The sequence below is a fragment of the Polyodon spathula genome, chromosome 21 (genome assembly GCF_017654505.1).
Source record: "Polyodon spathula isolate WHYD16114869_AA chromosome 21, ASM1765450v1, whole genome shotgun sequence".
NCBI lineage: Eukaryota > Metazoa > Chordata > Actinopteri > Acipenseriformes > Polyodontidae > Polyodon > Polyodon spathula.
Genome location: NC_054554.1, coordinates 12,393,963 through 12,453,054, shown reverse-complemented (window position 1 = coordinate 12,453,054; position 59,092 = coordinate 12,393,963). Strand labels below are relative to the sequence as shown.

The 59,092-nt window shown below is 38.2% G+C and overlaps 1 protein-coding gene across 2 annotated transcripts; it reads right to left on the bottom strand.

The window, feature by feature from the left end:
• Positions 1-20,739: 20,739 nt before the first annotated feature.
• On the bottom strand, positions 20,740-47,932 carry LOC121296276 (glucose-6-phosphate isomerase-like). 2 transcript variants are annotated; one of them, XM_041221621.1, is made up of 18 exons: positions 47,746-47,932; positions 46,397-46,487; positions 41,249-41,317; positions 33,734-33,853; positions 33,308-33,391; positions 32,294-32,440; positions 31,234-31,305; positions 30,896-30,940; positions 28,258-28,311; positions 26,521-26,581; positions 26,396-26,439; positions 24,778-24,930; positions 24,109-24,238; positions 22,481-22,557; positions 22,095-22,223; positions 21,873-21,948; positions 21,510-21,576; positions 20,740-21,161 (listed from the first exon to the last, which is right to left on the bottom strand). In XM_041221621.1, exons 1-18 carry the CDS (start codon positions 47,868-47,870, stop codon positions 21,038-21,040), a joined length of 1,668 nt encoding a protein of 555 aa, XP_041077555.1. In that variant the 5' UTR covers positions 47,871-47,932; the 3' UTR covers positions 20,740-21,037. The 2 variants fall into 2 exon arrangements, with proteins under 2 accessions (XP_041077555.1, XP_041077556.1); XM_041221622.1 differs by lacking the exon at positions 47,746-47,932 and adding an exon at positions 46,876-46,946.
• Between the last annotated feature and the right edge of the window lie 11,160 nt (positions 47,933-59,092).

Below are 59,092 nucleotides of genomic sequence, written 5' to 3'. Positions count from 1 at the left end.
TGGAGAGGCGTACTCTCTCATCCGGAAAGCCTGATCAAGCCTTTAAACTGACAAGACCGAAGCGTCATCTGAGTTCCATGGAAAAAACTGGACTTGTGCAATTCTGGCTTTCACTTGAGAGCAGTACCCACAAATCCTAAAGTAATTTAGCAAAACAGAAAATCCTGCTGCATCTTTTTAACATGTTTAATAGTCTTAACATAACTGCAGTATACGCAAGAAAGTCTTTTTACACTGAGGTGGACCCATCTTAGAAAGAATTGGGAAACACTAAGCATAATCCATTAAAAATGGACACACACCTAGGGAACATTTGTCATGATAATTTAGCAAATGTTGTAGATTTCCCATGGTTAAACCACGCATGATGATTTTCTATATCCTGTTACATTCCTTACCATACCACTATAGGCTTTACAATGCTTATCTGTGCTTTACTATGTTTTAGTACACTATGGTAAGCTTCCCTAAGGGACCAGTCACAGTCTACCCTCACAGTGGGGTTTGATTTTCAGGACTCAGGACGGTGTTCTGGGTCTCTGACGGCTGTTGACAAGAACAATGGATTCCATTGAGAAGACACCTGTGACAGCCCCACCCCCACCACCACCTGGGGCCGGGAAAAGGGAACTGTCTCAACCGCCTCGGAATACCTGGCAAAGCTCATCCGGGAAGCAGAACACATGAAAAATCCATTGAAAAGAATGATTACCAAGTCTTTAAAATACATTCTCTTATTACTTGGTCCCATAATACAGTATTTGCTTCTTACTTTAGTTTTTACATTAATTTATGATATAACAACGTAATCCTTTGGACCAAAACATTTTGGTGCGTACAAAAGGATATGAAGACAAGTCATTCGAGCTCAAGGGGACAGTTTCTGAGGAGGTAGGTCCTTCTTTTGTGAGCGACACTTCAGTACACAAACTGCATGTGATTGAGAAAGTGGTGCCAGGGAATGTATTGTGTGCTTGCAGAGGATAAGCTGAGTAAATCATGCAGCCCCACATGCTGAGAATGTGTTTGAAGGAGGTCAAATGCCCATTTTGATGACTTTTTAACTCATTGTAGAAAACATGAAGCAAGTACAAGAAAATGTGTGAACCATATAACAACTACAGATTTTAAATTACTAAACAATATTCATTTGAATTCTTGCTGATCAGTCAGGATAATTAAACTGGCATTCCAGTTACCTTCCTATTCTAGAAGAGCGTAATATGTATACTGATGAAGGCATTAAACGGATACACTGGCCTGCTAGACTCGTTTCCTTTGAGTGTTTTTTCAATTATTGATGATGTTCCTATCCTTCCCTGTATTCGTGAAGTGCAGGATATCGTCACACACACACACAAACACACACAGATATGCAGCATGCCCGCATGCAGACTCATGCCTCCATGCGCATTACTCAGGTCAAGACAGAAATCCTGTTCATCCTCAAACCACAAACAGTCTAAAACTGGTCTCTTTTTGGACAGATTCATTTGTCACTAGCAGAAAAAAGAAACAAGGACCAGGGGTCACAAATGGAGTTTAGAAAAAGGGGCATTCAGAACAGAAAATAGGAGACACTTTTTTACACAGAGAATTGTGAGGGTCTGGAATCAACTCCCCAGTAATGTTGTTGAAGCTGACACCCTGGGATCCTTCAAGAAGCTGCTTGATGAGATTTTGGGATCAATAAGCTACTAACAACCAAACGAGCAAGATGGGCCGAATGGCCTCCTCTCGTTTGTAAACTTTCTTATGTTCTAAACTTTCTTATGTTCTTGAACGATGTCAAGCTGCAGACCAAAAATGGAGAAAAAAAAATCAAGTTATTCCAGCTAAGCACTCAAAGTCAGCCAGCCACACATTTTATATATATATATATATATATATATATATATATACACACACACACACACACACACACACACACATATATATATATATATATATATATATATATATATATATATATATATATATATATAAAAGGAAGAAAAAAGTATTTGATAAACTGATAACTCACTAGTTTTATAATTAACACTAACGTTTTGGTTTCTGCCTTCTTCAGGTAAATGTTATTGATACCATGCGATCCGAGGAAGGCGGAAGCCAAAATGTTAATTAGTAAAATAGTGAACGACCAGCTTATCAATTAGATCTCTCTTTATTAAGTATTTCTAGTGATTGATCAGTATCCTGTTGGATCCTGATTCTCCTTGAATACTGAGCTGTCTGCTGTTTTTTAACCCTCTCTATTATATATATATACACACACACACACACACACACACAGAGTGATTTGCAGAAGTATTCACCCCCCTGCAAAGTTTTTACATTTTGTTGGCACCTGAGCGTACTCCATTAGGTGCAAATGATTTGTTTGAAATATCACAAAATTAGTGAAATGGTTTCAACCTTTGTGTACTCAAAGTGGTTTAACTTCTAGATAATTTCTCTCAGGTATATAAAAACTGCAACTCAAGTGATGATCCAACAAAGCAACCAAGGAGCTTTCGAAACAAGTCAGGAATAAAACAATAGAGAGGCACAGAGCGGAGAAAGGTACAAGAAAATTTCAAAGGCGCTGATTATTCCTCTCAGCACAGTGAATTCCATCTTTAAGAAGTGGAAAATGCATCTTAACACCCAGACACAACCCAGATCAGGCCGTCCTCCCAAACTGAGAACCCAGGCAAGCAGGAAACTGTTTCAGGATTTCACTCTGACCTTGAGAGATCTGCAAAGTTCTGTGTCTGAGATGGGAGTCAGTGTTTTCTATCAACAATAAGCTGGCCCCTACCAAAGCTGGTCTGTATGGACGGGTTGCAAGAAAGAAGCCATTACTCAAAAAGCCTCATCTTAAAACACATATGTAGTTTGCGAAAAAGCATGTAGATACTGCAGACGTGGAAAAAGGTTCTGTGGTCAGACGAGACAAAATTGAACTTTTCGTTCTAAATTAGTTACATCTGACGCAAGCCCAACACTGCACATCACCCAGTCAAAACCATCCCAACTGTCAAGCATGGTGGGGGATGCTTCTCTTCAGCAGGGACTGGGAAGCTTGTCAGGATAGAGGGGAGAAGTACAAGCCTATCTTTGAGGAAAACCTGTTTGAGTCAGCCAAGACTGACACTGGGGAGGAAATTCACATTTCAGAAGGACCCAAAACACAAAGCCAAAGCCACACCGGAGTGGTTGAACAAGAAGAGAATTGATGTTTTTGAGTGGCCCAGTCAAAGTCCTGACTTGAATCCAATCGAAAATGTATGATGAGACTTGAAGATTGCAGTACATCGACGATCTTCAATAAACTCATCAGAACTGGAACAATTTTCTTGTGAAGAATGGGCAAAAATTTCACCATCCTAATGTGCAAAGCTAGTAGAGACCTATCCAAAAAGACTCATAGCAGTAATTGCTGTAAAAGAATACGAAGTATTCTACGAAGTATTGACTTAAGGGGCTGAATACTTATGCAACCAGTAAATCTCATTTTGTACATTTTCTTTGCAAGTTTTGCTGACATTTAAAATCCTCCTCATATAACAGTGTTCAGTTTAACCACTACAGCTTTGAATAAAAAGGAAAAAGTTTGTTTGAAAAACTGTGCATACATTATTTGTAATTCAACAAAATGTGATATTATTGGTAGGATGAATACTTCTGCAAACCACTGCATATATAAAGCCTATTTATGATTGGTAGAATTATGAAATGGTGCAATATCATTTATGTACATTTTAAATTCGTAAATATATACCCTGTATGCATGAATACATATGCAACATTACAGTATATATTTAAATTCATATATGATCATTATTGTATATGAAAATAATATATATGTTCACACATATACATTCTCTCACTACAATATGATTTCCTATTACAATTACGATTCCTATGGGATTAATAGTTATACTACACAGTGTCCTATATACAACATGGGATGATCCTAAAGAGGTCATTGAGCCACATTTGAGTTGAGTTGCCCATGGCTACTAAAGTTGTAAAAGGGGTAGTTTAAGTGTAATGACAGTCATGTAACAGTTCCTGCCAGGGCAATAATTCTGGGTGGTCCTGCTCCCTCTGGCTCCTGCTGCCCTCCTGCTGCAGAGGACCATGCCCTTCTCAGGGGTGTCTGTTCTCAGCAGTCCGGGCCCTCCTGACCTCCCAGATAAACTGGTTTTGTTGTAATAGGGTTTGATTTTCTTTTCTTTCTTCCAGCCAGTCAGACAGCTGTGGTTGTCTTGTGGTAGTTACATAATATTTATTCAGCTGTACTCCTCTCCTTCTCCCTCTTTGTCAAAAGGCATCATCATCACTGCTGGTCTAGTGGCACCACAGTCATTTTGTGGAGTTTGTGATTTCCCTGTTCTTTGCTTTGCCTTGAACAATGGTATACTGCAGTACACAGCTTTATTTTTACATGAGGATACCTAGTTTATTAACTGTTCAATTACAAGCTTACATACTGACATGTTAACAAGTGTGTTTCATTATTTGTTCATGGTTGTTGAAGCTCTACCTCTCCTAATGACTTTCAACAGAAATCTAACTACATCTCACTAGGTAGGCAGTATTCAAGAAAACAGTGGTTTTTAATAGGTTATCATATATTATACAAGCATTCAACATAAATGAACAACTTATTTCTAAGTATTTTTGTTAAACCATTTTAATATCAAAGGGACAAAGCAAAAATAGGGACAGCAGGCAGAATTTACCAATAACCTGGCAAAATAACCATTATAACAGAGAACAAAGTGTTGAAGAGCGCTGGATCCCCCAACATAACTGCAGCCATTTATACAGCAGGGCAATAAAAACAAAACATTTCAATATACCTTATAACAGGTTAAATTGTGTAAGTATATATATATATATATATAGTTTTAAATGGTAAGTTAAATGCAGCACCTAACATTAACTCTTCTAATGTATAACAGGCCGGAACAAGCTACTCCACACACCGCAAGTGAGCGTCTTAACCACTATGAAAAAGAACCAGGCTCCTCTGCATTTGCCGTTATAGAGCTTTTAACCTTAGCTCATCTGTAACGTATGACAACACTGTCCATTACAAATGCAAATATTGAAATCACTAAATAAAATGTATTATTAATTAAACTTGATACCGAACTCTATTAGAAACAAATATGATATATATATATATATATATATATATATATATATATATATATATATATATGTGTGTGTGTATATATATATATATATGTGTGTGTGTATATATATATATATATATATATATATATATATATATATATATATATATATATACACAACAAACACACACACACACACACACACATATATATATATATATATATATATATATATATATATATATATATTCTGAGCATTTTGATGGCATATCGAAACTGATGTTAATAGACCTATTGATTAAGCAAGTTTCATGCCTGTACTGTACTAGTCAATAAAAAACAAAACACAAAGGCGTCCAGGTCCAGAATTCCAGGTCAAGTTACCTGACAGGGTTGCACAACCTCTTACATCAATGTCTTGCAGTCATTATTTATTTCTTCTTAGAAATAAATCTTTTTGAACGATACAGCCAGGTCAGCTGCTACATGGAGAAAAAAATGAATGATTGATGTTAATCATTGACTTATCCAAAGTAGGATTTTCATGGCCTACTACATGCAATGTTTTGGCTAGATAAGATTTAGAATGATGTTAAAACTAATGTTGGCAACAAATACCAGTATGAAAGATGGTACCAGCGGGCACGGTATCTGTTTACATCACTGTACAGTTTGCAGTTATTTGCTATTGCTACCTATTAAAGGGTAAGTAGCAGTGTTCCGAAAAATCTAGTTTTACTCATTTTTATTGTTGGTAAAACAATAAGACAGCAATTTAGGAACAAATGGTGTGTCCAAAACAAGAATGCCTATGTTATGTTTAACAAGTTCTTATCAGAAATTCCCTTGTGTATAAAGAGATTTATATATGAAATGTGACATGAATAAGAAGATCTCTAGCTCTGCGGGGTAAATTTTTTTTATTTTTTTATTTTTACAATCAATCTTACCCAATCTTCTGGGAAAAGGAAAGAGTACATCAAGCTATAAAAACGTATTGATTGCTTGTCTTCATTAGGCCGAAAATCAATTTCCCCAACACAAAATCAAATCTGTATTCCATCATTTAAAAAAACAAAACAAAACAAAACACAGCCATTATTTGCTTTGCAGAATTACAACCCAAGCTCAACACACACATAGTGGTAGGTTTTAAGACACCATACCACACAGTGTCAACCCAATATCAAAAACACTCTCAGTATAAGTTAAAAAAAGTGAACAAACTTACCTATTTAGAACTATTAAGATCAACGAAAGTGTCAACCAGTCAGTGGGGATGAAGCATTGCCCAGACAAGCAGTGTCTGTACAGAGATACTGTATATAGTGCGTCTCTCTGGACAACACATCCTGGCTGCCTTGTTGTACCAGAAACACTCAAGAGCCCCATGGCCTGTTCTTTATTCCCCTCAGCTGTCCCTAATCAAGTTCAAGCAGTCCTTTCTTAAAAGGGCAATTAAAAGAGCAACTGTCACAAGCATTAAAATGAATAGACCATATCATTCCCAGCAATGGCAACGCAGTGGATTGGGAATTCAGTTATGCACATGGTTCCTGATAAGGTAGCACACTGTCTGGTGCTGTACTGTCGTCACGATACAGTCATATCATTTGGATACCAATGCCACATAACTACTTCCATTTTGATGTTGTTTGTAATCATTCTGAGTGATTCTAATTGCAATTAAATACTGTGTTTTTATGATACTGTTTGTATGGGTGTATTTAGATGTTTGACTGAATCTAGTTGTCTGCCATAGACATGCAATGTAGACTAGATCAGTCAACGTGCCTTTATATTAATTAGTGCCAGCACCATCTAGTGAACACTAGTTTACTGCCACAAAAACAAAAGGAAACTTGATCCAAAGTGGGAGATCAGATATGGTGAGATGGCACTGGCTCTTCCTTCTACAGTATAAAGACCATTTGGCTGATCTAGCTTATGTTACACATATCCATGACTGGCAACTTGAAAAGCAACTCTTGAACACAGACATAAAAGAAAAAAAAAAAAAACATAGAATTTGTGTAATTGCAATACAAAAATAATAGGAACATTTGAAGCTACCTACTCATTAACATTGCAGACTCTGTGTCAGATCTTCCACAGGTCTGTCTCCTCGGACTCTCCCTGTCTCTGGGATGTGTTTGTTTGCACAACCCTCCTGACCTGCATGGCTCTTGTGCTTCCACAAACTAAGGTAATGACATCATTCTTCGGATTGTTCAGATACCTGAGTTACAATCAGTCTTTGCACAGAGACACTGACTGAGATTGATGTCATTCCAGTGCTACAGTTTAGCAAGGGCTGGGACAGCAGGGAAGCTAGGAGATGGATTGTTGCAGCTCTGTGAATGACCTGCAGACAGGTGGATGTCAGGAAAGATGACAAATGTCTAAATAAAGAGAAATTTCAGGGTTTAAAAACCCTGTTGGTGGTAGGCACAAGTAAGTTACTAGGTTAAGGTTCACTGAATGTTTGAAATACTGCACTGGAATGGACTGTATTCACTTAAACTCCAGCAGCAGTCAGTTTTGTTTTACATTCCCCTTCTGTTTTATGGTGTTTTATGTTCTCAGATCTGTTGCTGTAATATTATTATACTTTTTATCTCTAAATCTGCCTTTACCTGAAGCTGTTTTGTGTTTGTCTAGAGAATCCTAACTTCTAGGACTGAATAGCCTTCTGTGTTCTGTCACACATGGTTCTGGCACATCTCTTTTGTGCTGTAAGTCATTAGATCCTTTTGCATGGAAGGCCTTGGTTGCAAGGGGGTGTGGTTCTTTGATGGACCCAGATTCAGTTAAAATGTGTTTGCCTACTGACGATGGGAATGAGAATGTAGAGATGGGAGCCCAGCTAACAAGATTTAATTTTTTGCAGGTATCAGGTTTTTAAGGACTGTCGCCCACACCTGTGAGCAGAAACTGACTCACTGAGAGCAGAAACTGACCCAAGACTGTCACAACTACTGGAAGCAGGCTGATCTTTGTTTGAGATACAAATTGAATATTTGTGAAACTGCAGCAAATATTGTAATGACCGTAATGTGTTTTAGAAAATGTTTTTAGCAGATCTGCACAGGCCTGTCATGGTGTTCGCAGAACCAGCCCGAGCTGAGCCTGGCGCAGAGTTCGAATCCTGCTGGGAACGTGCTGAGTTATTAGACATGAATTGGATGATTTAAACTAGCCTGTAATGATTGAAATAATCTGATATACTCTCTGTCAATAATCATAATAATACTGTATATACTCCTTTCAAATAGATCAGTAAAACCAGTAGAAAATATTATTAGCAGTCTATGAAAGCACCTGCTGAAAGGAGTCAGACTTGGCAGGCTCTTATCATAAGGCCTTGTTAGCATATTCCAGTCTTATGAGAAAAAGTGGCCAGTTTCTTTTGTTGCTCTACTTTCATTACTTTTGGGTAACAGAAGGTGGGAGTATTAGAAAATGCTTACTGTCAGGTCTCATACTAATCAACACCAAAGAAATTGGCAAAAGGCTAGGATGTCTTAAAACCTGCTTCAACTGGATTCTGTATGAACAGAGAAAGGGGTCAGACTTAATTCAGTAAATAATATTAGCATTTCTAGGAGCAACTGTTATACTGAAGTAACTGAATTAGAAATACATGTTATAAAATAATTTAAAGTTAAACTGTTATACAAACAACAGTATATTTGTTGAAAGAACATATTACAGTTAAAAATGAGAGAAGTTCAGTACTAACTGTGTCAGAATATTGTAATAATTGTACTGTGTTTTAAAGAATATAAAACCAGCATAAATAATATTGCAGCAAATTATGAACAGGTTACAATGATTTGAACTAAGAAAACTGAACAAATCTTAATGTTAGAATAAAAGCTTGTCTATGTGCCTTTGTTATTCGTGCACATACACCTTTGGAGGCCAGCCAGACTATTACTCGTGGAAGCCAATAACCTTGAAAGAAGCAGGCCACCTGGGGGAACTAAACATAGAGGCTAGGTGTTGCAAATTAGCAAAAACAAAAGGGTAATCCTTTTTAGACAGAACGATATTTGAAACTAAAAAGACCTATTTGATTTTATTTGATTGTGTTGCAACTAAGCATAGAGGTTTCAAATAAGAAAAAGTATTTTGATCTAATAATAGAGTGACAAAACTCTCTGAAGAGAAATAATATGTCTAAAGTATTTTGGTCTAATAAGAAACATAATATTTAAACTGACAAGTGTTTTTTTGCTTGTTTAAGGCTCTACTGTAATACAAGTAGACTTATAGCAGGAGCGAGCATTTAACTTAATCAATTTAAGAATTTGTTTAGTTTCTTTCTCCAACTAAACAAAAAATCTTTTAGACATTATAATATCCATTAAATTATAAAGGTTTTACTGCAATAAAAAACAGGAACTGTTAGGTTGGAATATTAGACAAATAAAGTGTATATTCTATTCAATCATTTTGTATACAATAAATCTACAGAAAAATAGCCTTGCCCTTATCTGCTTGCAAGCAAAGCGGTGCTAGATATGGAAGGTGCTTTAAGAAAGACAGGAGTATGTATCTGTGGCAGAGCAAAGCCCTGCCCTTTTTAAATTGGCAGGGATGGGGTTTTGATATCGGAGCCCCCAAGCCTTCTTTGGTTGAGGGGACCCCGGATCTACAAGGTAGTACGGCGACGGTGGCCCGGCTCCCTCTGGTGGCGGAGGCGGCGATGGCAGCCTGGCTCCCTCTGGTGGCGGAGGCGACAGCGGACCCTCGGCAACCCTAGAAAACAAAAAGGAGACACCAGCAGTCCCAGGCGATGCAGAGCAGCAGGCAACCCCAGGCGATGTGGAGCAACTAATCAACCCCAGCCACCTGACCATAATAAACCCAGGCAGGTAGGGGAAATTAACCCCATCCCTGCCAATTTAAAAAGGGCAGAGCTTTGCTCTGCCACAGTATCTTATTATATTATAAGAAAATAATGATAGTTGAGTTATAAAAATTAGGATGTAAGCATTTGCTGAAAAGATACTGGTCCAGGTTTCTCTTGAATAGGCCAAAAAAAGACATAATGTGGTGAATTTGGAGAAGTGCTTACAATGGTGTTTCATATTAATCAAAACAATAATCTTGACAAGAAAACAAGGTGTCTGAATCCTGCTTGAGCAGCAGCTTTTAGAAACAAAGAGACATCAGGCATCGTCCATGCATGGTACAAGCTAATATAAGGCTATTATATTTAACATGTTTTATTATAGCCTGAATTTAAATGAAAATAACTGAACTGACCACTGTATGTTTATTCAAAGGCAGTCTTTGTCTCATACTTTGTTAACACACATTTGTATATGAAGTTAAACTGGCCCATTGACAACATGCTGAAAAGGTAACATACTATGTGGCCAAGAGGGACATATATTTTTGACCCAGCTTAATATAATGAAATACAGTTGACCAGATCCTTCTAGAATGTATAAGAAACGTCAAGGCTGAGTGATGATTACATTTACTTAGCCCATTCAATATCACGCGACTTGCTAACTACAAGTTTTGTGATCCATGCTCTGAGGATCTCTAAAGAACTGATTGCTGTTTGGTTGAAGTCAAGCCTCTGCCTTTTGAAGACAGTTCTTATTTTTTAATATATCCTACACTACACTTCCATATACTGGAAGGTAAGCATATATTTGAATTGAATATCTCTTTTATATTGATGCATTGCTATAAGGTGTAGAGATTATGTATGTATTTTATTGTGTTACAACATGGAATCAAAATGGATTTAATTAGGAGTTTTTGCCACTGATCAACACAAAAAAGTCCATAATGTCAAAGTGCTGTCAAAGGATCCCTGCTAATAGGCAGCCTGGGTGTTTCCAGTGTCTTGTCTATAAAATGCAAAAAGCTAATAATGCCCACCGCTAAATTCTAGAATGTTATATATATATATACAATGGCTCTCAATAGTATTCACCCCCTTGGACTTTTCCACATTTTATTGTGTTACAACATGCAATCAAAATGGATTTAATTAGGAGTTTTTGCCACTGATCAACACAAAAAAGTCCATAATTTCAAAGTGAAAAATAAAATCTACAAATTGTTCTAAATTAATTACAAATATAAAACAGAAAATAATTGATTGCATAAGTATTCACCCCCTTGAGTCAATATTTTGGAGAGGCACCTTTGGCAGCAATTACAGTCATGAGTCTATTTGGATAAGGCTTTGCACATCTGGACACTGCAATTTTCGTCCATTCTTCTTTGCAAAATTGCTCAAGCTCTGTCAAGTTGGATGAGGATCTTTGGTGAACAGCAAGTTTCAACTCTTTCCACATATTCTCAATTGGATTGAGGTCCGGGCTTTGACTGGGCCACTCCAGGACATTGACCTTTTTGTTTTTAAGCCACTCCAGTGTAGCTTTGGCTGTATGTTTGGGGTCATTGTCCTGCTGGAAGATAAATCTTCTCCCAAGTCCCAGGTCTCTTGTAGACTTCAGCAGGTTTTCCTCCAGGATTTTTCTGTTCTTTGCTGCATCCATTTTGCCCTCTATCTTCATGAGCTTTCCAGGCCCTGACACAAAGAAGCATCCCCATAGCATGATGCTGCCACCACCATGCTTCATGGTAGGGATGGTGTTATCAAGATGATATGCGGTGTTAGGCTTGCGCCAAACATCTGATCTCATTAGTCCATAGAATCTTCTTCCACTTGGTCTCAGAGTCTCCCACATGACTTCTGGCAAACTCTAGCCAAGATTTGATGCAAGTTTTTTATAACAATGGCTTTCTTTTTGCCACTCACCCATAAAGGCCAGTCTTGTGAAGCACCCGGGCTATTGTTGTTGTATGCACAGTGTCTCTCAGCTCAGCCGTGGAAGACTGTAACTCCTTTAGAGTTGCCATAGGCCTCTTGGTGGCCTCCCTGACTAGTGCCCTTCTCAAAGGATACTCCCTTTTTGAGGACGGCCTGTTCTGGACAAGTTGAAGTTGTGCCATATTCTCTCCATTTCTTAATAATGGACTTTACTGTGCTCCAGGGGATATTCAATGCCTTGGAAATGTTCTTATATCTTACCCCTCATTCGTCTTCATGATGTAGTTTTTGTTTGGAAAAGTACTAACCAACTGTGGGACCTCCCAGAGACAGGTGTATTTAACCTGAAATCATGTGAAACACCTTAATTGCACACAGGTGGACTCCATCCAGAGCTTATTTAGGTGTGTCATAGCAAAAGGGGTGAATACTTATGCAATCAATTATTTTCTGTTTTATATTTGTAATTAATTTAAAACAATTTGTAGATTTCATTTTTCACTTTGAAATTATGGACTTTTTTGTGTTGATCAGTGGCAAAAACCCCCAATTTAAATCCATTTTGATTGCATGTTGTAACACAATAAAATGTGGAAAAGTCCAAGGGGGTGAATACTATTGAGAGCCATTGTATATATATATATAACATTCTAGAATTTAGCGGTGGGCATTATTAGCTTTTTGCATTTTATAGACAAGACACTGGAAACACCCAGGCTGCCTATTAGCAGGGATCCAAAGTAGCTTGTAATTCCACGATCCATTTAAAGCACTAAATAAACCAAAAAGAGCACTTGTACTGCTCTGATTGGTTAAAACTTCAAATTAAATGAGTCTGTGTGATTTTCTTGATTGTTTAAAAGCCATCTGGATATGTTGCAAGCCCAGTGCATGAACAGTCCACTTACAGGAGTCCAAAATATCTTCTGTCCTCCTGAACGTCTCCCCTGAGTTTAAGAGTGTGCTCAGATATATATATATACATATATATATATATATATATATATATATATATATATATATATATATATATTTATATATATATAATATCCCTGCGATATATTGTGACAGTTCTATTCAAATCATGTGACAATGTGACCTTTCAACTCTCCCAGCTAAGCCTGCTCTCTTCTTTATATGTGAACATATATACCACGTGCAATTTTGAAAGAAGCACATGTTATCGCAAGCATGTTATTTAATTTTATCTGGTCTCACACTATGTCAAAGAAAGTGCTCAGTTTAGTTTATCTTCCTGCAGTAGTTCACCTGGAGAATGAAATTATCTCCACCCCTTCAATGCCTTATTTCCTGTCAATAACCAACCAACTGCTTCACCTAATGACTGACATTCTTAGCAGCCAGTGACATGCTTAGAGACACTGCTGAGACATTAACAATTATATATATATATATATATATATATATATATATATATATATATATATATATATATATATATATATATATATACACACACAGCTCTGGAAAAAATTAAAAGACCACTGCAAAATTATCAGTTTCTCTGGTTTTACTATTTATAGGTATGTGTTTGGGTAAAATTAACATTTTTGTTTTATTCTACAAACTACTGACAACATTTCTCCCAAATTCCAAATAAAAATATTGTCATTTAGAGCATTTATTTGCAGAAAATGACAACTGGTCAAAATAACAAAAAAGATGCAGTGTTGTAAAATAAGAAAATAAGTTCTGATTCATTTTTATACAACACAATACTAATGTTTTAACTTAGGAAGAGTTCAGAAATCAATATTTGGTGGAATAACCCTGATTTTCAAGCACAGCTTTCATGCATCTTGGCATGCTCTCCACCAGTCTTTCATATTGATGTTGGGTGACTTTATGCAACTCCTGGAGCAAAAATTCAAGCAGCTCAGCTTTGTTTGATGGCTTGTGACCATCCATCTTCTTCTTGATCACATTCCAGAGGTTTTCAATGGGGTTCAGGTCTGGAGATTGGGCTGGCCATAGCAGGGTCTTGATCTGGTGGTCCTCTATCCACACTTTGATTGACCTGGCTGTGTGGCATGGAGCATTGTCCTGCTGGAAAAACCAATCCTCAGAGTTGGGGAACATTGTCAGAGCAGAAGGAAGCAAGTTTTCTTCCAGGACAACCTTGTACTTGGTTTGATTCATGCCAAAGCTGCCAGATTCCAGCCTTGCTGAAGCACCCCCAGATCATCACCGATCCTCCACCACATTTCACAATGGGTGCAAGACACTGTGGCTTGTAGGCCTCTCCAGGTCTCCGTCTAACCATTAGACGACCAGGTGTTGGGCAAAGCTGAAAATTGGATTCATCTGGGGGTGCTTCAGCAAGGCTGGAATCGGGCAGATTTGTCTTTGTTAAGGGTGCATGAATCAAGCCAAGTACAAGGTTGTCCTGGAAGAAAACTTGCTTCCTTCTGCTCTGACAATGTTCCCCAACTATGAGGATTGGTTTTTCCAGCAGGACAATGCTCCATGCCACACAGCCAGGTCAATCAAGGTGTGGATGGAGGACCAGCAGATCAAGACCCTGTCATGGCCAGCCCAATCTCCAGACCTGAACCCCACTGAAAACCTCTGGAATGTGATCAAGAAGAAGATGGATGGTCACAAGCCATCAAACAAAGCTGAGCTGCTTGAATTTTTGCTCCAGGAGTGGCATAAAGTCACCCAACATCAATGTGAAAGACTGGTGGAGAGCATGCCAAGACACATGAAAGCTGTGCTTGAAAATCAAGGTTATTCCACCAAATATTGAGTTATGAACTCTTCCTAAGTTAAAACATTAGTATTGTGTTGTTTAAAAATGAATCTGAACTTATTTTCTTTGCATTATTCGAGGTCTGACAACACTGTATCTTTTTTGTTATTTTGACCAGTTGTCATTTTCTGCAAACAAATGCTCTAAATGACAATATTTTTATTTGGAATTTGGGAGAAATGTTGTCAGTAGTTTGTAGAATAAAACAAAAATGTTAATTTTACCCAAACACATACCCATAAATAGTAAAACCAGAGAAACTGATAATTTTGCAGTGGTCTCTTAATTTTTTCCAGAGCTGTATATGTATATATATATATATATATATATATATATATATATATATATATATATATATATATATATATATATACTGTGTAATTTTTAATTAAAAAGTACTGTAGATACTTTTAAGAACAAGTTTCATATGCAAAACCTCATTGCAAAAGACTAGATACACTACAGGAACTCCACCAGCAGCAACTCAAAAGCTATTTGCTCAGAAACATAAATTGCCTTGTCACGGCAGGTACCCTGCATTGTTCTACAGTGACACTGTACTTTGTTTAACTCAGTGTGAGGTAGATAAACAAAGAGATTGGAGAAAATATGTTTTTGCTCTCATGACAACTGCAACTGCAGCCCAATGTAAGTTATTTTCTTCCCTGAAATATTGAACTGCAACTTCAATCGTCTTTTTATTGTCTCGTTTTTCTCCAGGAGACATTTTTTTAATGCTTTGGTCTGTAGGAGTCGGTCAGTAATAATTAAGCCACATCTATGGTGCATAATAGCATTTTCTAATAGGCCATGAATTTCAAGCGTGGAGGCTTCTTTTGTGATTGCACATTCCTCTTCGCTATAGCCAACCCCCTCCACACGCACACACTCACACAAAACTCTTAACTACACAGGCCAAACCAAATACAGTTATACCCAACATTATTCACTTAACTTCAGTTTCAATATCAGCAGTTGGGTGACACATTATTTTGAGTGGCAAGAATAAAAATGTAATTAATATGCAATTAACCATTTTCTGAAGTTTAGTTACATGTTAATAAACAGTCAATAGACATATGTGTATCTATCATTAGACTTCCATTTGAGCTCATATTTCATATTTATGTTGAATATGTTTTTCTGCTCCAAAAAGCATTCAACATACATGTGAAATATGAGCTCAGAATAAAGTGTTACCAATAGTTGTATTATTGATAGTGGACTAACAAGGAACTACATCAACATGATTGTCAACATAAGGAAAATGTAGCTCTATAATGTAGCACATCCATTGGTTTTTCAAAGTGAAGAAAATATTCAACAATATCTGGCAATGTCTGACTAATGCAAAGTTCAATTGCTCAGTGATTACAGGGGCAGGGAAAAGGGTTCCAGAGCTAACAAAGGGTATAGTAAATTCATTTTTAAAAACGAGTCACACGAATCTGTGGTTAATAATGTATTATGTTATTAGAATTTAAAGTTACCCAGCATGCATTAACAGACACTATTTTCATTCATCAGTGTACAATGAAGCAGAGAACATTTGTCTTCCAGTTGCAGAAATTCCTTATTGCTTATTCCTTGAAGTTTCATTCAGAATATTTAAAATTATGTGAATAATTAAGAGGCTGTGGAAGGTAATGTAATCTGAGACAGATTAGAGCTGTTTAGTTTCTAATTCTTCTTGTTCAAATTTTCCAGTAAAACTGAATCCACTGATTGATTTTGTTTATATATATATATATATATATATATATATATATATATATATATATATAGATATATATATAATTAGTAAAATCTTTGCTATGATTTAGGTGCAGTAAGGGTTAAACCCTGATAACCAGAGGCAGGATGTAATAGCCCTACACTCAAGGAAAAGGTGCCTGGCTTTGTGTTGGCTTGAAGAATCTAAATTTCAAAATGTAGAAACTTTATTGTATGATTTCCCCAGAATGGTCCAACAAAGAGGTTTTATGAATTGGTCTCCCTTGTATTCTGCTGCATACTGAACTCAAATAAAAGTTCTTACAAAAAGCAACAACTTTTCAGCTATAGCGTTGCATCTGAAATATCTGTTTAGAAAGTAAAAAAGAAAGAGTAAAAGCTAACAGCCAGCTCCAGTTCTCTGAAAGATTGAACATTCAGCAGCTCTTTCAATTCCCCCTGCTCCTCAGTTACTAAATCACTATCCATCTTTCTTCCTAGCCAAAAATGGCAAAGGAGAAGTTATGTTTTTATTAATGTGCCGTTACCAGGCAACAAAATTGCTTAGTCCGTCATCAGTCTCAAAATGCCCTGGCTTTGCTATGATTTCAGATGCAGATAATTCAGGAATTTGTTACAGCTTTCTCAGTCACACTGTTGCTTCTTCCTTGTCTGGTGAAAACTTAGTCTTTGTAACTTCACAGTAATTGTGCAGGTATTTTTCACATGATTATTTTATGTTATTTTTGTTATTTAATGGCATTTAATGGCGTTCTGAAACTTAAAGGAATAGTGTACACCTCAATCATCTATTTTCTTACTTTAGATTAGCACACTGTCTTCCCTTTTGTTTTGTTAAAGATCTTTTGGTTCTTTGATATGTCAAAGACTTACAAAGTTGCTGCTAGTTCCTGGTACAACATCACTTCCTGTGTTGTTGCTCGGTTTCCCTTCAATGGTCCAGCTGCAGTGAAGCGATGTGACCTACTGCACAGGAAGACTGATACCAGGAAAAAAACAGCTTCATTTTGTATCTACAGGTACAGCAACAATCTTTATATCCTGCATAAAAGTCTAAAAAAAACAAGAAAAGAACCAAAAGATCTTCAACACAAGAGGGATCAGTGATAATGCTACCGGTGCTAATAAGAAGAAAGAAATGGATTTAAAAAAATTGGATATCACCCCTAGATAGTGCTTGTTCATGAGAAGAATACTAATAAATAAACAGGACTGCCCTATTGTGTCATAACAAACAAAGAGTCATTAAAGGCCATTTCAAATATCATGCTGAGAAACTTTAAAAAGAATAGAACTGTGCATTGTTCTGTGAATAGTTAATGCCTCCTAGTGGTTAAATGAGAGAACTACATACACCCAAAGTTTCTTCAATAGTTTGAGAGATCATTACTCAGTGTGATACTATACCCGTATATCTGATGGATAGACTGGGGGGCTTCAAGAGCATCAAATGTAAATAGATATCAAAGCCTTTATATATATATATATATATATATATATATATATATATATATATAATATATATATATATATATAAATATATAGCACACACACACACAACACGAATTAGCATAAGTAAAACTATGAATATTAAAACTTAAACAGAAAATACCATGACAACTAAATCACCATGAGCTGAATCCACTATAGGCTCATGTAAAAACGTATGTGTAACATACAGACAAACAGATGCCTTCATATACCAACACTCTCAATAACTCGTGCTAAAGATAGTCCTTTCCAAGCTTTATCACAATTGGCAAAGCAGATTACTAGATATTGCATTTGTAAAAATAGACTCTCGACTTGACCAGATGCAATAAGGATCCCGTTAAAGTTTGATCACAATTGAATAAGTAGTTCTCTAGAGACATTGAACTATGTATGCACGGGTACCCTCACTCTATCTCACCCAGCAGCTTGTTAATGCCGAGGTGGCTTTTTTCCCCCAAAAAACTTTGGTGGTCCTTCTCTCCGAATGCTGCATAGTTCCCTGGCTGCTGCAAAATCAAACAGAGGCCTTTGTTGCTGCCGAGCACCACATAATCCTTTCATCGGACTGACACTGTGAAAGAGAGGCATGCACATAGGTTCACACTGAGCCTCCTTGTAACTTTCAAAATGAACCGCCAGCACACAATAAAAAGGGACAGGGTCTGCTCCCCTGCCCAGTATCCCTACGAGAGTATGAGCTACCTACATCGCAAAGAAGCACAAAGCAGAAAAGACAATGAAAGTGCTGTGGGGACAAGCAGAAAGGCGCTCCCCTCCCCCCAAAGTCAAACAACCGTCTTACGGATTTCTGTAAACTTTGTATTATTTCTCAGACTAAATCCATGCCTGCTGGTTTGTTTGGTTTTGTACTAATTTGCGGTTCTTTGAGGGGGCAAACAGAGATGAAAGCAAAAAGATTAGGGAGTTTTAATAACGTGGCGACGGAGGAGTCAGGGATCAAAGGGGCTCAGCCGACAGGATGTGACTGGGTGCCTCAGCTCTGCGAGTGTTATGTGCTGTGGAGTGATTGTGTGCATCATTCCGGGGTCGTGGGGTTAGGTGGAGGGGATGTTATGTGTCATTGTTCTCATAGTTTACCTTCACTCCTGGGCGTCTGTCTTTGTTTGCAACTCAAATCAAAGGAAAAGAAGAAAAAAAAAAGCAGGCACAGATGTTAAAGAAAGTCTTAATATAAAAATACAGATAAAACACAGATTATTTACAATAGAAAAATGGAATGTGGTTCCTCAAAATGTTTAGGTGCTTTAGTTCAGATTTATTATGGTCCTATATATTATCTACAATGTATCCCCTTATCTAGTTTCTTACATAGTCTATGACATGTATCAAAAATATAAAACAAGTACCAGACCAATCTTTTTTTTTTTTTTTTTTTAGTATAGTACAGATTCCAATCAATACTTAATCATCTGAACAGGGTCTAGTCCCAGCTGGTTGGGATAAGTCTATGTTACTAAAAATAACCACATTTCTTTTAACTGATGAAAATAATTAAGACTCTTATTTAGGACTGAATGCTTCCTTTATTCATAAGCAATGAATATGGGTGTGGATGACATTTTCACACGGAGTCAATCTTTAAAAGCTTGTGATTTCTTTGGATCAGGTTTTGCTCTTTTGTGTCTGTGAGTTTCCCCATCCAGGCTTTCATCATCAGTGTAAAAGGTGTCCCCCCCCAGAGGGCACTGCCATTCAACACAGAGGGCTGTCCACACATCACCACGGCTCAACACTAACAAAACAGACTAAAACTGCACACATCTGGAGATTGGTTTATCCATTTGTGGACATTTACTTGTTAAATCAGCAAGGTTTTCAAAAACCATCCCCTACCCATTAAAAGGGTAACAAACTGTCACCTATTTACTGAACTTTATGTTGACAATCATTCTAAATGGTAATGTTGCTTCAGTATTAATCACATTTCTCTGCATCAGAATCCACCTATGCTTGGAGAATCCTAGTTGCCAGCTCCTTTTGAATTGTGACCTTTCAACTCTGTTGGCACTTAAATTGAAGAAAGCCTTGAAAAGGTCTCTGAACTGTGAGACAGGCAAATGAGTATAGGTTAAGGGGGCTCCCATGTGCCTCTTCCACTGATAAAGTGGCACCTGTTAGGGAGGCTGACTGCCATATTGCCAAAGCTGTGTATCAGCCAAACAGCTCCTCCCTGTGGGTTCAATTGGAACTGCAATTTTAGTAAAACTAGTTTATCTGGCACACATTTTGTTGGCTAGTTTCAATTTTGTAAAAACAATTTTAAGGCAGAAACTACCCTGCCTTGGTTTCCCCACCCATATAGCTCATTCACTGATTTAGTCATCTTATTTTCTATATAAACTGAAGCATTAGTCAACACAGACTTCTTAAACTGACACTTCACGTAACAGCGATCACCGATTATCCATTTGGGAGTCACGACTTCTACAACTTTGCAAGCCCTATTGTGTTGAAATTATTATATACACTAAAACAGTAAACAAGTAAAAAGGCAGACTTTTTACAAGAAGCAAACTGACTTCACTGAAACGTCAATAGAAACACAGATGAAGGCATCAGCCAAACATTTCTCTACTTGACATCATTTTACAGCATATGAGAATGTGCTTCAAGTTATGAAGGTCAAACCCCCCCCCCCCACCACCACCCTCATCCTTTAACACACGACTGAGGTCAAAATGCAACCCATAGTCTATTTCATGAAGAGATAGTGAGTTTGGAATTAAAAGGACAAACACACCCCTTTAATGCATTCACACACAAAAGGCCCCCACAAATCAGTGTAAAGTGTTCAGTGAATAAAGATTTATTTTGGCAACACAACTAGGTGAAGTGAGGATGGGTATCTGTCGGTTACATTTTCATATGCCACAATATCTTGAAAGCATTTCCCTTGTGGAGACAGACTTGCTAATACAATAGTAGTATAGGTTCACAATTCAGAGACAGTCGGAACACAAACAGATGACTACAGACAAAGCGTTTCAGCTCTTGTTACTGGCTAACATGAGGTCACTACAACATTGACTTGTAAGTTCTGAAGTCTGCTCCGAGTGTGCGTCTGTGGGTGGGGCCTGCCCTTCAGGCCCAGTTCTTCTTGATGAAGTTGATCAGCCCATTGGTCGAACAGTCGTGCGATGTCACCTCGTTGTCGTCTTGCAGTTCTGGTTCAATTTGCTTCGCCAGTTGTTTTCCAAGTTCAACACTGCAAATTAAGAGAAATAATGGTTATTGAACATAAGACAACTTGGTTATTCCACAACTGTATCAATATTTATATGGGCCTCAATGTAGTTAAGTATTAGGTCAATTTATATTGACTATTGTCATTGTGTATTATGCCTCACTTAAAGCTATATTACATTCAACAGACTGAGAATCAAATGATAGAGGCAGTATTCACTGAAGACTGTTCACATACTGCATACCAATTTAACAACCTTGTAGACGCGTCACGTTGAGTCACTGCTGTCCTGGTTGAAATGGGTGGTTTATTTTACATTTTTCCTTCTGAACTCAACCCCTCCAGCTGAAGTCATCACAAAGTACTCACCCCCACTGGTCATAGCTGTTGATGTCCCAAATGACTCCCTGTACGAAGATCTTGTGCTCATACATGGCTGCAAGAAAAGAACAGTATCAGAAAAAAAGTTCATTGTATATTTAGACAGAGATGCATTTCCTTATTTCAGCAGATTCTGATAACACAAGAATGTGTGCCAAAGAATGTCCTTATCATAATAAAGTATATGCTATACAGGTGCTGTGCAGTCAGCTTCCAGGTGTAAATGTATTTCCTACAATTTGTCTGCACTGCCACCTACACAGCTTCTATTACAGATTTGCTATTTATTTATTTATTTATTTTTTTTAAATGAAGGGCTGCTGTCAAAACTCATTTGGGAAGGGTACTTACCAATCAAAGCTCCTAGAATGAAGGGAGTCAGCTTCTTAAACACAATGGAGTTGGTGGGTCTGTTTCCTTCAAAGACCTTAAAATGAATACATCAGATTAACAAAACACACAGCAAGAACACCCAATACAACCACAAGGCAGCCTGGCAGCACAGGGGCCTGGTGGCTAGGTCAGGAGTTCCAGGATCAGTCACGCTGGCCCGTGTAGAAAGCAGGCGCTCACCTTGTGAGGAAGCAGATTTTCCAAGGCCTCTCCATCAAGGCCAGCTCCCTCCAGTTCCTTGCGGGCCTCCTCTGTAGTTTTCCCCTTCATCAGAGCCTCTGTCTGGGCCAGGAAGTTAGCGATCAAGATCTGAAACAAGCAGCAAAAGTAACTTGGCGTTTTATGGGTTTAGAAACAAATGATACCAAACTACTGAATCATGGACTTGAGGAATTGCTTGGCTAGTCTTTGTCTGCTCTTGTTGGGAGTCTAAACCAGATGAGAACTATTGTTTTCGGCCAATTTTCCATCTAACTCCAAAGCACAAAATCCAATGCAGTGCCCCAGCCAAGATGGCACCTTGTAGCGAACACAAATTGAACCATAATCGCATGAATCAGTAGTACCTTGTGGTGTAGGTTGTTCCTGATGGGGTTCTGGGTCTCCACTGGGATATGGAAGTCAGCAGGGACCATGCGTGTTCCTGGCAAAAGAAAGAAAAGTTACCAAAAAGGAAAAGACCCCCCCCCCCCCCCCCTACTACTACTACTACTGTGAAAAAGTAGGTCAGCATTACCTTGCATTTCATCGGTGTGATAAATTTGACGTCAATATCTGAAGGAGATCCAAGTCACATAACATGGCAGCAATATTAGGTTAAGTAGGGCTGATCGATTAACAGATTTTAAAAAATCGGACCAATTATCAACCAATGGGTTGAACGCATATATATATATTTTTTTTATTAAAATCAACCAACAGAAGATCTGTATTTTCTCTACAGCAGTCCGATCATGAGCGAGTGGTGGTGGGACACACACCATTGAAGATAGTCTCCGTTTCAGTCGAATGTCGTGTTTGTTTAACCAATTTAGAAAGTCAAAGATTTGCCTTGCTTTTTCAGGTGTCCAATCATCACTGAGCAGTGGCCGGACAAACATGCTAGGGTGTGCGGAGTAAGAACAGCTGAATTTCGAGCGAGAATTATATTGAGCACTTCAAAGTAATATTTAGAATTTTTTTTTTTTGTAAAAAAGGTCGGAGAGACATTGTAGTTGATTTGGTTACAAATAAATTCACAAAATTGTTTAAAAAAAAAAAAAAAAAAAGGTATACACCACAAATACCCGAACTGACGCAGGAAGGGATATACAGACACAAAAATAAACAATACTGCTGGAACCATCTTTTGTTCGGTACAAAAAGGGGATATGGCAGCACTGGTACAGCAATCTAGGATGTCTATCAAAGTCACCACAAGCGTTCCCTAAGTCACTTGCGAACCACCAACACAAAACTTTTGGACAAACCCAGATTGATGTTCAGCTGAATGAGCATAAACGTAGGGATACAAATACAATAAAATACAAGCAAGCAAGATGTGGCAGTCAGATGGCACGATGAAGGCAGCAGTTCCTCAAATAGAGGTAATTATGTGGAATTACTTTCTCCGAGTTCTGACTTGACAGCATGTTAAGCAATCGCTTGTTAATAGCCACAGTATTCTCAGGTACTTAAGATTCAGAACGAATAGAAGCAGTAGTACAAGTAGCCAAGTACGTAGCTGTAATTGATTATAGATGGAAGTACAGCTCAGCTGTCTTGTGTTTACAGGTATGGGACCAACAGTGGGCTGAAATGTGTTACAATTACTAAAATAAGTGTTTTTAAAAAAAGACCAAGTTCCCATTGGGAGTTTAAAAAAATTCTTTAAGATTGATTTATTTTATATTACTATGCAGGACCACCACTATAACATTGTTACCTTTTAAATATGTACAGATTAAATCTACTGACTAATCAACTAATGCCCATAAATTAAGTGATCAATTTAAGTCATTGGTATATCTTAAGGTTGATTCTTGGCTTCTAAAAATCATGGATATTTGAAGTCTGTATTTCAAATGGTTTCTGAAAAATATTTTGTAACAGTTATATATATTTTGGGGGCTGGGACTGTTTTGAAACCAGTTCAAACAGATAGCATTTATAAAATAATCAATTAACACATGGGACTTTCCATAAGTTAGTCTACCTTGGTGTATAAGCTGATAGAAAGCATGCTGTCCATTGGTTCCAGGCTCTCCCCACACAATAGGTCCAGTGCTGTAGTCCACACGGGTTCCCTTGCTGGTAATGTACTTCCCATTAGATTCCATATCCCCCTGAAAAGGAGACACAGGTTAATACAGAAGAGCTAATGAAAGTACAGGGGCTGTACTTTCAAACAGGATCCTAGATGTATATTCCGCAATATAAATAAGTTGCATTGCCCTGTTGCAAGTCAGCGTCAGTCACGATAAGCTGGGACAGCAGAACCGACAGATTTAACATTTACATACCAACAGGTTTTAACCAATAACCTTGCTACGACAAGTCTTGTTTTTTTAGTGCCTTGGCCACATTTCATCACTCTGCCAAACAGTTCAAGATTTAGCTGGATCATGAGAACTGCTCATTTAAATGGGATTCACCATCAGGAACCTCAAAAGAACAGCAACATTTAGACTGAAGTACTGTTAAAAGGACTGAAAACACTTTCTGGACAAAATCTAGAAGAGACTAGCTAGGACAGGACATTGCTGTTTCGCAGCAACTTAGTTTTTTGAAAGTTTCTTCATTTTTTTGTAGAAGTGTAGTCTATTAGTAGCATTATATAATTCTTTTATTCAATTATTACAGAAATATGGTGGCGGAGACTTGCCTGCTGGAAGTAAGCTGCAAAGCGGTGCATGTACTGGTCATAGGGCAGCAGGGCATGAGTCTCAGCTCCGAACATGTTGCCATACCAGACCCCCAGCAGGGCCAACAGAACAGGGACGTTCTTTTCCAAGGGGGTGTTGCGGAAGTGATTGTCCTAGAATAAAAACAGAGAAACGTACAGGCATTTTGTGCTTGCAATAGGAGTTTACAGGTTTTTGGTGCGTAACAAATATGCTTCACTGTGGGGTTTAATATATCTGAAACATTAACTTCCATACAATGCCTATATATACACAAATATATATTTCTGCAATACAGGATGAAGCAGAAGTTAAACAATTCTTGTAAAAACTGTTCTGTAATCCTTGAAGGATAAATTTAGAAACAGGTTGCCTATGTATATACTACCGGATTCTGACACTCAACATGCGTTGAAATGTCCTTAAAACATTACAATTACACAAGCTGTTCTCTCACTTTATTATATACAAGATCGGTACGGGTACCTGAAAACCTGGGTTTTAAATTACCCGAAGCTACCCGGATCTCTACTACCTGGGTTTCTATTTGAGAATCTAAAAGAAATTTAGAAAATGACGATACAGTTGTAAGCGTGGGTCTCTGGTCAGAGAGATAAATACAACGTTAAAACAAGCTTTGCATTAAGCCTTTTCTTAACCGAAGGGAAGTTTTACATAAAACACAGCGAGTGGCAAGTACCCCTCAACAACAACTACGGCAACTATTCTTCTCAGGAACTATTCTCGGAAACAAATCAAAAACAGGGCTCTGAAGTGCGACTAAAAAATATATGCAGCGTAAATATTAATTTAGGTGCATGTGTGCCACTAGAAATTCCTAAACGTTTAATAAATGTGCTTTTCTTTTTTTTAGCCCATATATACATACACATGTGTGATAGATAGATCGATCTATCTATCACACATACACACTATATAACAATTTAAAAAACCACACACCACCCCAACTCCAATCTAAACTCACAGCTCAATCATAATGTACCCTGGGAATGTAGTTTATTGATGTCCACTGCCCATGGTTCATCACACATTAAACTACAAATCCCATACCCTGCCAATTTCACAGATTTCAGTGCGAAGGCTACTCGTTTCCAGACAGTTTTTACACACAGAATATTTTATATATAAAGTAAGGGCAGATATGCAAAAAGGCAGATGAATGAATCCTGTTTTAAATATTATACATATCTGTACCAATTACTATATTCACACAATTATTGTTTTGAGATTCAGCTTTTATTAGGGAGCTCTCTTAAATCCCTTGTTTAGAAATATACAGGGTATTAATGCTTGCGACAGGGTAACTGTCTGCCGTGTGCATTCGCTGCTGAGTGACACCAGGCAGAAGAGAGAGGTTGAAGTTGATATACCCCACAGGTGAACAGGATTTATTTACATAGACACACTACCGGTGTCAGCGAACAGATCACATACAACAGGGTATGTGAATTTGGAAGGATCTACAATATGTGAACTAATCTTCTTGGTTCAGTAATTTTCAAAAACAGGCAAAATCACCAGTAGATATCCATATGCCACTAGCCTTCTATACACATCTCTGTATAGGGTTGTACTCACCATCCAGTGAGCTCCACTCAGAAGATGCTCAAAGTTCTCAAATCCTAAAATGAAAAAGCACATTGGAATGGTCTTTCAAAAGTTTTAGAGATGTAATTTTACTTGTGACCTCAGTAAATACAAACCTATATGCAGGGCAATGGAGAGACCAATAGCTGACCAAAGGGAGTAACGGCCACCAACCCACTAGAAAAAAAAATAGAAACAATTAAATCAATTCAAATTTTAAGGTATATATTTCCTTCATTAAAAAGGCTTTTAAAACCAGCCATGCCTCACAGAAGCAGAACATCGGTCAGCCAAACTTAATGTTGTGGGAGGATAAATGTCGGCTTATGAGGGGCAAGGAAATTAAAGCCTTGTCGAACATACCTTTAAAATTTAAAGGGCTCTAAATAAGTGTGTATTTAACAGGATTACATTACTGTGTCTGCCTAACCATATCCCAACACAATTTAGGTGAGGTTTTATTATTATATAATAAAGTAGGTTTGCTCCTTCAACGTCATTTTTCAAAGGCTCACAAAATCAAATCACTCACATTTTACAGAATGTATTTGACTAGTGCTCTTCATTTGAACACCATGAAACCTTAGTTTTGACAGGATCCATCACTCAGTTTAAGAGTTGTTTCTGACCAGCTGACCACATGCTGCGACACCGGGGCATCGATATTAGTATCAAAAGTCAAATGGAAAGAGTCTGATTATGGAAAGGTATGATTGACACCTACTGTGTTTACTGCTATTCTCTATCCAAGCAGTATTGTGTCAGCTGCTGGTCAGAAGCAAAGAATACACTTCAAAATGATCAGATTAAGTAGAAAGCCCCTGCAATCTGTTGCACAGGTAACAGGTTTCATTATATTTCAATAAAGAACTCAAGTCTCAAAAATACATTTATTGCAGTTTTTTGAGCCCCTGAAAAATAAACAAGCCCAATAAGTCCCAGTTTACCAGTAGAAAAATGATAAAAAATAGATGCTATTCTTTTATAAATAGATACAGAAAGACAGGTGTAAAGACAAACAGCCTCCATATACCCCAAGATTATGATACATTATAGAACTTGTGCCAACGATCTCAAGTACTGTAGTTAGTGGAAAACAATACCCAAAGAGTCAGCAGTGGACACAGTTATATTATATACTTCAATGTAAAGCGAAGACTCAGCTGCAGTAGAACCTTAATGCTACAGTTCTGGAATCTGACTGCAGTCGACAGCAACATGTACTCTCAACCAGAAATCCTATTAAAAGAAACCTTGAGCAAGATGCAAAAGTTCACACCATGCACTACTCTTACTGGACAAAAAAAAACATTAAATTAAATGCTGTGACAAGTGGGCACTGAAGAGTACTGAAGCACCTCCCGTTTTGCTTCTGAGGTAAAAGCCGACATGGCACTCGTAACCCACTGCTGTGGCAGGAAGGCAGAAGGGTAGCCGTTTAGTTCAGAGAGCAGAATTCTTCAAGGAGGTAGAAACCTGTGCAGCTGAAACTACCCTGGGTTATATAAAACCAAAATTTACTATTTCTGAGAGACACTGCCAGCAGCTTTAATTTACACCAATCTGGAATTGGGGTATTCTCTACATTATTTCTCCACCTCCACCCCCCCCCCCCCCCCAGGTAAATGATGCATTCATTTAGTTAAATATCTCATTGATCTTTGCCTTCATTAACCGCAAAGAGGTAGAAGGTCAACGCCTATAATAACTGACCAGGAATGGGCAGAAAGAGACGGCTCAGATTACCCAACAGACTGCGACACTTCACAGGGCCTATTTTATTTCTATTTTAATCCCATCCCATTGGCCCTCATCAAGCCGACAGGCAAGTTCCTTTAAATCAGAGCACTTACATCCCAGAACTCAAACATGTTGTTGGTGTCTATTCCAAAATCCTTTACTTTGGGCTGGAAAAAAAAAAAAAAATTTAAATGTAAAACCAGCAAATATATTTAGAACACTACTAGTAGGATTATTCAATCACAATGCTGCCAGTTCAAACCAAAAGAAGGTTGCTATTGTTTGAAAGTAATTTTGATCAGTTGGCTGCTGATTGGGGGTCTGCATGTAGGGAGTTCCAACAGGAGTATCATTGGTACAAATTCTCTCTCTCATTCATACACACTAATATATATATTATACACACACACAAAATCTGTGGATTTAGTTTTCCTCCAGATCAGAGGTCCTGAAAGCCGTTTGCCTGTGATGGTAGCTGACATTTATGAATACTGATTTATGAGTACTCTCGCTGCTTTTATGCCATTTGTTATACCTGTTTTTAAAGCCATTGTATTCTACATTTTGGAATAACTGGTTGTTTGAATTTCAGGAGAGAAATGACCATGACCTCCGATCCAATTATACCCATGCAAAAAAAAAAAAACACACATTCAGGACTACTGCACTAGACTGACTCCCACAAGTATTCACATTATATTGAACAGTTTCTACCAGTGGTTCTCAAACTTTTGTTCACGGACCACCTGAATTTTTTTTGATCTCAGGAGGACCACACAACAGTATAGCAGACTTCAATAAGCACATTTAAAAAAAAAAAAAAAAAAAACACACGACAACACTATAATAGTAAGAACAGTAGACTTACCTTTCTTTGCTTCAATACGATGGGCGGGCACGTTGCCGTGTGCAAAGTTATTTTAAAATTGAAGTTTTAAAAAATTTAACACGAATTTACCGAAGGGGGGGGGTGAATTGAAACTGATGTGTTAATTCATACTGAAATCACAATGCATCCATGGCACCAGCACAGTCAGAGCTACAAATCTCCAGCTATAATCTTTATATAAGGAATGTTTGGATGCTGCATGCCGATTGGCTGTTGATTTTTTTTTTTTTTTTTTTTTTTTTTTTTTTTTACTGTGCAGAGTAGTACAGCGCACGGCAGAATTAATTTTTGCTGAAGCAGTTCAATTAATAAATCATCATCAATACAGAACATCTAAAACTCGCAATACATACACACATTGTGCGCGGTCTTTTGAAGTTTAAAACATGAGCAACATTCCTTTCGTCACATCTTATCTTTTCGGAGGCATGACAATGTACAAGTGCATAGAATTACAAGAAGCAGAACCTCTGCTGGAAAAAAGCAAGACAAAGATTTAACAAGTCAACAACTTAATGAAAACAAAAACGCTTAGGCAGGTGGTGTTTTTATTGATTTGATGAAACAAAGACATGGTAAATCGACTTAAACAGTTTGTCTTAAATCTAAAACTGTCTGCTACGATACTATGATACTATGCTTCAGGACATAATTCTGCTGCTCCAGCATACCCAGTTTTGTTGTTAGCCTCCGTAATGATAGCCTGTTAGTGACCAAGCCAATCATGTATTTTTGCATCAGCTTCTCTAGGTCAGTGGTAGTAAGGTGTTGATCGTGAACTTTGTATTTGCCTTTTCTTTGTTTTCATTAACAAAAATACATGATTGGAATTTTTAAAATGGTTGGTCACTAACAAGGCAGACATTGCAGGCCACGTCAGCTCTGTTTACAGAGTGATTGAGACTGACACGGAGGCATCATTCATTACTTAATTACAACATATAGAAACATTGAAAACCAGTTTAATGGTTTACAACAAAACACACTGTAAACACCAAAGTCATTCTAAATAAAATTACATTTTATTAATAACTCATTTTAAGTGGGTTGAACATGCCCTGTCATGTGTTACTTTACAAGCTGCTTTATTGAGTGCACGTGAGCACAATGCATGAAAACTCCCTAGTAATAAATACATTTTATACAATCCAAAACTATTTTACTTGGAGATATTCTCAATGTATGAATTGTCTTCCTACATCTGTAGCAGAGTTTTAAAGGTCTCAAATTCTGGGTGTGCAGGGCCAAAAAAAATGGGATCAATAAACCTACGCTGCTGCTTCCTTTCTGTAATTATGTAACCTTTCCATGGACGACCTGAACCACAGATTGAGAACCACTGGTTTATACAATTCTCCATTATCAACTGCTGAATCTTGAATTTTTATGTTTCTGTCATTAGGGGCCTCTTTTGATGAAGGCTTGTCCAATTACAAAACATTCCCAAAATGTCAAAGAGATCTTCATGAAGGTTATACCTTTGCGCACATTTACAAGCTCTGAAGCATTCTGGCACGTGTCTGGTTATGCTCTGAAGCAGGATGCCAGTCAGACTCTGATAAGCAGAAAAACTTGTCCTATTTTAGAACTGCCCTTATACTGTAGCTCAAGGTCATGGCATTCTCACTCAAGTAAGAATTCAACATCTTCCTATTTTGAAGCATCTACTACCAAGTCTAATCTCCCAGGCAGAATGCCTTAATGAATGAGGCATTCAAACAACAGTATGCAATGGTTTGAAAAGCTTCAATGGAGTGCTACTGGCATCTGCTTTCATAACAATTCTTTTACTACAAAAATGACACAGTACAAGGTTAAAGGTTTGAAAACGAGCATCAGTTGAAATAGGTTTGCATACTTACAGCATTGGTGGAGAGTGCAACGAAGTGCTTGGCAACAGCAGATTTCTGGAAAATAAATTTGAGTAAATAAAACACTTCAATAAGTGTCACTGCATTAACTATCCAAACAAGCCGTGTACTGTAGGAATCTTATTGTAAAATACTTCTTGCCATGGATTCTTGCCCATATCCTTTTACCTAAAACCTACTTTGCTGGTCTGTTGCTCTGAGGGGAGCCATCTACTGCAGTTTTGAGCAGGACTGTACTTCTAAGACCTCTATTTAGGCGCATAGTATTGAAAGTATATGACAGTCTCAAAGACTATGTAGAGATTCTGGTGGTGCCAGACTGCACTTACATCCCCAGCACTTTGCAGAAACCACTCCTTGGCAGACTCTGCATTGGTGATTGTCTCCTGGGTGGTGAAGGTCTGAAAAGACAGGGAAGGAGAGAGCACAGGCTGTTCATCATGTACAGCTGTTCCCATTAACACCGGCGGTGCTGCTATTGTAGGGGACTGCACCAACCCTTTAGAACAGGGAACCTTTCTTAAAAACCTAGATACACTGGTGTTTAAAAGGATCTTTCAAATAAAATAAACTTATTTCCTTGAAAAATAAAACTTGTTACATCGATAACTTCAAAATTAAAAAGTAGACAAATGTCTGGGCTAGTCAGTGCCTTCATCACTGTACCAATGCATTGCATTTGTTGGCAAACATTACCAAAACAATTCTGATAGTAGCTTATATTAAAATTGCAGTATTTTAGTGGGTACATTTAAAATAAAAAATAATAAAAAAAAAAAAAAAAAAACAGTAGTTTGAGGCCAACCAACTATGGAGGAGAATATAAAATTAAACATATAATTTACTTTTACAATTTAAAAACAAAATTACAAAAAAATGTATGCAAGTTTCAAATATATTATAAAATGTACATGTCTCCATTAGAATCTATTTGTATCAAACACATGGACAAAAAATGAAACTGTCAGGACAACCAGTTTTAATGAGGCACGTTTAAAATACAGGTTTTGCAGGGTAACCGCGGTGGCAATCTACTTAAGACAATTCCAAAACACACATTATAAATCATCTTTACATTCCTCAAAAAAATCACCCTAAAAAAGTCTGAACTACAAACAGATAGTACTACTGTGGTGGTATCCAGGGTAAATAAGGATAGATGCTTTTCAACAGCAGAAAAATACTATTAATATTTATATACTGTCCTGCAATATTAAAACAATGTTGCTACTGGTTTTGAGGATTGGGTTGGTGCAGGCTGGGTCATGTTGCCAAGGTAACATGCATATTTAAATGTGAAAAAGAAAAAAAAGATAATGCAAAGTTTCATCAGATCTGGGCAAGGTGTTTTGAATGAAGTTAGAGCCTTCGTTAGAGGCAGTGCAGTACCTTGGATGCAATGATGAAGAGGGTGGTCTCAGGGTTGAGCTCCGCCAGGGTCTTGGCCATGTGGGTGCCATCAATGTTGGACACAAACCAAGCCTTGGGGCCTCCTTTGGAGTAGGGTTTCAGAGCTTCAGTCACCATCAACGGGCCCTGGAAGGAAGGACAGTATTAACAGGAATGGCTGCTTGGAGTCAGAGTACTTACTGTTTGTTTCTTAAATTATTTTTGCCAGGAACTGCTCTTCAGTTTTAGTTGCCTGCCATAAACATATGCAATGTTGCCTAAATCACCCTTTAACCCTTTGCAGTCCTACGTTGGACCAGGTCCAAAATTACAAATTTTCCCATTCCTGTCGGACCCTGTCCGACATCATAAGAAAAGACAAACACAGGTCTAGGCGTTTTTTTCTCTGGAAAAAACAGAGAAAACCTTTCAATGACCGAGTGAGACCGATAGGAGCCGGAAAAAAAAAAGGGGGCGGATCTAAGCAATACACATAGCCCCTGCACCAGATAAAACTGACAAAGAAGACAGCTGCTTCCGCATCCAGCGCTCAAAGAATATCAGACATTTGCAGAGTGTTTTGAGGCGTTATAGTAACAATGACTTGGATAGCCTTACTGAGGAGTTTGGTGATAAAACGAGTGATCAGGAGAGGATTTATCAGTATGCACGACAATGAAGAGGTATGTGAAAAACACAGCGAACAAGGGGTGGGGTTTGTCTGGAGATGCAGTATTGAGTGTCCTTTTGATATGCAGTGCCTTTTAAAAACTTGTTTTACTGTGAAAAAAAAAACACTTAAAACAGCATGTGTAAAATAAACAGAGCATGTGAAAATAAATTGGACCCGACACGTCTGACAGGTGCTGAATAAAAGGATTAAAGTACACCAGCCCAAAATCAATTGAAAAGAACTAGACCACTGCTGGAGTTACTATCCCTTTTACTGCAATTCACATCCTCACTTTAACCCCCAGAAACAAGCCTTGCACATTTTTAGGTTACAATACATACCAGGTCAGACCCACCGATGCCAATGTTGACAACATCAGTGATGGATTTGCCTGTGTAGCCCTTCCATTCTCCGCTGCGAACTTTCTGTAATACAGCACCAATGCATTAACAATAACGCCATTAACTGCGAGATGTGATTTGTCATAACTAACTCTGAAACCAGATTTTGAATATAAATTCACATAAATGTACTGTATATCAGGAGCTCCCAATCTTGACCTTAGGCCCACCTTATGGTTTCCACTATGATTAGGCAAACTTTTTATAAAGTGAAAACAAGCTTTAACATGCAACACCTAAAACTGCACTCATATCCCAAGATGCTTAACTTTAGCTTTTACTGGTGCTTAATTATTGAACAGCATCAGTGGTTTTAATTAGTCTTATTTGTAAGTCATCTTTACAGTTCTGTTTTGCTGGTCCCACCTGACAGAAGTTTTTCATCTTCTCCAGCACCTTGTTGACCTCTGGCATCACGTCCTTGCCGGCCACGTTGATGGGGGAGTTGGATCGATTCCTCAAGGCGATGTGGAGCACAGCGCGGCCCTGCAGAAAAGCCAGCAGGACAGCGAGAGGGAAGCTAGATTACTTCAACATCACTCTAAATCATTCAAAACAAGTTGGGTTAAATATGCTCACAGAAAATTCCATTAGATTACCATTGTAGGCCACAGCATTGCCAAGCAACCCAATGGATTTTGGACCACAACTGCAGTGATCCAGACACGGTAGCACATAGTTTGGTACTTTTTTTGTCAATTGCCCATCAGTATTGAAACGTGTCACTGTAGTGCCACTGTCTGCATTACAACTGAAGGTCAAGTGGATGGGTCCATTAAGCCAGGGGTTCCCAAACTGATCCACGAGACATCCCGGGTGGGCTGCAGGAGCAATGACATTCTATGTATTTTTTTCTATTAATAGCAAAAAGCAGGCACTGGTGTTACAGGCTAAATTAAGATGTATGTGTGTGTGTGTGTATATATATATATATATATATATATATATATATATATATATATATATATATATATATATACACACACACACACACACACACACACACACTACATATATATATTTTTATTATTTACTTCGTACACTTAATTTTAGTCAGAGTGAGATTCACATTTGTATGTGTCATTTGTTTTATTGACAGCTACATTTGAAATTGTTATACTTTAATAAGTAGTACATTTAATATATAACTGGACAACATTACACTTTTTATTGAGCATTTCCATTGGAACATGATATCCCTTTTATATCCTCTGCAGCAATGAACTTGCAGTCTTCTTGGATGTGTATCTTTCCATGGAATATGCAGAGGGCTTTTCCGTTATTTGGCTTACTCTAAACAAGATTAGAGGTTTGTAGTGTAGGGAAATACATCTGACAAATGCATTTTTGAAAAAAAAAAAAAAAAAAAAAAAAAAAAAAAAAACCCTATGTTTAAAAGAAAATAATGCTACTACAATCGTATAGACACTAGATACAAGCAAAGCCACGCAGGTCACAGCATGAACCAATTTATACGACTGTATCAACACAGACATCCTTGGAGTCAAATAAAATAATTGACTGACGATTCAAACAAAAACATTAAATACTATGAATATATTAGCATTTCCACCCCATTTGTTATACTCTCTTCCAATCAGTATGGATCCACCCTGCTCACACACCTTCAACACACCTATCTTAACCTAATCAGTTAGAAACTGTTTCAAACTAGTCCTTTGTTTGTGGTGTTCTGTTTTCACACAGTCTCCACTCCCACACATCTGGATTAGACACCTGCTAACTTTGGCTCTCTGTCCAGACTCCAAGATGCAAGAGACTGAACATGTCTTGCTTAGCTAATTACATGTGCTTTAAGGGATGTGAAAATACAACTTTAACATGGAAGTAAAGAAACTTAATCAAATAATTAATACATTATGCATGACATCATCTCCTACAGTAGTGTATGAAACACTCGATTGCTTCTCAGTTAGTCATTATTGTAAACATTACCCATATATGCCTTACAAAACTGTAAAAATAAATATTTGCGTATAGACATATTTATAAGAATGAAGTCCAGTGTCGGCATTCTTACTTCACTGTACAAGGGACAAAAATCCTTACTTAGTGGGATGTGCAATCGGATTGCACCATGTTACAACATGGAGTGATTCCACAATGTAAAGTTTGTAACAGAAAAAGGTGGTGGGAGTGAATTGCATTTCCTCAAATAATGACAATGCAATATGCCAGACTAGAAGCTCAAAACTTATCCCTATGTTAGCTTATTCATTAATTTGGTTTTCAGTTGATGGCTCCAGAAAGCAATGGAGGTCTTCTCTTTGCTTGCGTGTTGAAGTGCATGCAAGGTGGGAGATTGCAAGGCACTAGGAATAAAATATAATGCACTAAGGCAATTGTCTATTTTTGCAATGTCCGATACTTTAGTATTGGTTTCAGTATTAACATACTGATAACGGTTTCTTCTATACAATCCATTTAAAGTGACTTTATAGAACAGCTGTGTTTGACGTATACAAAAAAAAACAAAAAAAACAACTTGTTGGTTCATAATAGAGAGACTACTCCATGAGCTTGTTAGTTATTTGGCAATGAGAGATATCCATAGCACACTAGAACAGTCATGCAATAGTCATTTTCAAGTACAAAGAATAGAAAAGTTACCATAAATTTTGAGAACTGTTGTTATTAGACTTATCAGCCTTTACAGCTGCTTAACGGAGTCAAGGCTCAAAGTTAATGTATATTTAGTAGCATTTTTCTGCTACCTTACCCTGCAGTTTATATGATCGACCCCGAGCGAACACATACATAGTTACCGGTATTGTTGTTTGTTTTTTTTTAAAAGCAGGAAACCATTGCTAATAGAGCTTCGCTACAGGGGTTATAGTTTGGTTCAATGGCTTTCAGCACCCCCACTTAAATTGATCCAGTGCCACCGACTGACCAATATAATAAAATAAATAAAGCACTGTCAAAACTTCAACTTACACACATCGCTAACTAATGTCACTGTTCAATAAAAACGATCCCAGTGTGTTTTTTTTGTTTTTAAATCTTGGTTGATATCCCTTATTCTGTTATTACTTTTAGTTTATTTCTTCAAAATTGTACAGTATTTAAAAATGCAGTAAAAAGGCAGGGTGGAAGCACACATTTATGAACACACCAGTTTGTGTAACACATTGCATGAAACTTAAATGTAGTGGTACTGTGCTGAAACTAGCTTTCATTTTCAAAACAGCTTGGTTGTGGCTGTAAATTTATAAGGCAATATAATTCAAGATTCAACGATTAATATAAAATCGCTTTATAGGTATGTATGACTTGTTAGTTACCGAAATCTCAGTCAACGGAAGACAGATCAAAGGATTGTAAGGATTTTTACCTATGAATTGCCATGGCAAGTAACTGGCTTTTTCATACAGCCGTGACCTCGAGACAGATGACACTTGTTTTCGCATAAATTGTTTGTTTAATGAGCCGTTTTGAGCCTATATACAAACCATAATCAAACCAATTGAAACTGGTTCCAAAACCATTTACTTCTGTTAAAAAAGTGACATACTATAACTAGGGAAGCGTCACAGAATGCATAAGACACTGTACAATTGTGTCACAGATGGTTCTGGTACGTCCCTTTTGTGCTATAAGTCATTAGAACCTTGTGCATGGAAGGCCTTGGTTGCAAGGGTGTTCGGTTCTTTGATGGACCCAGATTCAGTTAAAATGTGTTTGTCCACTGATGATGGGAATGAGAATGTAGAGATGGGTGTCCAGCTAACAAGATTTAAGTTTTTGCAGGAATCAAGTAAAGACACTGGTCGCCCACACTTGATGTAAAACACCGGATGCACAGGCCTGTCATGGTGTTCGCAGAGCCACTTAGAGCTGAGCCTGGTGCAGAGAACAAGCTGACTTATTGGATATGGATTGGACGCTATAGAATTAAATACATTGCTAATAGTAATGTTGTAGGATTTCGTATCCTTTTGAAAAAGTCAGTGTAAAGTCTGAAAAAGAGCTCCTGGTATCAAAAGGTCACCAATTTAAAAGCCAAGATCCTCTCTAATGAGCGATCGTTAATATTAACAAACTAAATACCTTTCGGATAACAGAAGGTAGGAGTTCATATTAAAATAAACATTTTTCTATATATATCTCACAGAAATTAATTAGAACCTGGCAGGAAGAAATGGGAATGAAAAGCATAGGACGGTTTACTGTGTTAAGCAAAAATTGTCTAAAATAACAAGTATTAGAAAATGCGTATAGAAGGGTTTCATATTAAATCAACACTAAAATGGGCAAGGCGGCAGGTTGTCCTAAAACCTGCTTCAACTGGATTTTGTATGAACAGAAAGAGGTCAAACTTAATTCAGTAAGAATAATTCTATTGCCTCCTAATATATTAATGGTAGCCTGTATTTACATGTAAATAACTGGACCTCCCACTAAAAGCTTAAGAAGAATTAGTTCTGTTTCTGTCTCCAACTAAACCAAAAGTCTTTTAGACATTACAATATCAATTAAAACTAAAGAATATAAATGGTTAATTTATATAAAAGTTTTACTGCAATAATAAGAGTAACTGTTATGTTTGAATACAAGACAAAGTGTAAACTGTATTTAATAACTTTAGTACACAGTGGACCTACTGAAGGAAAATAACTAAATTGTGTGACCTCTTCTTTACCTGCTCATAGCAGAGCAGTGCTGGGCATGGAAAGTGCTTTTTGGCAGTTGAAGCAAGATTCACTGGTTGTCTTTAAAACTTGGCAGCCAAAGCGAGAATTTCATTTAAATTAGAAAAGTAGTCTACAGTATCAGTTCTTATCAGAAAGGTAGTGACTTTATTTGGGATGATGTTTGAGAGCCAAAAATGACTTCATGCAGTGAATTCTGCTTACAGTGGAGTTTCATATTAATTAAAACCTAGTCTTGGCAAGTAAACAGGGTGTCAAACCTACTTGTGCAGGCAATTTTTTTTTAGAAAGAGGAGGTCAGGCTTAGTCCAAGCAGGGTACAGTTAAATATAATATATAATGTTTAACATGTTCATTATTGCCTAAATTTAAATGAAAATAACTGAACTAGCCACTGTATGCTTAGTGGTCTTATTCAAAGGCTTATGATAAACCCATACAGTCTTTGTCCAATAATTTGTTAACACACATTTGTATATGAAAGTAAACTAATCTGAAAAGGTGACATGGTATGCTGCACAAAGGGAATAGTGTAGACCCAGGTTAATATAATTACACAAAAGTTGATGTTCTATATAAAACAGCATCTCTTAATACACATGTAAACTTGTATCACATTGTATTGTATTATAGCAAGGATCCTGTTAACTTTGGTTCACCTAACTAAGAGAAAGGAGGCGCTGAAAATGAGAACCACGAGATCATGTTCCAAAATTTTGGAAAGTAGTTATATATTTATAAATAGTTATATATTTATAAATATATATATATATATATATAAAAGTATATATATATATATATATAAAAGTGTTTTTATATATCTCCAATTACTTTTTAAAAGACCTGGCCTGATCCTTCTAGAATATATCATTAACTCAAAGATAAGAACTGTCAAGGTAGATTGATGATCAGATTTAGTTGGGACTGCTGATGTATTCAATGGCAGGGAAAATCCTATATAAGCCCAGAGCAAGTCCCCATTCACCATCATTGATCTTGACCTTGCAAGCTGACGCAGTCCATGCTCAGGGGGGTCTCTGAAAAACTGATTGCTATTTGGTCATATTTAGAAGTCTCTGCTTTTGAAGACCATTTTTATTTTTCATATATCCTACACTATACTTCCATTTACTGGAAGGTAGGCATATATTTGAATTTATATCTTTTATATTGGATGCATTGCTATAAGGTATAGAAATTATGTTTTAGTCTTGAGAGTGGTATATTGAATGTTCTAGAACATAGCTGTGGGTGCTTTAGCTTTTTGCATTTTGTGGCCTGAAGGCTAAGCATATGATAACCAAATCAGTATTACAGTATTGAAGTACTAATGCTGTTTTACCTGTAAAAGGCACTGGATTGCCCAGATTGCTTATTACTTGGAATTTACGGTGGTCTGTGTAACAAAACAATCATTTTTAAAGCATTTAATAAACTGAAAGGGCTCTACTACTGCTGCTCTGATTTGTTAATTTCAAATTAAATGAGTTTGTGTGATTCTTTATTAAAAAGTTGTCTGGACATAGCATGTCCAGTGCATGTACAAAACCACTTACAGGAGTTTAAAACACCTGTCCTCCTTGCACATCTCCTCTGAGTTTAAGAGTGTGCTCAGAGCATATAAATAAATAGTAAGTGCAATTCTGACAATTGGAATACCTAGGCTTTTTCTGATAAACATGCACCTTGTGTGGGGCAGTTTACACATTGCTCCACTTAAATTGCACAAGCTCTTACTGTTTCATCAGCCTTTGTTCCTTTTCACTATTGAAGGAACCTTGATCATGATCAACCAACAGTCATTTGGGTGCGGTTTTACAATGTTTAGTGAGGAATTTGTGAGAGGGGGGGGGCAGAATGTTTCAGTACACCATTAGGTTGGGTCAGATGTCCAGGGGCAGTGGGGGGATGGTAGGAGGGCAATGCCTGCTTGCTAGATTGTAAATTCCAGGCTGAAGTGAACATAACCGCAATGGAGGGGGCAGTCATGCCCCACAGCTATCCTCTATTGGTTGAGTATATGAGTTTAGGGGGTAGGGATGGATGAATTGTCTGCTGCGTGCCAAATCCTGATAGAAGCAGGGTATTTTATGTAGGAACTATATAACCCATGTATGTGCTTTACCCTGGCAGAATACACTAGTTACTGATGAAGTGACTGTTATTCTCCGGAGCGCTCTGTATTTTGACCACTGCAATAAACCTTTGATGCAATAATCGGTGGCGATTGATTGTCTCTGACATTTCTGCACTTTATTTTGCGACCCTACATTATACAACCAATATTGTGCGATTTTCGTGTTTAATGTGCTTTGTCTTACACCATGCATCATGCTATGGAAATAAGACCAAATTTGGGCAAGAAAATTACATAAGCTAGCTGTATATCTGTGCCGTACAAAGAAATTTCTTTGGTCAGGTCGGGTCAGCTCAGAAACTAACATCTACACTGATGCCGGCTCAGGAAAAAAAACCAACAACAAACAGCTTCTGATGCCATGAAAACTCAGCTTGGCTCAGAAGTAAATAAGCATGTGAGATCACTGATGTATCACCTTTGATTTGCTTTGTTCCTGCTTGCATTTTGGATTCCTGAATAAAACTATGATTAACTTTACCTGAAGATTAAGAAGAAAGCAAAACCTCTTGCAGGATAATTTCATACCACTAAATTTGCACCGATGAAACACAACCTGGTTAAAAGTACTGATGGCATATCAAATGTTTAAATGACAGATATGGTTGCATTCTTGTAGAACTTAAGGATAAAACAAAATACATTTCGATAAGGAATTGCATTAGTTGAGCACAAGGTGGCTTCAATAAATACTTTGATTTAAAACAGGCCTACTATGCAATATTCAGTTTATTTAAAAACAGTCGGTAGGCATTTATTTTTATATATAAAATTAATTTAGTCAAATACACCGCTACTAAAGACCATTTTGCTACCTACCTTCCAGGCAGGAAGCAAAACATCACTACTGCCTTAAATAATTAAACCCTTATTGGTTAACTTACCAATAAGACTTCAAGGCCACAAAGTTAACATTGGACATTCAATTCTGCATTGTAAAAGAGCAACTAGGTCAATTAATACTTCAGTGCGAGAAGCCAAGCTTCCCCATAGAAGATTGCTCAGAAAAGAAAAGCACTTTAGTGCAGACAGTGCTCGCAAATAAAAGCAGACAGCATTGAACATATCTACCTCTGTGAAATTAATTGGCTCTCCAGTGAACATCTTCTCCCTGGCTTGCTCCACACCCCTCGACTTGGCCTAAAGAAACAAATTTAAATAAAATTTAAAAATACAGATACAATTATGAACTGCAATTCTTTTTTCATATGCAAATAAAGCAGGGGTCTCCAATCCTGTTCTGGGAAAGCCAAAACTTACATGAGTAGTTAAAGATCTGGAACACCCGTTAGTCTTGACTAATTAAGCCAATAATTGGTGCAATTAACAGAACTCTGTTGAAACAAAAAACAGACAGAGTAGCTCTCCAGGACTGGGGTTGGAGACCCCTGAAAAAGAAATATAATGGGTAAACACTGCACATATGTTTTTTTTTTCTTTTTGGCAATTTATATCCAATTATTCCTCAGTAGGCATACATTTAAGCCTCCAAATGTGGCTCCTATGGCAACAGGACAAAAACAAAAAAAAAAAAAGGTTTCCAGCACAAACTGTTATAGTTCTAGCTTATGCAGTGAAATAGCTTTGCAGTGACCCAGAAATCCATTCTCATTTATCCCTGTCCTGCTTGCAGAATTAAGGATTGTTAGCATGTCAGAAACTATCAGGATGGCATGCAGAAAGTGGGTGGGACTTTATGCAAACAGTACAGTTATAAAATCAGACAAAAGTTCTGCCTCTTGCACTGCTGTTTAAGTTAGAACCATTAGAACCTACTGGACAAACAAAGAGTTCTCGCACCAAAGATAGACAAAAAAAAAACCCCAAAAAACACACCATTAAACATTCTATAAAAACAGCATTTAAGTTTTGATTTGATGAACCTACACTACATCACACTGGGACACCTCAGATATGTTAGAACATTTTACAGTACCAGGGACTCAACTGGATTTCATCAGTTACTTGTAATGGTAGTCCCAGGATAACCAAGGACAGGTAGTTGATGCAAACCAGGGCGATTCCCCAGTGCTTTAAAATGCTCAAACTGTGGATTACACCAGAGGCCGATGGTACAGGTTGATCAAAGTTTAAGGTTGACAATGTAAACTAACTTTTAGAATTATTAAAAAGGGGGCTTTTAGCATTTGTTCACAAGAATCAAATTATGAAAACTTAACTGTGTACAGTATTTTGTCTGACTACTGGACGTCCTATTTTCTGGTTAACTGCACCATTAACACTGATCATTGGCATTTGATGGATAACCATTACCAACTTTGAAAAACTTCCGCCAACATGTTTCAGTTCGTCAATGGCGCAAAAACACTTCAATTTATATTTAGTCTGGTGCATTTTTAATAGCCAGGTTTAAGATCCTGTCACCTTCCACATCAAATCTTGCAGAACTGTCTGAATCCGTAGATATACTGGGGCCCTCGTGTCAGCATTTCAGATTTATTAAAAGCTTCTGACATGCAGAAATTTGCAGGGGCTGCTAACATGAAATCTGGAAGTGCGCCAAAATTAAATTTGCTTTCTGTTCTATTTTTATTTTATATTATGGCCTAAATGACATTTGCAATGTGCAGCCAGTGTACTAATTTGCTATCTAGTTAGGTTTTACAACACACATCACAACAAAAAGTAGTGTGCCATATGATGGATGCAATTGGACTGCACTTCAAATGACTGTTTGCAAATGAAATCCCTGAAAACTATTATATTAAAAGTTGCTCCTTTCTACTACAAGTCAGCAAGTTGATAAACAGAGATATGGAACTTTCTAAAGGGCAATTGAGATCTGCTGCAGAGTCTTCAATTTTGAGATTTTTCCTAGAAAATCCTTTATTTGTGCAGATGCATGTGTCACCTGAGCGGTCATTATTAATCCTTCACAGAAGATCTCAGCATTTCACTTGACAAACAAACTGAGGGAGATGCAGCTTTCTTATATTAAATAAAAGACCATACATTAAATTCTGTCTGTCTAACGGTATTATGATGAAACTTACTAAAATCACATTCTTTATTAAATGTTACTTCAGGCATCAGAATCTTTTACATAAGTGCACACGCTGTGTCACCGTGACTTGTTTTTTTGGGGGTTTTTTTGATGCTCCAATTAGTTTCGTTTTTACATGGCTCTATGGATAAGCTTATTGCTTAAAATGGAGGAATTTTACAACAGGTCTCCAGCCCATTTCTGGCTCATATCTTGTAGTCGGCTTGCTGCTTTACTGGTAGCTCAGGGCAACCTTATGAATACATACTTCGTTTCACAATGCTTTCACTGCAACTGCAAAGTAATCCATTCCATGGGTATTCAAACTGAGGCAGAAGCTATCACACTGCACTAGGCAGTAAAACAATCCCCTTTACTTCTCTGAACACTAGTGACTAAATAAATAGTAACACTGGCAAACATAACTCACCTAGGAATCTGTAAATAAAACAATTACACTGGATTACACAATTATCTATGTCAACTACATTTGTAAAGAGGTTTAAAGGTTAATATTGAGTGATGCTTCAATAGGTGCGAATGATGCCACTTTCCAGCCTTTAAAGTCACTCCCACACAGTAATGAATGGTTTTGATTTGGGACTCTGCCACCTCAGGTTAGGTCAAACACACTAGGAAAGAGGAAATGACCTAGGGCCCTTTTTACATAGCTTTAACTTATGACTAGCCTGTGGTAGTCTTTCTGTAGTGCTGAATGAGTTAATCATTCAACCACAGAAATATTGGGCTAGGTGTAAAAAGCTCAGTTAATATGATATCAGTACAGAACGTGTAAATTACAATAACTTTGAAGCACATTTTCATTCAATTCTGGCAAGCAATTCTATAGTGCCAACACAAAGCTTGGAAATCTAAACAGTGATTTAGTTGATTACTGGTGTCCCTGTCATTTACACAAGCTACTGACAAAGAATAGACAGAACTAAGCAACACAAATGAAGCAACAGGGGCTCCCTCTTTCCAAACCTCTGAAGTTCCTGTTGCATTGGAAAGGAGGAAATCAAACAATTGGTAATATTTATGCAATAAGAGTATAAGGAGGAAGAGAATGAATAAAAGCAGCACAATGAATAAATTCAGTGTGCCATTCAATTTGGAAACAGTTTTCACATTTCTTGGCATGGATATGTTGGTGGTAAGGCTCTTTAAACATTCATTGAAGGAATTAGAATGTAACTTGAGTAGAATTAGATACTAGAACATGGAATGGCTCCAAGTGACATTGAATGCAAGGCACTTCTAGCCATGTAGCATGAAGGTGCCACTTATTACTAGCATACAGCATAATACTCATTAAAATTACATTTAAGAACATAAAGTTTACAAACGAGAGGAGGCCATTCGGCCCACCTTGCTCGTTTGGTTGTTAGTAGCTTATTGATCCCAAAATCTCAAGCAGCTTCTTGAAGGAGCCCAAGGTGTCAGCTTCAACAACATTACTGGGGAGTTGATTCCAGACCCTCACAATTCTCTGTGTAAAAAAGTGTCTCCTATTTTCTGTTCTGAATGCCCCTTTGTCTAAACTCCATTTGTGACCCCTGGTCCTTGTTTCTTTTTTCAGCCTGAAAAAGTCCCTTGGGTCGACACTGTCAATACCTTTTAGAATTTTGAACGCTTGAATTAGGTCGCCACGTAGTCTTCTTTGTTCAAGACTGAACAGATTCAATTCTTTTAGCCTGTCTGCATATGACATGCCTTTTAAGCCCGGAATAATTCTCGTCGCTCTTCTTTGCACTCTTTCTAGAGCTGCAATATCTTTTTTATAGCGAGGTGACCAGAACTGCACACAATATTCAAGATGAGGTCTTACTAATGCATTGTACAGTTTTAACATTACTTCCCTTGATTTAAATTCAACACTTTTCACAATGTATCCAAGCATCTTGTTGGCCTTTTTTATAGCTTCCCCACGTTGTCTAGATGAAGACATTTCTGAGTCAATAAAAACTCCTAGGTCTTTTTCATAGATCCCTTCTCCAATTTCAGTATCTCCCATATGATATTTATAATGCACATTTTTATTTCCTGCATGCAGTACCTTACACTTTTCTCTATTAAATGTTATTTGCCATGTGTCTGAATCTTGTCTAGATCATTTTGAATGACCTTTGCTGCTGCAACAGTGTTTGCCACTCCTCCTACTTTTGTGTCGTCTGCAAATTTAACAAGTTTGCTTACTATACCAGAATCTAAATCATTAATGTAGATTAGGAACAGCAGAGGACCCAACACTGATCCCTACGGCACACCGCTGGCTACCACACTCCATTCTGAGGTTTTTCCTCTAATCAGTACTTTGTTTTCTACATGTTAACCACTCCCTAATCCATGTACATGCGTTTCCTTGAATCCCAACTGCATTCAGTTTGAGAATTAATCTTTTGTGCGGGACTTTGACAAAAGCTTTCTGGAAATCTAAATAAACCATGTCATATGCTTTGCAATTATCCATTATCGATGTTGCATCCTCAAAAAAAAAAATCAAGCAAGTTAGACACGATCTCCCTTTCCTAAAACCATGTTGACTGTCTCCCAGGACCCTGTTACCATATAGGTAATTTTCCATTTTGGATCTTACTATAGTTTCCATAAGTTTGCATATAATAGAAGTCAGGCTTACTGGTCTGTAGTTACCAGGTTCAGTTTTGTTTCCTTTTTTGTGGATCTGTATTACGTTTGCAATTTTCCAGTCTGTCGGTACCACCCCTGTGTCAAGAGACTGCTGCATGATCTTGGTTAGCGATTTGTAAATTACTTCTTTCATTTCTTTGAGTACTACTGGGAGGATCTCATCCGGCCCAGGGGATTTGTTTATTTTAAGAGCTCCTAGTCCCTTTAACACTTCTGCCTCAGTTATGCTAAAGTTATTTAAAACTGGATAGGAACTGGATGACATGTGGGGCATGTTGTCAGTATCTTCCTTTGTAAAAACTTGTGAAAAGTAATCATTTAATATATTTGCTATTTTTTTCTTCACCTACGATTTTGCCATTTGTATCTCTTAAACATTTAATCTCCTCTTTGAATGTTCGCTTGCTGTTGTAATATTGGAAAAACATTTTGGAATTGGTTTTAGCTCCCTTAGCAATGTTCATTTCTATTTCTCTCTTGGCCTTTCTAACTTCCTTTTTGACTTGCGTCTGCAGTTCTGTGTACTCTTTCTGTGTAATACAAGCAGAAATAAGAGCGTTTACCAGCTCCACCAGCATCTTCATGACCTCTTCATTGACGAGATTCTTTGAATAATCAATCAGGATGTCTCCATCATCAGTTTTAAGGATTGTGCTGTAAAAAAAAAAAAAAAAAAAAGCAAATTGCACATTAATATTAAAATTAGTAAGGAATCCCAGTTTAGTCTTTAATTACCAGAAGACCACAGGTCCTGTGACACTGAAATATATCAAGGTCACATGTCTTAATAAACAAACTCTTGTTCAGATACTACTCTGTACAAATTTGGTGAAACTAGCATGCATAGTAAGACATTTTATGAACAGCTTTGTGTGTTGGGGTAGGTCTACAGTTCACATATTGTTAGAATAAGATAGATAATCTTGGTTGCGTTTCATATCAAGTTAAAAAAAAAAAAAGTTAAAATATAGGGTATAAAAACACACAGCAGATCTGTTCAGTACTACATGCTTTGAGAAAACGGGTGCAAATTCGCGTGTACCTGAAAATCCTACACGACTAATCCGTCCCGCGTGGAACTGTGACCAAGCAAAAATGCAATCTCACCACTGGCATCACCCACATCTAGACTGTACTCGTCTGCCCATCCGCACGTACTCAATGACGCGCAATACCTATGCATCAAAAGGTTGCGTTCTCTTCCTGTACATCAATGACGTCTGTGAAGTCTACAGAATGGTGCTCTAATTTTACAAAATGCGTTTGTTCAAAACATATTAGTAGCTAATACGGATTTTGTACCGTAATAAGACGTTTGACAAAGTAGACACGTTTGTTGTAAAATACGGTATAGCGGTATGCAGGTAAGACTATAATGTGTATGCCCATGTCAAAAATGAAAAACTAGTGCCGAGGTTGCATACATAGATTTTCCGAAAAAAATAAAAGGGAAATTTTTCCCCTTTAAATCATATTCCTTCCCAGGGACGCGTGATGAGACGATGACCTTTATGTCTCCTTTGCTGTCCGTGGATTAAGATTAATACTATAGAAAACGTGTTTGCAACACGAACGGCTATCATGTATATTATTAAACCCATCTGTACCACGCCTCCCCAGAAATAAATGAAAAAATAATAGTTTCCAATCAAAACATACATTAATACATGTGCTTATATATTATATATAACTTAGTGCCGTGCAAACATATCTATACCACATTTACGCAACCTAACCCTACCAGTTTATTAGCAAACAGAAGGTTAAAAAAAGAAAAGAAAAAAAAAAGGTACTGGGAGCAATACGGGAACTCCACGGTGTATGTATGAACTTGATCATTCAATTAATGTTGAACAAAACATGGCTCTTCAATATGAGAGGTGAATTTTAATGCGACAGGAACTGTTCTTACCTCAGCTTGTTAAACCTGTCCTTATCAGCCTCAAACATCTGCCTCATTTTGAGGCTGGCAGCCTTGTCTTTATGCCATTGCTGCAGCTTCTGGAAGTTTGGGTCGCTGGTAAGTGCTGAAGCCATGATGATCCCTGCGCAAGCAAACTGCAGTGTGTAAAACAGACCAGAGCGACTGAAGGGCCGAGCCTGCAAGCGCGATCAGGAAATAAATACACGCTGCCAATGAGAGACCAAGCGCTGACCACGCCTACAGATGACACCATCGCGCATTGTACCGTCACAAGGAAGCCACTCCGAAGCTTTGCATTGGTAATTCACACGCGTCGAATAGAGGCGAGAGACGAGGATTTGTTGTCGCAGTTAAATCAATGCCATAGAAACGTCGCTACCTGTATTCACTTATAGGGAAAGTACTATAAAATATAATAATAGTAATAATAATAATAAATGACAATTAAACTCTGCCCACATCTAAAATACGCTCTTTAAGTAAATGTTTACGAATTATTTTTCTTCTAAGAAAATTAATAATGATAATAATATTACAGGCTGCTATGAGTCTTGCCATGGATGAGAGAGATGTGGCAGAATTTTCTTTTTACAAAATATTACAAATATGGGTGTGATTAGATACGGGGTACATTTTAACAATATTTACTTTAATACAAAACACTAAAAACTAACTGAAGGGGGCGGGGGTGATAATTTAGCACCAATAGGCTCTCTGGGGCTAAACTTTTCAAACAGATTGACACCAATTTTCTAAATGATTTGCAGCCCTGACGCTGTAGCTGCACCTCTTCATGTCGGCACCTCGCAAGTGAGTCCTGCAGTGCAAGCATGAAAAGAGGTGAGCTGACAGACCAGTCCAGCGACGGTTGCTTCTGGTGAGTGCAGGTTTTCCAGGCTGAAATTGATCAAGACATTTGCGCTCAAATTGTCAAAAGTGAAATTTGTTATTATTATTATTATTATTATTATTATTATTATTATTGCCACCCGTTCTGGTTTTACCTGGATTGTTTTCTTTTTGAGGCAGCTGACCTGGGAAATCTGTAAGACTTCCCGGGACATTAAATGTCATCAAAGTATATGATTTATTTATTTATTTATTGGTACGAAATTACTCTGGTGACACGGTTTTTTGTAAATCAGAGGTGGGAACCCTAGTAAGAACCCACGTACAATCTGACATTACAAGCCTATTGGGGCATGGTTACTTTAGGAAAAATACATTATATGTTTGAAGTAAATTCTGAGTGCCTTGAAGTTGTGAATTATATAATTTAACAAACGAACTGGAACAAGTATTCATTAATATTTTAATATCATTCATATTATGTACCGTATTTTAATATTAATATATGTAGGTGCATATGATTACATGATGCAACTATATATTAACTAAGACATGATTGCTACTATAGCATTCATTTGATGTGAGGGACCCCACACTTATCATCACCACCTAGGGCCCTGCACAGCCTAAGGCCAGTGTTGTGTAAAATTCTGCACCCCCTGCTTATTGTACTATATATAATCAAGTGGTTTTTGATTAGTAAAACACATTGTACCGTAATAATGCAAATATAGACTAACCCTCACCCTTAACCTAACCTTAACGTTAGAAAAAAGTGTTTCAACAAAGCAAACCATGGCGAAAGTGTGGAAGACGAATCACCAGACTATCTGATTGCATATAGTACAATAAGCAGGGGATGCAGAAGTTTATGGGATTGAGAAAATTACACAACACTTGCCTGTTAATTTGTAATGTATTTTAAAGAAAACTTTACTCTCCAGTATGGTGGTTCTTTTTGTCAAATATCCACAAATGGAGAATATTCTCCACACAGGCTTGAGATGCAGCAACTAGACATCTAGTCAGCTACACATGAAATTCTATTTAAAAATAACGGTTGAAAAAAGACAATCACATTTGCTCACATTTCATAGTTTTTATTAACTTATTGTTATTTCAGAATCTCTCCTTTAACATGTTTGAAGGGAACAAGGCATTACTTAAAACGGAAAGGAACTTGCTACACATGTTAAGTGCAAGCTTATATTTCCTGCCTCTACGATTATATTCAATCCACGCATTTTCAGTGCCAATCAATGATGATGAGTTTATTTTACATATGGTCATTTTCTGTTAGTCAGGGCTGGAGTTTAGTTTTTGAAAGCACAATAAAAGCGAAGGTAGAGATCAAGCTATGTGCTTATAATAAGGATGTTCACATTGTTTTCTTTTTCCTGATCAAATTAAAACTTAAATCAGTAAGTGCACGCATTTGTGGAATTTTATCAGTGTCGCTGTAAACAATAAAAACTACTGTATGCTTATTTTAGCAGCTACACTAACCCTTATAAAATTCTTTATTATTTCTATAATATACTCATATATGTGTGTGTGTGTGTGTGTGTGTGTGTGTGTGTGTGTGTGTGTGGCATGTTACAATTTGTCAAGGCACCCACTAGAGGGGAGGCATGCCTTGATTTAGTCTTTTCAAATAACGAAGATAGAATAACTAAAACAGAGGTCAGAGAACCACTGGCAAACTCAGACCATAACATGGTCTCATTTGAAGTGTTTGTTAAATCCCAAAAGTAATGACTAAAGCTAAGGTTTACAATTTTAGAAAAGCAAACTATGAAGGTATGAAACAGAGACTAACAGAAGTAGATTGGAGTAAAATAGAGAAAACACCCACAGAAGAAGGATGGTTGTTCTTCAAAAATGTAGTACTAGAGGCGCAAGACAATTATATCCCTAAAGCAGACAAATCTAAATGTAAAACTAAATTGCCAAAATGGTTTAATAGATCAATTAAAAAAAATATTCAGCGAAAAAAGGCACTTTACAGAGCATTAAAAAAGGACCAAAAAGAAAGTACGCAGAAAGAGTACACAGAACTGCAAACGCAAGTCAAAAAGGAAGTTAGAAAGGCCAAGAGAGAAATAGAAATGAACATTGCTAAGGGAGCTAAAACCAATTCCAAAATGTTTTTCCAATATTACAACAGCAAGCGAACATTCAAAGAGGAGATTAAATGTTTAAGAGATACAAATGGCAAAATCGTAGATGAAGAAAAAAAAATAGCAAATATAATAAATGATTACTTTTCACAAGTTTTTACAAAGGAAGATACTGACAACATGCCCCACATGTCATCCAGTTCCTATCCAGTTTTAAATAACTTTAGAATAACTGAGGCAGAAGTGTTAAAGGGACTAGGAGCTCTTAAAATAAACAAATCCCCTGGGCCGGATGAGATCCTCCCAGTAGTACTCAAAGAAATGAAAGAAGTAATTTACAAACCGCTAACCAAGATCATGCAGCAGTCTCTTGACACAGGGGTGGTACCGACAGACTGGAAAATTGCAAACGTAATACCGATCCACAAAAAAGGGAAACAAAACTGAACCAGGTAACTACAGACCAGTAAGCCTGACTTCTATTATATGCAAACTTATGGAAACTATAATAAGATCCAAAATGGAAAATTACCTATATGGTAACAGGGTCCTGGGAGACAGTCAACATGGTTTTAGGAAAGGGAGATCGTGTCTAACTAACTTGCTTGATTTTTTTGAGGATGCAACATCGATAATGGATAATTGCAAAGCATATGACATGGTTTATTTAGATTTCCAGAAAGCTTTTGACAAAGTCCCGCACAAAAGATTAATTCTCAAACTGAACGCAGTTGGGATTCAAGGAAACACATGTACATGGATTAGGGAGTGGTTAACATGTAGAAAACAGAAAGTACTGATTAGAGGAAAAACCTCAGAATGGAGTGTGGTAACCAGCGGTGTACCACAGGGATCAGTATTAGGTCCTCTGCTATTCCTAATCTACATTAATGATTTAGATTCTGGTATAGTAAGCAAACTTGTTAAATTTGCAGACGACACAAAAGTAGGAGGAGTGGCAAACACTGTTGCAGCAGCAAAGGTCATTCAAAATGATCTAGACAAGATTCAGAACTGGGCAGACACATGGCAAATGACATTTAATAGAGAAAAGTGTAAGGTACTGCACACAGGAAATAAAAATGTACATTATAAATATCATATGGGAGATACTGAAATTGGAGAAGGAATCTATGAAAAAGACCTAGGAGTTTTTGTTGACTCAGAAATGTCTTCATCTAGACAATGTGGGGAAGCTATAAAAAAGGCTAACAAGATGCTCGGATACATTGTGAAAAGTGTTGAATTTAAATCAAGGGAAGTAATGTTAAAACTGTACAATGCACTAGTAAGACCTCATCTTGAATATTGTGTGCAGTTCTGGTCACCTCGCTGTAAAAAAGATATTGTTGCTCTAGAAAGAGTGCAAAGAAGAGCGACGAGAATTATTCCGGGCTTAAAAGGCATGTCATATGCAGACAGGCTAAAATAATTGAATCTGTTCAGTCTTGAACAAAGAAGACTACGTGGCGACCTAATTCAAGCATTCAAAATTCTAAAAGGTATTGACAGTATCGACCCAAGGGACTTTTTCAGGCTGAAAAAAGAAACAAGGACCAGGGGTCACAAATGGAGTTTAGACAAAGGGGCATTCAGAACAGAAAATAGGAGACACTTTTTTACACAGAGAATTGTGAGGGTCTGGAATCAACTCCCCAGTAATGTTGTTGAAGCTGACACCCTGGGATCCTTCAAGAAGCTGCTTGATGAGATTTTGGGATCAATAAGCTACTAACAACCAAACGAGCAAGGTGGGCCGAATGGCCTCCTCTCGTTTGTAAACTTTCTTATGTTCTTATGTTCTCAATAATTGATTGGTACTGTAAAAAAAGCATGGATTGAAAGTGATCGTAACACTTAACATGGGTGCAGTGACTTAATGGCTTGAAGCATATTCAGAAAGACATAAACTCGCATTTCCATCTACCTAACCCTAACTATTTATAGTTAGGAAAAAGAAAATTATTTTGTTTTCATTAGAATTTAGCAAGAGCCTGGAGGTTTCCCTTACGGAAATGTCCAATAGTACTATAGGACTCTCTATAGGGCTAAAAGGGTTTTAAAGGAATCCTGTAGGATTCTTTAAAAAAAAGTATCTTCCTATAGTACTCCAAAAGATCTAAAGTGAAAGCAGTTACTCGCCACGCCTGTTAATTAATAGACGCATGTGCCAAAACATCAGCCTTTACACAAAACTGGTAATCTCAGATAGCCTTTGTAAAACTGTGATTTATGACCAAATATTTACATGTTTCCTGGTAAAGGTGACAAATGCTGCTGCTTTGATTCCAGCATGTTCACAGTATAGAAACTAAAATCTTAAACATACTGTAGTCAGTGTAATTGCAGAACTAACTGGCACCAGTGCGCCATGTAATCACACAACTTCTATGCGACAACCCTGCATCTGGGGATTTCTTGTACTCCTGGAGCCGTATTCTGTGTTTCCCCGTGATGTTAAGACGGCGCAGAATGGCTTGGTCTTACTGCGCGGCTTCGGCATCCGTCATGGCTTTGTAGGCTGCCTAAGCCTCTCCAATCAAGCAGGGTCCCATGGCTTGCCCAGAATTCCTTGGACCATGACGCGGTGGTAGCCAGCTGCTCAAAAGCGACCAGGTAAGCCTATGGATCATTGTGGCAAAGTGCCCACCCTGTGTGTATTTTGTGTTGTATGTTGTGTGTTAATGTTGGTGTATAGTCATTGGTACATGGGATATAAACGGGTCTGTGTAACATGAGTGTTTAAAATGTATATTTATATTTAAGCACCAGGATTGCACAGTACTTCACGTGCAAGTAAAAAGTAATAATATGTGAGCACAGGGAATTGCACTTTATTAATTCACGTGCAGTTGTACCGCGACTCCAATTGCATGATTGATTAGCAATCGAGTCGCGGTACAGCTGCATAAAAGCTGCATGTTTTCGGGGTGGTGTGTTCGGTGAGTGGAGAACGGGATTGGAGACGGAGGTAATAATACTAATATTAATAATAAGTAAAATAGAAGCTCACCATGTATGTCTGTGTAGTCTGTTTTGGTCTCTTTTGTTTTGGCGAATGTGCCGTGTCCTATGTTTTTGTTTGTTACAACGTTTTTATTTACTGTTCTGTTAATTCATTTAATGCTGAGTGCATGCAAGCGCTCAGCTCCACCCAACTCCACCTCTCTGTCGTTTATTTCCTGGTTCCTGTTTCTGGTCTCCGAATGGAGGCGTGGGTTCAAATCCCACCCTGACACCAATGTAGCGAACCTCAGTTCCCGCAGGAAGGCGCATTACCCAGGGTGAGGCAATCCACATGCAGGCGGAGGGCGGGCACAAACCTGGGACCTCTCGCACTAAAGCATAGCGCCGATACCACTGTACAAAGGAGCCGGCTCCTTTGCAAGGAGCGTATATTGGGCTTATGTCTTTGTATGTGATTACGTCACCTACCACCCTGCTGCTGCCTTCCCCCGTGCACTGTACACTCTCCTCTGCCAACCTCAAGTCTGCCCCAGACTTGCCCACCAGGCTACAGTCCAACGAGTGTGTGTCGGGGTACCTGTGTCCACTTCTGACACCAATGTGTCACAAAGAAGGCCGGAGTGGGGGACGTCAGACCAGAAACAAAACCAGGAAATAAACGACAGAGAGGTGGAGTTGGGTGGAGCTGAGTGGTTGCTTATGCTCAGCATTTAATGAACAGAACAGTAAATAAAAAGGTTGTAACAAGCAAAAACACAGGACACGGCACATTCGCCAAAACAAAAGAGACAAACAAAACAGACTGCACAGACAAACACGATGAGCTTCTATTTTACTTATTATTACTATTGGTATTAGTACCTCCGTCTCCAATCCCGTTCTCCACTCACCGAACACACAACCCTGAGTGAGTGAAAACATGCTGCTTTTATGCAGCTGTACCAAGACTCAATTGCTAATCAATCATTTAATTGGAGTCTCGGTACAACTGCACGTGAACTAATAAAGTGCAATTCCCTGTGCTCACATATTATTCCTTTTTACTTGCAAGTGAAGTGCTGTGCAATCCTGGTGCCTAAATACAAATATACATTTTAAACACTCATGTTACACAGACCCGTTTATATCCCGTGTACCAATGACTATACACCAACATTAACACACAACATACAACAGAAAACACAGGGGCGGGCACTTTGCCACAGTCATCCTCCACCTTCATCTTTTGTGCCCTTGCTTTTGGGGCCATTGTAGGGTCGCAAAATGAAGTGCAGAGATGATCAGAGACAATCGATCACACCGATAATTGCATCAAAGGTTTATTGCAGTGGTCATCAAAATACAGAGCGTTCCGGAGAAGAACAGTCACTTCATCAGTAACTAGTGTATTCTACCGGGGTAAAGCACATACATGGGTTATATAGTTTCTACATAACATCCCCTGCTCCTATCAGGAGTTGGCACGCAGCAAACAATTCATCCATCCCTACCCCCTAAACTCATATACTAGAGGATAGCTGTGGGGCATGATTGCTCCCCCCCCCCGTTACGGTTGCTATGTTCACTTTAACCTGGAATTTATGACCTAGCAAGCAAGCAGGCATTGCCCTTCTTCTACCATCCCCCCACTGCCCCTGGACATCTGACCCAACCTAATGGTGTACTGAAACATTCCACCCTTCCCCCCTCCATTCACAAATTCCTTACTAAACATTGTAAAACCGCACCCAAATGATCGTTGGTTGATACTACTGTCCTGTTCGGTTCCTTCACTCCCCCCCTTATGGTCCATGACCATAGGTCAGATAGACCATAGGACTTGATCTTTGGGTCCCAGCCAGAGGTTACTAGCACTTGTCAGGGACCTAATGTCTTAAATGCTCAAAGCATTTTGGTAGATGGGTGCAGGTCTCAGGGGTTGATTTTGTAGATGTCTGCGCTCTTGTTGGTGCGCATGTTCCTCCGCATTCTCCAGAATAGGATGAGTACAATAATCAGACACACAAATGAGCCTAAGGATGCAATCCTACCCGAGATGTTTCACCAACCAAACCAGTCAGGTCCACCTTTACCAAACTCCCAATCTTTACCAGATGTCCGGGACAGATTTATTTTAGCCAAATCAGTAGCCATTTTAGCATGTACCTCAGCTAACACTGCTTCATGTTGAATTTCAGTTAGAGCCTCGGTTATTTTCTTAATTGTTTGATATAAGGGTTTATCGTCTATTATGTGCAAAAATGCCTGAGCTTGCTGGTCCTGATACTTAATCAGCTGAGGGGGTGAGGGATGTATAACATGGCTGCCTAAAGTCATAGTATAATTTACATATGAGCAATAACTAATATTAGTAGTACAGAGCCAGGTACCCATTGATAGGTGACGCCGATCGGATGTCGCACACCAATGGGTTTGGTTTAGTTGTACAATCTGCTCAAACCCCCGTAATGAGTGTACTACCGCCCTCAATAATAGATTAGTTGCGTTCATGTGAGCATTACAAGTACATACAACAGTTCCTTTAACTTGAATACAACATTCAATACTAAACATACTACCATTACCTACCCATCCTATATTATGAAGGGTATAGACATGGTTTCCCTCTGGCATCCCCAACGTTTGCACCCGACGCAACGCCTGGCGTTGCATCGGTGTCCCTGAAAGGATCATAATTTGGTAATGTATGTCTGGAGTCTCGATTTGGACGGATGAGTACAGCGTCCCATATGTCAGCCGCCCATTCAATTCCAAGGCCTCCTTTTTTATCCTGTAAAGATGATCTGTGTGAGATAGAGAGCCTTTTACTTAATAGATCCGTTATATCACGATTAACGTGTGCCATCATGAGGGTCCCCATTCTATAACATCTCTCCGTGTTGTGTAACATTTACATCTGTCATTATGGCCGTAATTAAGTCCTTAAAAGCTTTCACCACTAATTTAATAGCAACAGCATTATAATGTACCCCTGTAGCTGTATTGATAAAGCTTTGAGCATTATACCAGTTTGTCCCATCATTCTGCTGTTTCTGAAACTCAGCATTCACATTATTCATGAGCGGCCCCAAACCAACCTGCTGCTTCAGATAGAATTTCTTGCTTGCGCCGTTTAGGGATGGTAGTGGACTGGTAAGTACTCTGTTTTACGTATCGAGTGAGTGCATCTTTCATTTGGTCTGTGAATATCTTAGTCAGAGATAAGAAATCAGAACAATGGGTCTGTGACAATTCTAATGAGTAATCACAATGCACTGTGACTCGGTGCCAGACCACCTCCTCAATGAACCCTAATAGTTCCCCCACCTCTATGAGCCTATGTGGTGAAGGGGTGAAGGTCTGGGGACAGGGGAGGTGTTATTGCAGGGTGTAAAGACATCAATACAGTATTGGTCAAGGGGATCAGGTCGTTCTGCCCCTAAGTATGGAGGCACGACCTGTTTTTCCTCCTGGTTGCATGCATTGTCCCCGGGGATTGATCTAATGAGTCAAGACAAAACACTTTATGGTTATACATTCGACACAAAACATTTCATGGTCATGCCTTTGTTCCAGAGAATCCATATCCTCTCTCTCCTCTGTCCCGAGACCTCCTTGACCTGTGGCAAGCTGAGCTACCCCATCGCCAGCTCTTATTTCAAAGGGCTCAGCCCCAGTATTTTGGACCAGGATACCTACATTTCCAGTATAGTTGGCATCCACTATGCCAGCCCCTATGCATATGCCATGCTTAACTGCTAAGCCAGAACGAGGGGCAAACCTGGCATAGCACTCAGGTGGTACTTTTATTTGTATATCTGTCAAAATGAGGCTTTGACTTACTGAAGGCACCAGGTAGTCATACGCACTGTATAAATCAAGGCCAGCTACCATCGGCAAAGCCCTAGTGGGCAAGTACCCCGCAGGGGTCAATTTAACCACTTGGAGGACATCCGCTTCTGCGGTTAGACACGCCACCTTTTGTGGGGGTGGCTCATGTGTCAATCCTTTTTGGTAGAGCTTTGTCTGGGTTTTGTGTACCCATTGCCCTTGGTTTTGTTTTAGGATACATACACAGTGTATAGTGTGTTTTCACTGTGATTTGGAGATGAAAATCCCCAGCTGGACTGGGTATGCCTAGTGCAGGGGCCTCACTGATCTTTTGTTTCAGGTCGTTAAACCCCTGCTCTGCTTCCTCAGTCCACTCAATAGCTTCATATTTCTCAGGTGTGTCTTTTAGTAATGAGTACATAGGTCTTGCTGCTATAGCATAGTCCTCTATGTATTCCCTTATGTAATTAATGGTACCCAAAAACTGTCTTAACTCAGTAACAGTTTGAGGCTTGGTTATCAAGGTGAGGGCCAATTTCCTATCTAGCCTCATAGTCTTGCTGTTATAGCTGAGAATATGTCACAGGTACGTTACCTCTTGTTGCAAGAGCTGAGCCTTCTTTGGGTTGGCCTTGAACCCTTGGACTTTCAAGAGCAGCAAGGTGGCCCTCAGCAGTTCCTTCGCTTCTGTAAGAGAGGTACTACACAACAAGAAGTCATCCACATATTGCAAAATAGTGCCATCCGGGTTGTCTTTCAAGGGTCTCAGAGCCTTGGCAAGACACTGGTGGAACACTACTGGGGTACTAATATGATACCCCTGTGGCATGCGGGTCCGGGTGTATTGGAACCCTTGCACCATGAAAGCAAACTTCCATTGATCTGGAGGCCTTATCGATAGGCTACAGAATCTGTTGCTTATATCAAGGACTGAGAACCAGCTGGCCTCAGCTGGTACTTCAGTCAATATAGTGTGGGGGTTGGCTACTATCTCTATCCATCTTGGGCAGGGCTTAGTTCAAGCATTGGTAGTCGATTGTAAGCCTCCACTTCCCCTCTCCCTTAGGGACTGGCCAAATTAGGCTGTTGGTGGGGAAGTTATACTCAACTACAATCCCTTGGATTAGTAAATCAGTAATAATGCCCTTTACTGCTGTCACTGCTTCAGGCTTGACAGGGTACTGCCGTTGTGGAAGATGGGCGTCTCCTTCAATTGTGATAAGCACGACCACTGCCTTACTGCAGCCATTGCTGTGCAGAGTCCACACTTCCAGGTACTGCTCAGTCAAGTCTTGGAGTGTGAGAGGGAAAGATGAGACATACATTACATCTAACTCTAAAATGTTTTGCTCATGCGTTTTAACATGATACATTTCGACTAACGCGGATTGTGACCCAATTACAAATTCCATGAGTTCAGTTCTAAATGCTATTTACGTACCTCCATTGACTCCTTCGATTACTACAAACTCTTTTGTTACCGGGATTGGCAGATTCCAGCCCCAGTATCAACTAACATTTTACATGGGTGGCCTCTTACCTCCCACCCTTTGCTCCGACCGAGACCACCGCACGTCACTCCCCTATCT

Excerpts from the sequence above, each read along its gene's own strand:
- LOC121296276 (XM_041221621.1), bottom strand. The coding sequence starts at position 47,870 with ATGGCTTCAGCACTTACCAGCGACCCAAACTTCCAGAAGCTGCAGCAA. Across the intron at positions 26,582-28,257 it reads ACATGTTTGAGTTCTGGGAT|TGGGTTGGTGGCCGTTACTC; the intron begins GTAAGTGCTCTG and ends TTTTTTTTCTAG. Across the intron at positions 21,949-22,094 it reads AAAATCTGCTTCCTCACAAG|GTCTTTGAAGGAAACAGACC; the intron begins GTGAGCGCCTGC and ends ATTCATTTTAAG.